We start from the raw sequence: 72089 nt of genomic DNA, 5'->3' as shown, positions 1-72089 counted from the left end.
ACTGGGGTCATGAGTTTCATTCCCGACATGTTTCACCTTTGGCCTGTCTTAATTCTGGACGGTGTAAAAAACAGAAGCTAATATCAGTATATAGCAAGGGCAGGCTGGGCTTAGAGGCAGGGGGGCATCTGCCTCCTGGGCTACCTTGGGCGGCACATGGGCAGCACGGTGGCTCAGTGGTTAGCACTTCTGCCTCACAGCACTGGGGTCATGAGTTCAATTCCCGACCATGGCCTTATCTGTTTCTATGTTCTCCCCGTGTTTGCGTGGGTTTCCTCCGGGCACTCTGGTTTCCTCCCAAAACATACTGGTAGGTTAATTGGCTGCTAACAAATCGTGTGTTAGGGAATTTAGACTGTAAGCTTCAATGGGGCATGGACTGATGTGAGTGAGTTCTCTCTACAGCGCTGCAGAATTAGTGGCGCTATAATAATAAATGCTCATGATGTCCGATACAGTACGGCACTGACGCACCTTACAAATCAATGATAATAATGTTTTCTGACCAATATATTATTATTCTGTTTACTACTGTATGTGACGTATAGCATGTCTTTATTTTATTTTACATTTGTACATAGTCATCAGTTTCCACTACAATTATTGGAGCCATCACTAATTGTGAGCACATCATTGTCACCACTATATGACCTTCAGTTAATTAAACACTTTTGAAATCAGGCATCTCAAGATAAGGGGGTATATTTACTAAACTGCGGGTTTGAAAACGTGGAGATGTTGCCTATAGCAACCAATCAGAATCTAGTTATCATTTATTTAGCACAATCTGCAAAATCATCATCATCATTTATTTATACAGCGCCACTAATTCTGCAGCGCTGTACAGAGAACTCATTCACATCAATCCCTGCCCCATTTGAGCTTACAGTCTAAATTCTCTAACATAGACACAGAGAGAGAGAGAGAGAGAGAGAGAGAGAGAGAGAGACTAGGGTCAATTCGATAACAGCCAATTAACCTACCAGTATGTTTTTTTGGGAGTGTGGGAGGAAACCGGAGCACCCGGAGGAAACCCACGCAAACACGGGGAGAACCTACAAACTCCACACAGATAAGGCCATGGTCGGGAATTGAACTCATGACCCCAGTGCTGTGAGGCAGAAATGCTAACCACTAGGCCACTGTGCTGGCCAAAATAGGCAACATCTCCAATTTTTCAAACCTGCAGTTTTGTGTATATACCCCAAAGTTTCTTTCTGAATGTTTCAATAATGCTACATCGGTATATTTTGATGATGACTCTTGATAGGATGCTTGCAACGCACCTATCTAGTTAAATGAGGGTAATACTGAAGCAAAAAACCCTGGACAGCTCCAAAAGTCTACTGCGCTTGCTTTATCCTTCACCAATATCTTCTCCTTAGAACACTTTATATAACCTACAACAATCCTGATTGGAAAACAGTGAGATGTTGGACCATGTCTAATCCACTCAAGCCACCCACCTATTTGCAAATGCCAAGTCAAAGATAGACCAAGCTACTATTACTCTTATGACTGGTTCTCCAAAATTTTAACTTTTAGGAGTTTTAAGAGAACCTATCTTTTCCTATCAATTGCCTGCAAAGTAAAACTGAATCCAGTGCTCGGTAAATGACCCTGAATGTATTGTGGGCAAACTGTAAGTAAACTTCAATAACACAATGACAGAAAATCTGTGAAACCCATTAAAGGTTGAATTACAGATTGCTGTAGAAAAATTTTAGATTGCAGACTCTAGAGACTTGATCTCATCTATATAAAACATAGTAAAGTAATATATTGCACTGTTATCTTCAATAAAACATATCTCAGAGCTCTGGCACTAACCTAAGACAACCATTTGCCATATGTCTAATACAAATGAAATTAATTTACCATAAAACATGCTCCATGCTATTTCTTAGAATTATCAGCAGCAATGACATTGAGAGAAGTTAAGAAATATTATTTTGGCAACTCCCTTGGCGACACTCACGCGGTTTGTTATTATGTGTTTGTCCAATACTTCTGCTTTCCAGCTGTAGCTATCAAAACCTGTGTGGTGTGTAAGTGTCTCACTGCACATGACTGGGACAGTTACTGACATATATTCTCCCAATTCCAAATATCTTTTATATCATTCCATCAAAAAACTAAATTCAATTAAGTTTGTTTAACATTCCTAAAAATGATCTAACAGAAAGCTATAGTTTCAGACAGAATAATACAATGTGATACAGTGGTTTGACTTTATACTGCACGCTTTGCTTATCCAGATAAGCATAAGATCTTACCTAAGGTTAAGCATTAGAAATAATTAAATTTGCTGTATTGTTTTATATATACAACGATCAGCCACAATATTAAAACCACTTGCAAGTGAAGTGAATAACATTGATTATCTTGGTAGAATGGCACCTTCAAGGGATGGGATATATTAGGCAGCAAGTGAACAGTCAGTTCTTGAAGTAGATGTGTTGGAAGCAGGAAAAATGGGCAAGAGTAAGGATCTGAGCGACTTTGATAAGGGTCAAATTTTGATGGCTAGACGACTGGGTCAGAGCATCTCCATAACGGAAGGTTTTGTTGGGTGTGCTCGGTATGCAGTGGTTAGTGCCTGCCAAAGTGGTCCAAGGAAGGACAACTGATGAACCGGTCAGGGTCATGGGTGCCCGGGGAGTGTACACTAGCCCATTTGGTCCAGTTCCACAGAACAGCTACTCTAGCACAAATTGCTGAAAAAGTTAATGCTGACTAATATAGAAAGGTGTCTGAACACATATCACATTGCAGCTTGCTGCTTATGGGGCTAGATAGCAGCAGACTGATCAGAGTGCCCATGCTGATCCCTGTACAGTGCCAAAATCGCCTACAATGAGCATGGAGCACGGTAGCGTCTGAACTGAACCATGGAGCAATGGAAGGTGGCTGGTCAGATTAATCATGTTTTCTTTACATCATGTGGATGGTGTTATGAATCATCCTACGGGTTAAGTTATCAGTACTTGATGTTGAGAGCTTCATCTTTATCATCCCCTTTTCCCATGCAACCAGATATTGTCTCCAGTACTTGGTTGTCCCCAGGACTTAATCTCAAGTGGTGATAATTCAGGTAGGTGGGCACCACAAAGGACTTGACAGTGGGATGATGAGCAGAGATATTGTATCTATTGAAAGAAGGATACAGGATGCACCTGGACCAGAATATACTGAATTGCAATATGAAGTAGTACCAACTCCATCAGTTAAACAGTTTGGCAGTGTAGAGAATGGAGCTGGGGAGCAACACAGTGCAAGGGAAGGTACCGGAGCAAGACCGAGCTGTCAATCTGGATGGTGAAACACTGCTGACACAAGTGAGTCTGATGAAGTGGATAACGGGCACCACGATCCTGTGGCTGGGAGATGGTCCCACTGATGAAAGGCAAAGTCAAACAACAGGCAAAGCATTTGTCCAGGCACTTATCAGGGCTAATCGGGTCACAGGCAGAGGTTAAAACAGAGTATCAGAAATGATCAGAATACATACAGGAACAGGAGCACAGAGAAGCAAGCGTGTGAACGCTATAATCGGCAAAGGGTCAGTGAAACTGACAGGTATTGAAAGCAGTAGTAGCCAATCAGAGCAGGTGTCAAATTGAGCTGTAGGTGAGTGGAGTTCATGTGATCACACCCAGGTTAACAACAACACTGGGCAGCCAAAATGAAAACAGCAGTTAACTGATGTTCCTAACAGACGGCTGGGTGCGTGTGCGTCGTTTACCTGGGGGAAGAGATGGCACCAGGATTCACTATGGGAAGATGGCATGTCGGTGGAGGCAGTGTGATGCCCTGGGCAATGTTCTGCTGGGAAACCTTGGGTCCTGGCATTCTTGTGGCTGTTACTTTGACATGTACCATCTACCTAAAACATTGTTGCAGACCAAAGAGACCCCTTCATTGCAATGGTATTCCCTGATGTGGCCTCTTACAGCAGGATAATGCGCCCTTCCACACTGCAAGCATTGTGCAGGATTGGTTTGAGGAACATGACAAAGAGTCAAGGTGTTGACTTGGCCTCCAAATTTCCCAGATGTAAAACCTCTGGAGAATGTTTGGGATGTACTAGAAAAAGAAGTTAGAGCCATGGAAGCTTTACTTATAAATACAATGGTCCAAGTGGGCTGATATATGGTGGTATGAAATATTACCACTTCTCCTCCTTCTTTGATTTTAAAACTATCAAATTGAATTTACTTACATTACCATTACATTAGTCATACCGCCACACATAAATTTCCCTATCCCTTTGACCACTGCATATATATTGTGACTGGAGTAGAGGAATAGGTGTCATCTCCTGGGGTAGATGGTAGTGTGTAGCAGCCAGGAGATCACACAAGTCCAAGGTTTCGGGTACAACTGGCCTCAGTCAGTTTTATTAAGCAAGTAAGTAAAAAATAAAAGAAACTTCAAAATAAACACCTTGTCAGTCCGGCACTAACTAAATACATGTCACTCCTACCAAATACACTAATACAAAACATAAGTTCCAGCTAAGTGTTCTCACAGCAAAGACCAGGCTTCCTTTCACAGAGTCTTTGCAGTCCCCTTCCTCAGGTCAATCCCCTGCTAAGCCTATCCATTTATCAGCTTTTCCCTAATGCTTTCTGGGAAGCATTTCCCAAATTGAAAAACACTATACCTGGAGTTTTAAAACATGTAGGTCAGAAACCTTATGGCTCAAGGGTGACATACCTATAATAGGTACAGGGCCACTGAATGGTTTAACCGCCTCTGAAGAAAACGTCGGAATCTTTCTTGCCTTTAAAATCCAGGTGTTTGACTGTGAAAGCAATTGTGTGAGGGGAAGTATTACTGATACCCGTGTTAGTAAATTTTTATAAACCAATTTTATAAATTTTCACTGATAATGACAGTGTCTGGAAAATGGCAAGTCAGCAGACCCACCTTCCCCTATTTCATTGAGCGTTCATCTATTGTGGTGTCAGCTACAAGTAGCTCCAACCTTAAGCATATTTACTACTCTTGTCAATCACAGATCAGTCTACAGATCAGGAGCATCCCAGCATAAGTGCTGGCAGTAGTAAAACTTTTTCAACCTCTTCTAGTAAAAAAGGTCATGTGGGAAGAAAGCATAAGAAAATGTGCAAAAAATTCAAAATACTGTCTATCTCAAAGTAAACATCAGCTCTTGAGATAGGGGTTAAGGTTATTTGTCTAAAAAAAAAAAATCGCTAGCATTCCATACACCATTTGCAGCGGCAAGAAAAGGATCAGACCATGCCCACTTTTGCTAGTAGTGGTACTGCTACAGCTCTTACACCTAATAGAATGCTTATTGCAAAAGTTAGTGCCCAACATGGTCTTGCATGTACTGTATCTTCCCATGTACCAACTTCTTACTCTGAGTGTAGGTCTGTCACTTCCAAAACAGCCACATCAGTGTATGAAAAGAACACTGAGGATGAAGTTGGGTGTTCACAGAATCCTGAGTCTAGTCTAATGGTATCCATGAGTGCTTAATGTGAGCCTGATGTTTCAGATTCTGACATTCATAGTCATAGAGCAGCCTCCTTTCAAAATGTATCAACCATTTGGAAATGTGAGGATAAGCAGTAATGATAATGATAGACATAGAAGTTGAGGATGCTATTATAGAAGTTGCTAACGTGCAACAGGATGGGAGTGGAGATTGTGGATCTGAGAATGATCAACGTGTTGGACTAAAACAAGATAATGAGGATGATGGTGATTGTGTCATGATAAGCGGATTGTCATTCCTAGGCAAAAGATAAAAAAATCCAACACTTGCCTGGGGAAATATTTTTATCCCAACCCGGCCAATATTTTCCAATGCATCTTTAGCTTTTGGGACGCCATAGTAAATAGAGATAGGTATGTTGACCATCTTGGCACTTCCTCCCTGTTACATTATTTACTGTGAGTTCATTCACGTAGTCTATCAAAAGCAGGAACATCATGTATAGTAACAAGCACTACAACATTAGCTAGCAGCAGAATGAAATCTTCACTATCAACACCTTCAACTGTAACCTCCTCATTATTAGTGTGAAGTTCAGCATCAAATTTGCAAATGCAAACTGACTCCCCTAATGCAATCCATGATTTCCAAGAAGAATCCTTAGGTGCTAGGGCTGCTGCTGCTGGGGGTGAAACTTCTACACAGAAGGGGACAAGGAGACAAAGTTTTAAGCAACAATTATCTGTAAAACAATGACAGCCAACATCCTGTTGCACAGCAGATCACTAAAGCAATGACTGCTATGTTAGCATTGGATGTGTGCCCAATTTCTGCCATCAATGCAATAGGTTTTAACAGATTACTTGAAGTCATGACAAATTCTGTCTCAATTCCAGTGTTCCTGAACAGCAATTCCTCAACTGTTCCAGGAGATTAAACAAAAGTCATTCAGTTCATAGAAAATGCCTTTGTAGCAACTATCCACTTACCTACAGAAATGCGCATAAGCATCACTGGTCAAGCAAAAGACTAAATAACCATAAAAGCCTTCAGCAGCATTAATGGCTGTAACATCATCATCAGACTCCTCAGTGCTAAGATTCTCATCAGGGTCCCAGTGAGGATGAACTAATATTAGGTGATAATGATATTGACATCAGTGATGAGGTTGATGACATGATCAACATTGAGGAAGATGACCACTGTTAGACTAAAGTCCATTGGTAAATTGATAAATCCCTATCTATTCTACAGTTTAGCAATCCAATTACGTCAGCCCCGATAGTGTTATTCTCTCTTGCTGAAGTGCTTGGTTTATTAAGCTATGTATGTCCTTTTAAATACACAACTTTGCCCACCTTGGACTATCTTCTTGTCTAAAATGTCTATTGATGCTGCTCTCTATGATATGTCACACATACTGTATAACAATGAGAATAGCAAAAAAGTTTATGGTCTTTCTCCCACCTTTTCATTCTGGGTGCAGCCCACCTCGGTCTATGTACTTGTCTAAAATGTCTATTGATGCTGTTATCCATCTAATAAGCTTTTGTTACTGCTGTTGCTCTCCCTGTCTACAATGTGTCACACATGCTATCTAACATTCTGAGTATCAAATAAGTTATAGGCTTTCTTTGCTGATGCTTTAAATTGGAATCTAAGGCTAAAAAAAGTAAGGTATAAAAATACAACGAGAAAGAAAGCAAACAAGACAATAAAAAGTAAAAATATAAGTTTAAAAAGAAGGCTGAAAAATGCAAAGTAAAATCAGAACTCATTGTCCGGTTTATTGAAGACTTATGTACATAATGCAAATACAAAGTATTAAATTTCATACTCCAGTGTGCTTACATAACTAACAATATATTTTTTTCTTGATTGTTTTTATGTTGAAAAGGTCACCTAGGCAGGAACTTCACAATTTCTCCTGCTCAGTTATTGGAAAAAATTCTTCCAAGGCATCTGTTTTATATTTACAATTTTGACCCCTTGATACGAAAAAGAATTGCTTTAAAATCTACATAAAGTATGTTAAATTAAATTAGCTTCACTGATCTCCCTGCGGATTTAGAGAACAGCTTATTGTGATATATTTGGTTCATCTAGCTGTTTTATTTGATTTGCAGAATCTGCCGTCTCTTCTTATTTTCAGCGCAGTCTGTTTGAAAGTACATGCCAAGTCAAGAGTGATTGCGGCCCTGTGCTGCAGCAAAAAAAATGCTTCTCTCAGAGACATGTTTGTAAAAATGCCTTAAGGATCTAATATTAATTCTTGCTGTCTTATGGAGTGAATGTTGAGCTAAATTTCTTTTGTTACAAGATAAATGTATATGTAGGGTACAACACCAAAATGTATGGCCCCATCTTACTGGTTCTCTGCTGTAAAAATGGGTACACATCCCAAAATTAAGCACAGGATACATCATTTAAGATATATTATGGGAGGCATTTGATAATATGCAATATACAGTATTCAATATTCTACAAATGGATCGATAAGGGTTATTTTCTAACAGTACATTTAGGTCTGTAGTAGGATCAGTGCTCAACTTTCCAGTGTCCCCCCTTGCCCTGAGTTTGCTCATGCGCCGATCCCCCAAAGTCTTGCACTTGTTCCAATATTCGCTCTATTTGCTGACTATATTGTGATTGTGTTCATCAATTGTCAACAACTGCACAATCTGTGTTAACTGTGACTCTGACTGTTACATAGGTTTAGGAGCCGACACGAGCCCCAGTTGCCAGATTCCCAATGGGGGCCTGATTATACTTCATTGCACAATACATGTTTCACCTTTGTCCTGTCTTAATCCTGAACTGTCTAAAAAACAGAAGCTAATATCAGCAAAGAGCAGGGGCAGGCTGGACTGGGGGGCAGGGGGGCATCTGCCTCCTGGGCCGGTTCCACAGTGGGCTACCTTGGGCGGCACATGGGCAGCACGGTGGCTCAGTGGTTAGCACTTCTGCCTTACAGCACTGGGGTCATGAGTTCCATTCCCAACCTTATATGTGTGGAGTTTGTATGTTCTCCCCGTGTTTGCGTGGGTTTCCTCCGGGTGCTCCGGTTTCCTCCCACACTCCAAAAACATACTGGTAGGTTAATTGGCTGCTAACAAATTGAACCTAGTCTGTCTGTGTGTGTGTTAGGGAATTTAGACTGTAAGTCCCAATGGGGCAGGGACTGATGCTAGTGAGTTCTATGTACAGCGCTGAGAAATTAGTGGTGCTATATAAATAAATGGTAATAATAATAATAATACCTTGGGCTGGGTCCCTGGACCCCCTACATTTTTTTTCACTTTAAAATGTTTCTCGTAGGCTGATGAGTCGAGTCTTGCTCCCGGGGCTAAAATTTGCCAGCCCTGCCCTGGAGAAGAGGGATGTCACGTCTTCACTTCAGCAGGCATCACTGTATGATACAGTTAGGTCGTTGCTAGAAGAGATTATATATAATCTCATATATTTTTTCAATTGGCTGCACAGAAATCCTAGAAATGAGTCAGGCTACATATTATACTAATGTATTCTCTCCCAGCTGCCCCTTTATGTTTTACCCACTTCTTGAGCTGTAAGGACAGCTAGTGTCAGAGATATTTAATTTCCTATTTTTCTTACATGCATGCTGATGCTATCACACACTGAGCACAAGATAAAATAAGTTTTTTAACCCATTCAAACATGGCTTTGTTCTGGGTCCTACGGGACACTCCCTAAATCTCTAGAACCAATAGTAAAGTACAAAGAGGTTTTCATGTGTGGCAAGCCACTTTTTCTGTAAAGTGCAATATACTTACAGGCAATCAGATGCCCCCAGGACTTAAGCTCAGGGTAATAGGGACTTTTCTTGAGTGCCAGCTAGTAAAGGTTATGAAGACTTCAGAATATACAGATGGATTGTGGAAAAGGACTGGCCAGTTATCAGGGCAGGATGAGAGCAAGGGGATCCAATAAGACAAGCCAAAGGTCTGAACGGACAGCAAGCAAGAACATGTAGTAAGACAAGTTAAAGGTCAGGGCAGGCAGCAGGCAAGGAGGTTCGACAGCATGCCAAGGGTCAAGACGGGCAGCATACAGGGAATTTCAGAACTAGGCAAAATGTCAGGCAACAGGAGGACAATAGGAAGTGAAAGCAGGATCATCAGGCTTCATAGAAATGCACACGGCAAGAATGCTATGCTATCACTCACTGGCTGGGATGCTCTACACTGCCATTTAAACTACTGGTATCCAATCAGGGCATTCCATTAGGAGCGAGCCCCTTGCAACTTATTGTTGCAATAGTGTTGATGTGACCAACGACAAAACAGGAAGAAGCATCATAGCTGTCTAGCAACCTGCTGCAGCTGGGAAAAGTGTGAGTCGCTGAGAGCAGCACATCAGCTCACAACACGCTGTAGAGGTCCAGATAGCCCAGGAACTATGTTGGTGTCATTGAGGCTTGGAGGGGACATCCATAGAAGTATAAATTAGGCATGTGGGTAGATATAAGGGATGCTCTCTAAAAAGGTAAAAACATAACTTTAAAAAATGATCAGGTACCTTATCCCCCTTTCAGCCCCCTCACAGCATATTAGATTCAGTTTCAGCCTAAATGGTCCTAGAAGCAGGTGGAGAAAAATAAAACAGTGACTACAATATTGGGTTATATGCCAGCAATTTACAGATCTAATCCTATAATGAAAAGAACTGAAACAGTTAATGAGGCAAGATTTGTGGAGCTGCAATATGTAGGGAATACTTTATAGAAATATGAAGAGCACCATTTTTTCTTTCTCGCTATAAATAATTATTCATCTGAAATCATAAACTAAAAGCAGATGTTTTATCTCAAACCCAGTAGAAGCAGTCTGCTTCTTATTACTATATATCCATCTCTTTGTCCCACTTATTATACAGAAGCAACCTCCAAGGAAAAAAGTACAACTCTCCAAGTGCTTAATTTGTAATATTAAAATTTTTGTTATTAATTGAAACTACAAAATATATATAAAAAAAAACATGCTTTCCATACTTTTGGCTTGAAAAGGATGTGTGTCTTTTGTTGTTATACAGGTCTACTAAGGCTAACAAAACTGTAATGAATCAGTGTTCCAAGGTGAGCCATCTCAAATGAAGGTCTTAAGATACAAGTCTAATGCATTGGTAGGCAACCTATGGTTCGCCAACTTTCCTAATTACCACCTAAATGAGATTCTTTTCAATTGCTATTTTTTTGGCAATGTTTAAAGGTCTATATTATATTTCTAAGAATAGAATTTTGAATCAATCAATCAAACTTCTCCCGTGCTGCTCCCTACATATGGAATTCCCTACCACAATCAATCAGACTTTCCCACAGCCTTTAAATCTTTAGACAATCTTTTTTAGAGGTGAACTTATCCCTGATAACACTATTCTCACTAATGCACCCCCACAACTGTCTCCCCTCTGAGCCACACTCGCTCCTCTTGTTTCAACTGTGCCCTCTTCCATATAGAATGTAAACTCTTTAATGAGCGGGTCCTTCATACCCTTTGTTTTCATGTCTACTTTTATTTTGTTTACCTTGTATGTCCCTGTTTTATGTATGTTCTGTTTTCCCTACTGTACAGTGATGTAGAGCACTGTGGTGTCTTACAGATCTACGATAATAACTGCCACAGTCTTACTAAAGCTCTTAAACATGATTATGGTTACTTTGATCCAAATTAGCTTCTCTCCTACACAAATCATTAGTTTTAGGACTGTATTTCCATCACAGGCTGTTTATGTAGCACATCACATATGGAGTATAATTCACTATCATACACTGATGAGCTTGTTGCAATTGAGCTTCCGTCCTTATCAGGATGGTTGAAGACCAGTGGCAGGCTGGGCCGGGGATCAGGGGGGCATCGGTACCTTGGGCCGCTCCGTCTGACCCCTGTTCGGGCCCCCATGAATGCACGTTTTCTTTAATACTTACCTGCGGCTGCTTCACAAAACAAGCAATGCGGCCACGACAGCGCACAGGCGGCCGCATCCCATGACAGGCGATGCGGCTGCATCATCAATGACGCGGCCGCATCGCCTGTCATGTGATGCGGCTGCCTGTGCGCCCCCCGGGCTGACATTCGCCAGCCAGCGCCTGTTGAAGACTTCAGAAGATTCTCCTTTGCAGGCAAGCAATTGCGGAGGAAATCTTTCAGCAAGCTTAGGAGGAAAAGCCAGCGTAGCTATGTGCAGCATAAACAAAATCTGTGTAGCTCCATCCAACTATAAGTGATTGTGCACCTTTAAAGGAAGAAAAATGCCTTCACTTCAGAGACAAGAAGACTCCAGGTAGGATGGGTCTTCTCCAGCATCTACTGTCAGGAAGACAGAGGGGAAAAGGGCAAAGCATTCAAGGAACCTTGTCCAACTGCATATCCAACTCTCCCACGTCTACTGACCAACAAGTAAAAGCCCCCCTGATGGCTGCCCAGAAACACACAAAGGAAACCGCACCTCTGGAACCCTGGGTGAGGCAGACAGTGGTCCTGAAGCTCAAGGAGGTGAACAGAAGCTTACCTGCTACAATGGAGGAAACTTGGAAAGAAGATGGTACTGAATCAGGTACTTACAAAGCCAGAGTTGAGAACTAACTGACGGAAATCTTCCACTGTATGTGAACTCCACATTTATTGAAATCTGTTAAAATTAGATAGTTCAATCTGCAAGATCCAAATCCCTTTACTGTGCAGGCAACTATCCTATTTACAAGGATGAAATGCATGTAATGGTTTAGATACAAACCACCTATACTCCTGGCACCTTTTCTTAAGATGCGTCTCTACAGTGGTGATGGACATTTGCAGGTCCTACGCATAAACACTTTCTGGGATGGTATGTGGTGTGTAATTATCAGGTTGTGGAAGGATTGGAACACAGCTTACAGCCACCTACACCTACCACAGAGATTCTCTGTGGGCAGATCAGTAGGAATTCTGCACTAGACCAGCAATCCACGGATTTGCAGGTAATTTGTAGGGCGGACCACATTCTGAAGCACTGCAAGGTGTTTAGTTTGCCATTACTGCTGAGTGGTGGGCCACAAGAGAAATTATTGCCCAAAAGAGATGACCTGCAATCTCTGTGAATTAGTATATCACTTCTACAGATAATGTTCAGCACTACAGCAGACTGCCGGAAGGTGGACCATCATCATCATCATCAACCTTTATTTATATAGCGCCAGCAAATTCTGTAGCGCTTTACAATTGGGAACAAATATTAATACTGGGTAATACATACAGACAGAGAGGTAAGAGGACCCTGCTCGCAAGCTTACAATCTATGGGACAATGGGAGTATGAAACACAAGGGTAAGTGCTACATCATATTGCACACTGGACCAGATAGAATGCAAAGTTAAAAAAGTATTGAGTGGGCTGTGTGATCAGTCACACAGCAATGTTGGTCAGAGGGATGTTGTCTTGTGTTAGCTGTGTAGAGGTTGGTAATAGGGTAACCTAGGGAGATAAAGATGCTGGTTGAGGAATATTATAAGCTTGTCTGAAGAGGTGGGTTTTCAGAGAACGCTTGAAGGTTTGAAGACTAGAGGAAAGTCTTACTGTGCAAGGGAGGAAATTCCACAAAGTGGGTGCAGCCCGAAACAAGTTCTGTAACTGGGAATGGAAGGATGTGATGAGAGTGGAAGAGAGACGCAGATCTTGTGCAGAGCGCAGGTGCCTAGTTGGGAGATGTTTTGAAACAAGTGAGGAGATCTATGTCGGTGCAATTTTGTTGACGGCCATGTATGTTAGTAGAGGAATGTTATATTGGATTTGTTGAAAAACAGGCAACCAATGTAGAGACTGACAGAGTGTCTCAGCAGAGGAAAAACGGTTTGGAAGGAAAATCAATCTAGCCACTGCGTGCAAAATAGATTGTAGGGGTTCAAATCTGATTTTCGAAAGACCAGTTTTGTGGCAAGCGGTGACCCACAGTACAGGTGAAAGTCAAGAAGGTTTAGGAAATCTTCTACTCCTTCCATTGTTTATGTTGCAAAATGAGAAATGCTTTTCGACTGTAACTGTGACAGGTAGGAGTATGTTATGGTCAAGTTTCAAGGTAGCTTCTTTCAGACAAAAGTTAGCCCCAAAACCTACTATGTGAATGGAATTTTGCTGAAGTCTGTTATCTGCATATGTAATGACCATGTTTGACCTGAAGTGATTGCTTCAAACATTCCCTAATTTTTTTCCTTATTCTAATGAAGCTGCTGCTACAGTACATCCCATTCTAAGCGGTAATCTTGATCCTACACTGATGAGACCTAAAGGAAGCTAAACAGTGTATGTAGGTGTGGCCTTGTTTCAGCACTGGCCTATGCTATGCTCTGAATGCAAACTGTCCAAAGTGTTGTCTGAAAAACTCGTCATATAAATCGGATTCCCCAGATTTTTGTATATCAGAAGCTGAGTGATTTATTGGGAAATGTATGCAAAAATAAGTATTAACACTGACATACAATTTGCTTTAAAGGTTTATTTTTTAATACATGTGTTGCCTTATCATAATTATTAAACAATTCTCCTTATCACACCAGTTTATATTTCCACCCTAATTTTTCAATACAGATCCTTTATTCAATTTTCTTACGTGGGCCATTTTTTTAAATTAAACTTGCTTACTTCTGCCTTAAATGTATTACTAAATGCGTTTTCATTTTCACTTTAACTGGGAAATTATTGTTGAATTCGGCATGCTAATTGTTAGCTTCAAGAAATCTAAATAACATTTTCATTAAAATAACAAATATTTCTAGACCTTATTAAAAATGAGATGCAAATTAAAGGCAGCATTTTATTAATAAGAACATTTTTAATGCAATGTAAAAAAAACACAGGAAAAAGGCCAGCAATGTAAATAACACAGGTTGCTATAAGGTATGTACAAACTTAAAATATATTCACCTGAAAGTATATATCCCTTTTAGGGTAGTATGCATGGCTGATTGCATATTAACTAAATACATGCAGAAAATATGCGTTTTTTACAGCCAATTAAGTTTCTGAACTGATGTCACAAAGCACTTTCAAGTGCTGATTTTTGTTATCACCTGATTACAACAATTGCCAGGAAAAGGTATGGGCAATTACATTTGTTTGGCCTTCAAAACAGGCCCTTCAATACTAAACTTTATCCAATTCTACTGCCCTAATTCTTTCCTCCAAATCGGTTTTCTTTGTCTCAGATATAATGTCAGCATCTCCCATTATTATATTCTCTATTTGCACAGATTAGAAGCAAAGTTGATTTCCTTTTGATTATTAAGGAGAAAACTGTACTGTTGACACTTAACAAAGAACTCTGCCCAAAACATAACATTTCATTCCGAGTGAAGAGCAATAGTCTATGGTAGACTACACAGTCCTATTTATCTAGTTTCCCCCATGAACCTCTTTCCCTCTCCCCTAATCCAGGAGATATTACAAATGATGTCTAGCTCCAGAGATGAAGTCCTTTTTGTTCTCCTTCTTCTTCTGCTTAGCTGTTGGTTTCAGACAAGCATGTGTTGTAGCTGTCTCTCTTCCACGAACTGCCGATGCTCCAAGGAAATGTTAGTAAATATAGAAATCAGGAACTCTATTGCGGTTAATTTACAAATTGTGTACTTTTCTTAAGCTCTAAACTGAAGCTTTTAGTTTGATGTAAACCAGAATGAACAAACTTAGTGGAGTCGTTTCAGGCCTTAAAATACAGTAAAAGATGTACGGAAGGATAAAGCACAAACACAAAAGGTAGGATATGGAGCTTATATTATTCATACAAACTAATTGAGAAAGAAATTGTGATTCTTGCCCCCCCCGCCCTCATTGTCTACCACCTTTATTCCCCCCCACAGACCTCTATTTTCCATATTATGCACACAGCTTTCAGCATAAATACCTTGTGCACTAACTACAGGACCAGGAACCAATTGGTAGATTCTGGTCCTAACAGTGAACTTTCAGTCCAGCGACAGTGGAACCTCCTGTGTTCTACACGGCTACAGTATTCTTTACCGGGATAGTTACATCACTGGTATCGATTTAATTTACGATAACTTTCCACAGTATAACAACTGAATCCTAGGTGGAGACTTCATTGTTAAGCCAACAGGGATCCGAGAGTCTGCATTGTATAATGGTTTACAGAACAAGGTTTTATTGTATAATGCTTACTAGTCTAGCTCCCTGTTTTCATGGTGGGTGGCTTAGTGGTTAGCAGCTCTGCCTCACAGTGCTGGGGTCATGAGTTCGATTCCCAACCATGGCGCTTGTGTGTTCTCCCCGTGTATGTTCTCCATGTGTGGCCTTTGTATGTTCTCTCCGTCTTTGCGTGATTTTCCTCCCACACTACAAAAACATACAGGAAGGTTAATTGTCTGCTAACAAAATTAATGTGTGTATTACTAATCATCATCATCATCATCATTTATTTATATAGCGCCACTAATTCTGCAGCGCTGTACAGAGAACTCATTCACATCAGTCCCTGCCCTATTGGGGCTTACAGTCTAAATTCCCTAATATAGACACACACTCACACACAAACACAGACAGACAGACAGAGACTAGGGTCAATTTTGATACCAGCCAATTAACCTACCAGTATGTTTTTGGAGTGTGGGAGGAAACGGAGCACCCGGAGGAAACCCACGCAAACACAGGGAGAACATACAAACTCCACACAGATAAGGCCATGGTCGGGAATCAAACTCATGACCCCAGTACTGTGAGGCAGAAGTGCTAACCACTAGGCCACTATGCTGTCCATAGTGTACTAATGTAATAATGTATTACTAGGCGAACATATCCTGCCTTCTCTTTCCATCTCATGAAATCTCCTATTAATTAGACCATCTACTTGTTTGTGACATTTCTAAGAGGGACTTCCTGGTGGCTCAGTGGTTAGCACTTCTGCCTCACAGCACTGGGGTCATGAGTTAAATTTTCAACTATGGCCTCATCTGTGTGGAGTTTGTATGTTCTCCCCGTGTTTGCGTAGGTTTCCTCCGGGTGCTCCGGTTTCCTCCCACACTCCAAAAACATACTAGTAGCTTAATTGGCTGCTATCAAATTGACCCTAGTCTGTTTTAGGGAATTTAGACTTTAAGCTCCAATGGGGCAGGTACTGATATGAATGACAAATATTCTCTGAACAGCAGGCGGGACAGGTGCAACTATATAAATAAATGATGATGTTTGTAAATCTGCAAACAGGTTCGCCTGTGCATGTAGATTTGATAGCAATGAAATTTTAGTGTGGTGCAGCCAGGATAGGGTGCATCTCATGCCTTAGGAGCTGGCTCTGTTTCAGGGGGTCATGCTTGGTTCACCGGGAAGCCACTACACTAGCATGCAATGTGTTTTTTGATCAGTAGAATTCTGTATATCTGTCATTAGAATGCTGTCACTAGAATGATGTCAGTAGAATGCTGTCACTATAATGCTGCCATTAGAATGCTGTCACTAGAATGCTGTCACTAGAATGCTGTCATTAGAATGCCGTCACTAGAATAGGCTCTGCATTGAATACTGGTCAGATGCAACTTTGTTGCTTCTGATGAAAGATATTTGAACACAAATTCCCATATACACTATATGGACAAAAGTATTTGGCCACATCTGTAAATTATTGAATTGAGGTATCTTTAATCAGACCCATTGCCAGAGGTGTATAAAATCAAGCACCTAGCCATGCAGCCTCCATTTGCAAACATTTGTGACACAAAACGGGTCATTCTGAAAAGCTCAGTTGCTTCAAGCATGGTACTGTTATAGGATGCCACCTCTGCAATAAGACGGATCGTGAATTTTCTGCTGGGTATTCCACGGTTAGCTGTAAGTGATATTATTAGAAAGTGGAAGCGTTTAGGAACCACAGTAACTTGCATAGCCACGAAGCAGAAGACGAGAGAAACAGAGCGGGATCAACAACTGCTAAGGCACATGGTGCATAAAAGTCGCCAACGCTCTGCTGATTCCATAGCTGAAGAGTTCTGCACTTCCACTGGCATTAATGTAAGTACAAAACCTGTGTGGCGAGAGCTTAAAAAAATAGGTTTCCATGGCCGAGCAGCTGCATGCAAGCCTCACATCACCAAGACCAATGCCAAGTGTCGGATGGAGTGGTGTATAGCACACCGACACTGTACTGTGGAGCAGGAGAAACGTGTTCTGTGGAGTGACAAATCACGCTTCTCTGTTTGGCAGTCAGATGGGTGCAAGTCTGGGTTGGCGGATGCCGGGAGAACATTTAGTGGAGGAGGAATAATGGTATTGGGCTGTTTTTCAGGGTTTGGGCTAGGCCCCTTATCTCCAGTGAAGAGCAATCTTAATACTTCATCATACCAAGTAATTTTGGACAATGCTATGCTTCCAACTTTGTGGCAACAGTTTGGGGAAGGCCATTTTCTATTTCAACATGACTGTGCCCCAGTGCAAAAACAAGAACTTCAAAGACAGTGTTTGATGAGTTTGGTGTGGAAGAACTTGACTGGCCCGCACAGAGCCCTGACCTCAACCAAATCCAACACCTTAGGGCTGAAATGGAACGGAGATTGTGAGCCAGACCTTCTCGTGTTACATCAGTGTCTGACCTCATAAATGCTCTACAGAATGAATGGGCACAAATTCCCACAGAAACTCTCCAACATCTTGTGGAAAGCCTTCCAAGAAGAATGGACGTTGTTATCCTTGCAAAAAGGGGACCAACTCCATATTAAAGTATATGTAGTTGAATAAAATGTCATTACAGTCCCTGTTGGTCAAGCGTCCAAATACTTCTGTCCATATAGTGTATTTAACTGGCTGTCTAGAACCATGCCCAAATTAGACAAACAGAACAAGACAGGGGTTAGGCAACATCTATCTTTCCATTGATAGAAGAACCCGGTACAGTAACTTGAGCCCCCCCCCCCCCCAAATCCAAGTCTGTCTTCTCCCTTTGTTGAGTACTGTATTGAACTTTCCCCGTATATATTGGAGTTTTTTTTAGAAATAGCTAGTAAATATCACATTTCTATTCTTTGCTTGCTAAGAGTGAGTAAAACAATTCTAGCTAATAAACATTGATAAGTGATTTGTTGTAAGTTGACAAAATTCCAAATGTACTATTATGTATTACAAATTAACGACATGTTTTGAAACAGAATTGGCCTGATTCCAGCAGATACATTCTCCTGTGGACGTGCTCTTGCGATAATGTAATTCTTCTTTGAAATGTATGTCAAATAATGAATCATCTATCAAATATAATCAAAGTCAAAAGTCATCCAGATTGCCACGGAGGAAAGTATACAGTTATCAAAACATATAAATCATGATTCACAGGGATTAGATTTATAAAAGATTTACACTTGCAGTAGTCCAAATGAAAATGACAAATAAGAAATCAGAAAAGGTGGCCACAACCAGGTATAGTCACAATGTTAATGAATGAAGTATTACCCAGCTTCAGGACAGGACATAGGATTTCTACAGTGGGGTTTCCAGATGTTTGATTTTGGACCACAGCAATAACAAAACTAAAACAAACTTGCTGCAAAAGAAGAACACAATGGGCCTGATTCATTAAGGATCTTAACTTAAGAAACTTCTTATTTAGCAGCCTCCTGGACAAAACCATGTTACAATGCAAGGGGTGCCAATTAATATTCTGTTTTGAACATAAGTTAAATACTGGCTGTTTTTTCATTTAGCACACAAATATCAACTTGAAATTTCAGTGTACAAATAAGCTATCAAGTATTTGTGTGCTACATCAAAAAACAGCCAGTATTTAACTTATGTGCAAAATAGAATACTAATTTGCACCCCTTGCATTGTAACATGGTTTTGTCCAGGAGACTGAAATAAGAAGTTTCTTAAGTTAAGATCCTTAATGAATCAGGCCCAAGATTCTTTTTTGTAGTGAAATTGTTTGACTGTAAATAATAAGGTTGGTTAAGTTACAGAGTATAAAACGTAATCTAATAACAACTGGTGCAAAAGCAGCTACTGAGAGGCGTTTCCTCCACTGTTTCCACTTGCTGGTTTTATTCACAGTTTTACTTAAATTTGACCCTGATCAGGAAATTTTCGTGAAACCCCGGTAATTCTAACTTATATTAATATTTTAAGTTTAACTTTCATGTTTTGCGAAAAAACTTTTGGTGGTATATGGGAAGGGGAGTTTTTCCCAAATGTACAGTATGAGAATGACATATTAAGAAGTGGTACTGTGCAGTGTCTAAATGTACAACATGAAGATGACAAACAGAAGTGGTACTGTGCAGGGTATATATGTATTGCATGAGAGTGACATAAAGAGTAGTGGAACTGTGCAGTACACATTCAGCACAGCAAAACAATTCAGGATTACATACAAACCAAACATTAGGCAGCAGCGCTGTATTCAGATATGAAGCTAGAATTAGAACAGCAAAATTGACATAAATGTAATACAATGTTACATAGAAAAAGAATAAGGCATAAAGTAAGCTGTTAATGTGAACGCTGCTTTAAATTAACAACGAACCAAATTAATATTACTTTACAAAACTAATATTAATTTCCACTCACACCCAGTTAAAATAAAAACTATTAAACTTAGTGTTATAGTTACTTACCCAGTGCTGCACATAAGGCTGCAGATGATAATAGACCATTGACTTTCTGTATTTTCTATGTCAGACAAACACTAGAGCACTACATACAAAACTATAAAAATAATACACTAGAGACAAAAGTGAAGGTGGCCATTTTGTTGAGGCCAATGGTCAAAAAAACAAATGCATCTGCTCCTGAAACTGTTTCCTAAGCTGCAGACAATGTTTTATAGACTAATTAATAAAGCTACTCACTGGGAGGTTGCAGGATTGGAGAAAGGGGGGTATCTGTTTAACTGGAAACGCCCCCTTGATTGCACCTGTCATGAACGCCCAGGGTGTCCCAGATAGAGCAATCTGAACAGCTGGCCGTAAATGGTGTTACCTTAGTTAATTAACAGTGAATACACCTTTTCTACCACCACAAAGGATTTATTATGGTGTCCTTACGTTCACCAGAACCACTTATTAATGTTTCACACTTAAATCACATACATATGTAGCATGATCCTTCCTGGACTTCGTCAGTTCACAAAGAATCCCGGAGACACACGCTAGATTAAATATGTTTAATCTGAAAAATATTTCCAGGGCTTATTAACAAAAAGATAATAAACAAACATACGATAGGTTGCATATAAGTTTCAGAAAATAAAATAGGAAATAAAATCAGAGTACTAATAGGTAGTCTTGCTGTGTGTGAGGGAACACGAAGAAAAGGATGGGACATTTCAGTCTTGATAGACCCCTCATAAAATAGATACAATTATTGTCTAAGGCAGCAGATTTTAAACCCTTCTTACAGGCTCTTCACCCCCACCTTAGAAATTTAAATTTTCACCTAAGTTTGATAGATGCCCAAAAGGACACAGGGCTTCGAAGTAAATCATGGATGTCCTGAGACCTAGTATTTTCACAGGACCTTGAATTCTCACCTCTGCTCTTCTGCTTAATTAGTTTACAACTTTGGGCTTCAAACTTCCCCAAGATTCTATTTCCCCCTGGTCTGGTTATTTTCACAAGACCATTGACACTTGGAAAGGTTACATAAAATATTCAGAGTGTTATACATAAATTCAACAGAAAATACAATCAGTCATTAGATATACTGCATTTCGTCACACGCCCTTGAGCTTGAGGGGTCAAAATACAAACAGCCTATTAGAAGCTACTAGATGTTGCTGCTGGTGTCATTGTCATTAGCATACGTTTTTACTCCAGGGGGGTAAATGTATCAAACTGAGAGTTTTCCGGCGTGTTTGGACAACCAATCAGATTCTAGCTAGCATTTATTTAGTACATTCTACAAAATGATAGCTAGAATCTGATTGGATTGCTATAGGCAACATCTACACTTTTCAAACCCGCTGGAAATCTCCCAGCTTGATACATTTAACCCCAGGTCTCAAGTAGCTGGAAAATATACACCTCCTAAGAAGTAAATATGAGAATGTGTCCAAGGGCTAGAATTACTAAACTGCGGGTTTGGAAAAGTGGAGATGTTGCCTATAGCAACAAATCAGATTCTAGTTTTCATTTATTTAGTGCATTCTGCAAAATGACAGCTAGAATCTTATTGGTTGCTATAGGCAACATCTCCACTTTTTCAAACCCGCAGTTTAGTAAATATACCCCCAAGTCTCATTAGGTCGCATCTCCATGGGGGTGTTATACACTTTTGTTTATTTACGCATCTTTTTCTTTCTCGCATTGGATTAGCAGCTGATTAGGCTTTTATGGGGTTTTTCTCTCACATAGGATTACAAAACCTTATATTTACACCACAAAAATTGAAGTGTGTTCAACTTAAAGGAAAATATTAGTGCTGGAATTATTCAAAGTATGCTGAGTAATTAAAATAAAGAAAAACCAACAAAAAAATCACATAGTAACACAGTATATTGTAGATAGAAGATACAGAGGCTTTGTTTGAGTTGTCGCTAACAATTTACTATGCGGTACGTAAGGCCAATCTTGCACTGATGAAACTTAATGAGGTTGAAATTCTGTTTATCATTTGTAACAACTCTGTACTTACACCTTGTTTTTATTTAGTGTTTATATAATCTGCACGAAATACAAAAGGCAGGAGGGAAATCATGTTAATCTACATGTCCTTATCCGCCATTCTTAGATAAATTGCTTTTGCTTCCTACATGTTGAAATAGCTTTTGTTTCTTTGGGGTGTTTTTTGTTTGCTTTTTATTTTAGCTTCCAATGAATCTTTTTTTTTTTGTAAAGAAAATTGTTTTACATTCTGGAAGCAAAGCTTTTTGATTTACACTGAAAATTGTCTCAAAAGCGTTGGCTAGATCTGAATTTATTTATCACCTTCCATTTCATTTTAGATTTGCTCGGAACGTCAAAGCATTATAACTTACAGATCAGACTATTGATCATTTGTTAATGTGCACAACTGATGTTCTTTTGTCCCCTGGGAGTGAATATTGTGAAGACTCCCTATTGAGTGTAAGTTTAGCCCCTTTGTCTGTTTTATAATATCGAAGCCGCGTTCACTTTCATCCCGCCATTGGCATACAGTAATAACGCGCGGCAAGCTGAGCAGAAAAATAAACCTCACAGTTAGTGAATGCATCCGACACAATCTCATACATTATTCATTATATCTAACGTGCAGCTGATTTTTTTTAAAAGTGTTTTGTATTATGCAATGTTGACTATAGTCTAATAAAACCGACAAACCGCTGAAACATGTCCCCATACGAAATAATTGGGCTGCCGTCCAAAAATACCCAGCAAAGAAAATTTGTTTGAATATGAACCTTACTAATACAGCTGTGCTAATAACTAATCGTAAACTACAAACACTTTGATGATATTGACAAACACTAAATGATAATGTTTGTGTCAGGAACCCCTCCAGCCAGTACAACAACACCCAGAGTCTGCTCTGATAGTCTGGTGTTCACTGGAGCCCCTAGTGGTGGGGACAGACTTGGCCGCAGACTACAGAGGGTCGTGTGATGTGTACCAGCTGTGGAGAACCCAGGAGCAGAGGGTTAATGGCAGACAGCGTATCCAAAGAACAGGCCGAGGTCAGAGGTCACTTGCTAGATAGAATCATCAGAAAACACGCCAGGGGTTGGGGTCACGAGCAAATCAGCAGTATCAGAGGTTCAAGCCAGAAGGTCAAGGGCACAGGCAAAAAGACAAATCCAAGGTACAGGCAGGGGTCATACACGGCAAACAGAGGTCCAAAGGTTAAACACCAACAGCACAGCAGCAGGAAGCAACACAGAAGTCTGGAAACTATAACCGGCAGGGAGGCTAAGCCATCCCTGCCTAAAATACTACAAGCAGCCAATCACAGCCCCCTGCATATGTTTAGATTATATTCATTAATTAGCCCGCAGGCTAGTGGAGCAGATTTGCGCACGCGCCCGACTTTCTTTCATTGCCGGGACGCAGCGCTGAGGAGGAAGCGTCCGACCGTTGCCTCGTCAAGGTGGCGCCCGGCACGCCGGGGAGTCCAGGACTCCAGAAGTGCTCAAACAATTTTCAGGCTCTAGGTCTGTGCTGAGCAGGCTAGTGCTAGTTCCCACTATAATAGGAAGACCACTCACTGCAGGATTCCCTGTTATACAGTAACCACCCCAGATTGTTTGGTCCTGTTCATAGATTTGGGGTGGTGGATTGTTTTTTTTTCTATTATTTGTTTACCAGAAGAGCTTCTCCAATTCATTTCCAAATCTAATTCATTTCAAAGGGGTTACTACATGCAAGCTGTAATCTTTATGGAAGTGAATTGGCCATTGAAAAGAAAGTGAAAAACCCCTTGCAGAATGTACCTAGCACATATCATCTGTAAACAGGCCGCATGTGAAATGCATATGGAACAAATTATATGCTTTTCACATGTGATTTGCACTTGTGTTTCTTTGGCACAATCATAATGCCACTGTGTAACTAAACAAAGCTGCAGTGAAAGCAATTTATTTAATCAATCAATATTTAACTCCAGCAGAGATAACAGCGATGGGTGTTTGTAGGAAACATAAGATTTGGAAAAAAAATAATTGATTTTATTTTTTGAGGTGAACATAAAATATATATTTTCATGGACTACAGAGAGATTCAAGCACATCTGCTAAAAAATATTATTTATCAGGATACCTGGGTGTTAGGATAGGAGCCGGCTTAGGTAACCCTGGTAGCTAGGGGTTCTAGATCACACAGGCAAAGAGAGAGATGATACAATAGTATCTTTAGTACAGTAGACAAACACACTGAAACCAATAGCAAAAGAATAAATATTTAAACAAAAACAACACCCAGAATTTCAAATTTTAATAACGACTCCACACAATTCCCAAATCAGATTTAAGGCAACAGTATAGTTTTAAATGGGAATAAGGGTTCTGGACAGGCCAAATTGTATAGCATAGCTCTCAGGCCAAGTTGTAGTGTTCAAGGGGTCCTGAGGCAAATACCGTGACAACAGAGCACTCTGACCCATTTGATCTTTTCCAAGTTTCAGTCTCTCCAGACAGCTTTTTGATCCCATACACTCCAATGTATATCTAATTGAATCTCACTCCAATTCCTGCCAAATTGGTGTTTCTGGCCGTTTGGCCAAAGCTCCCTACTGAGATGGTAGGGATCTGCACCCCTAGTCACCCAACTCCAGTAAGCACACCAAGTGGACAGACCCACGTGCAGCACCCGATGGAGCAGAGTTTCTTCCAGGTATCAGATTTGAGATCTGGTAACCTATAAGATCTGGTCAGAGACAGGACTCCATACCCAGATAAAAAACAAAACAAAAACACCAACAACTCCTGGGTCAACTTGCTGAGCCTTATTAAATAGTCCATCTTTCCCATGGTTAAAATTTCACCAAACAAGGTTAGGTTCATACAAGATGTTATTGGCTCATACATCCTTAGTGGTTGGAGATATGAGTGGAAAGATGTAATCTCACGTTTGTTCCCTTCATGCTGATATGGTGCCTAGGAGTCTGACACCATTCCAGGGAGAACAATAGCTGTTCAAAGCAGCTGCTGATTGACTTAATCCTGGTTAAGTAAGAGAGCCTCCCAGATTCAACCCCTTCCATGTGTTTGTGACGTGGAAGGGGATTCTGATGAACCTGTTTATAAGAGGGAAGTGGTGCCTTGGTCAGGAAACAATACATCCACCATATTGTAATCCAATATGATGTTCAGATGAACACATGTAACCCACCTGGCTTTATTTAAGAATAAGGTGGTTACATTTAAGTCCATCCTGGTAATAATTTTATCGACAGTCAAAGGTTCAATGATTGCCTTATAAAGTTTAAATAAAGTGCTATTCAGCTACACAGGTCACACAAGCATCATGCATTTTAAATGTTCAAATTGACAGATGGGGAAGATGGTGCCTTTCAGACCCGTCTTCTCACATTGTGAAAATAGATAACTATATAGGACTTTTTCATGGTTGCTCTATATTTTTGAAGCAAAACAACATAGGTGCAAAAAAAAATTTTTGTAGTCACAAAGCATTATCAAGTGTGAAAATGGGGGAAAAAACTGGTCTCCAGAATGTACCAGTTTGATTCAAAAATGTAACACTGAACTCTGCAAATGTATATTTAGACAGAATGAGTATTTAGCTATACATATTTTAGTTTAAGTTACAAGGTTCGAGTTGTGTAATTGGGAAAAGGAAAGATGTCAGGGGAGGGTGAAACACAGGCCCAAAGCATTTTGAAGACAGACACATAAAGGCAGAAGGAGATGTGGATTAAAGCTCTTTTTTCTTAGAATTGTCTATAATGGAACTGTCCTTTAGCAGCTATGAGTCAGCCTTTGACAGTCCAGAACCTTAATAACAAGGAATTAGCTGACAAGCCATAAAGTTTCCTTACAACATTGTATAAGGCCATCTGGATAACCCAATATGTATCAATCACTAGGCACAAAGTCTCTGAGTTTATGTTCCAGAGCTTCCAACAGGACCTGTACAAAGGAACTCCACTCCCAAAAGAGGTGCAAAGATGTTTTGTCACTGATGAGGCACCATGGATAATGTATGTATCTGTACAAAGCACTTTGAGAGGTAGATATAGTCATTCACATCATGTCTTTATGCTTATTTGAAAGCCTCCTCGAGGTCATGTTTTTCAAACTGTTCTTATTGTGATAACAAGGAGCCCTGGATGTAGATTCAATTGTGTCCTTGGCTCTCATGAGCTTGTGTAAAGTTTTCTGCTTCCACAAGTTGGGTGTTACTACTTTCAGCTGGTGTTCGCTTACATATTTGAAAACAGGGAGTGTCCAAGAGAAAGAGCTGTCCTACTTGTTCCAGTTCAGTCTCCAGAGGGACTTAAGGAAGAAGTAAGGTATGTTGCTGCCTACAGAGCCACTGATGCCTTTATTCAGAGCCTGTGGATATAGTTGCACATAAAGAAGGCAGCACATTTGAGAGACACTTTAGTCTGTCTATTTTGGAGCCCCAAATGAAATGAAACTATCCCTGTGATGGCTCTGCAGACAAGGGACAGGGGAGTCCAAACCTGAACCATGTACTGCAGAATAGGAATAGTCTATGGAAATCTATGATGGTAAATTCCTTGAGGCTCAACAGGTTAATCTGTGTGACCTTAAATAGTCTTTCATCCCAGAAATTCTTGGCCACGTTTTGTCTTTCAAATCAAACCTCTATGATCATGATGAAGTCTGGACTAATGGTAAAGGGGAAGAGTGTAGTGCATTGCAGATATCACTGCCCAAAGAGCATCACCTCTGACTTACCACAGTTGATCTTTGCCCCTGTATAGGTCTGGATATGTAATATGTGGTGGTCCCTCTGCCTGAGGCACACAGCAAAACCTCTAAACAACAAAGAAAAAGAAAAAGGGAAAGAGGGCAACCTTGAGTGACCCTAGAAAGATCTGAGAAGGAGTCAGTCTTCCAGCATTTCACCAGGAGTATGCTGTAATATCATGGAACATTAGGTCAACATATGAACAGAATAATTGCCTTCGCTAAAACCTTTGAGGAAACCTGTCCAAAAACTCATGTGAGACCTGATCAAAGGCCTTGCATGCATATGAACCACATCCCCAATTAATGAAAGGCTCTCTGTGCCTTAGTATTATCTTTACAATGACAGCCTTTAACTGTTGGTTAGTTCCTTCATGAGGATTCACAGCACACATTCACGATAGGGATGAGATGCCAATATTTAAGATTTCATTTCTCCCCCTTTGACTTACACCAGATGTGATCACCCCTGATATTCTGCCTTCTATTGCAATATTCTCATACAACTCCAACAAAGCCAAGTAGGTCTCACAGTGTTATCCAGTGTTCTACTCGGAGACCATCACTGATTAAGGTCCTGCCATGCCTAAGGGATTTAGTGATATAGAAGCAGAGTAAATTTCCTCCAATACATAGGAGTTTTCATGACTAATTTACCTATGGGATTAACAGTGTTAGTGATACCTTTTAGGAACCATCTTTGTCAGTCATCTTTGGTGAATAACGGTTGCTATAGCAGTTTCTATGGAATCCCATCACATCCTGCTTTAGTGTTCTAATGGTGCCAGTCTAGGGTCACCATTCAGACAGGGGAATATGGTCAGAGTGGAGTTTGCTAAAAATAAAGATTTATATTTCTTACCCTTCTCTAGATTCCCCACTGCAGAAAGGAAGGTGCACTTGATTTCTCCTCAAAGTGTTTTATATACACTATTTTGTCTCCTCCAGCTCATCTTTCACATTGTAGCCAAATAGCTTTCTTAATATCTTTGATGCCTCACACACCTGTTGAATACCTTTTGCATAGAAGAGACTGCAAAATTTGACCTTGACATTTTCTCGCCATTCCCGAATGCAGTCAGAATATTAATTTATCTTGTTTTCATGTGAAATAAATATTATTTATCTTCGCCAACATGTCCTCACTTTCCAAGAGATCAGAGTTTAACTTTCTGGAGCCCAGGGAGGAAAACTGTGGACAGGATCATCCATAAAGTCAATGACCAAGAAGAAGCAGGGCACCATGGAATGTCTGTTCTTCTTTACTGCCTGGGAAGTGTGGAAAGGGTTAGGGAAAGGAGAGATCAGTAAGAGATGTCTTACCCTCATTGGCTTTCAACTGTCCTTGGGTCACCTTTGGCCACACATCTGGTGTAGGTCCATCTTCTGGTAGTCCCTGTGTCACTGTCCCTGCAGCTTTTACACATTGTGGATGTCGTTTGTCAATCCGCGGTAGTTGCAAGTAATCTTTGTTGAATTCATTTTCAAAATAAATGTACATTGTCCATTCCAACTGGTAGATGTTGTAGCAGAAAAAGAAGTTTACCGTCTATAATTTCAGTTACAGCAAATAGAACAGTGCACAGCACGGGTAGGGTACGATAAAACTATGCTGATAATTCCCATACCAGTCATGTCTCCAGAAAAAAAAAACGTAAGAATAGAAAATCGACTTGCACATAATTAGACGTACCTTGAAGACTACGCTAGAGATCCCCGAAGAGAGCAGCATAATTACAGGAAGGCTTTCCGATTGGAGAACTGACCGTCTCTGCTGGCCGACGTGATCGCGACGTGTGTCAAGCAAAATTTAAAGCGGTAGAATTTATTATATGTTTAAACGTTGATATATTTTTAAGCATGCATTAATATATTGATTATTCTCTTTAATATTAACAAATCATAGATTTATATATTTTTATAGTATTGCTCCATTGTCTATATTTAAAGCAATTTGTGGTAATAGATTGATGAACTCTAGCACCGTAATTGCAGTATGGTATGTATTCCTCCGTATTCCCCTTTATTTTTTATTGTAAATCAGCAAATTATCCCCTTCTATGACAGCAGCTGTGCTTGCACCTGGTTGCTGTAGCGCCAGTTAAAGGTTTATCTTATTTCTGTCCAATTTATTTTGCAATATCCCGTATTGTGGTAATAATTTATATATATATAAACTTAAAGGCCATTTATTTCTGCCTTAAAATTTCGTTCTTTCCTAGAGGCCTAATGTAACCAGGTTACTTCAAAGAACAATTTATTCACTTTGCGGCATTTGAGTTCCGAAATCATAATAAATGTCAATACCCAGATAAAGGTTGACTGCTGAATTTTATTATCAGTTAATATCTGCTAGAATACTGGAAACAATGAGATGTAGATGGACAGCAATTTCTGTATACATTTCTCCAGTCCTTAAGCTTTTTTTTTTTTTTCGTTTTTTTTTTAAGTCTAACGTAGCTTCAGGGTGACAGAAAATAGCAAAGGAACTTAGCCTGCGATATGTGCAGGTTTGTATTCTGAAAGACAGTCAAGGATTTTCATGATTTAAGAGCTGAAAGATAAGTAGATTTTTTTTTTTATTTCAGAATAGAGCACTGGCATATAAGCGTGTATTATCCAGGACCTTATTGCTATTTTTGTCAGATACGTGCCACACAAAATCCATGCTAGGCTGCAGTTTTGCAGCCGTACTTTTACGTGTACGATTGTGCCACAAGATTACCATTTTTAGAGCCTGGTGCTGATTTGGCCAAAAATCAGCACCAGCAAATTGACCATTGTTTGCTCTAAAAAGAAGTCACATGTAAAAAGTAGTGTATGTGCCAAGTTTGCACTAGGGGTACATACACCCTCTTACGCATACACACAACCAGGTTGTAAGGTCAAAAAAGTTTGCCAACACGTCGTCATCATCATCAACATTTATTTATATAGCGGCGAGAAATTCCGTAGTGTTTTACATTTGGGAACAAACATAGTAAAACAATACTGTGCAATGGAGACAGACAGAGAGGTAAGAGGGCCCTGCTCATAAGCTTGCAATCTATTAGTTTTTATAGTGAAAAGCACATTCACTACAGGCTTTTTATATTACAGAAGATATAATATTCCTACTTGCGTACATATGAAAGTAACAATTTTGCAAAAACAATCGGTCTACAAAATCTTCTAATATGCGCTCTAGCAGGTGCAAAAAATGTGGTTCCTAATGGGCATATATGTGTCTGCATGAATGAACACACCCTTAGTGTAGTCGGCTTACTTTAGACACCCCCTTCAGTGGCGCACGCAGGGGGGGTTTCTGAGTCTCTAGAAACCCCCTCTGCGCTAACTAAGTGGCCACTGTCCTATACAGCAGCCGCGGTGGTGCTGTATTGTATTGTATACAGCACCGCCGCAGATGCTTCTTAGACAGCGCCGCGGCTGCTGTATAGGACAGCGCTGGCAAAACGGGTTCTCTCTCGGGTTTTTTTTTTTTTTTGGGTCGGCGGGGGGAAACATTCCCCCCCCCCCGACAATCCTCCGTGCACCGCTGCCCTTCCCTCCCCCATACCGCCTTTGCAGTCGTAAGGGCTCACAAGTGTCAGATGTGCGCAAAGTTGCATGTGTAGATATGTAAGCAATCTATTTGTGGGCATGTGCAGTGCAAATTTGCAGAATCTACGCAGGGGTAAACGTAGGATTTAAAAAAAATAGAGAGAGAGCTGCTGCGCATGAGTGGCCGCATGCGCAGCATCTCCATTTCGGTGATACTGACCTGTACAGCAGCAGCGGCGCTGCCGTGGCTGCTGTACAATACAGTGCTGCTGTGTAGGGGCAATGTTTATCGCCTGTTCGTTCACGGAGTGGAGGGGCTTCTGGAGAACCAGAAACCCCCCTGCGTGCGCCCCTGCTACGCTACACAAATGGACGCAAGTTCAACTCTGCCTCAGGTTACTGTAGTGGGTCTAGTCATGTTTTAATTCAGCACCACCTGTTCACAGAGATGACAAGATGCTCTGCTCACACATTACATCTACAATAAATCCAAGGAAGTCCCCTACCAAATACCACCAGGCTTTTTCCTTCCTAAGCTTCCTATACATGACTATCAGGCTTAGGATGGAGAGAGCATTCTGGGGATTGGCGGAGGGATGCCTTGTGATGTAACAGCAGTTGGAGACTGTGTGACTAGAGCATTACTAATAGGTCTGACATGACCCTGTCTTCATAGATGGTCCTTGAAATGTCAGAATGCAGATACAGGCAGGGCATGGAGAAAGAAAAAAGTACCTATTCGTGAAAATAGGAGGAGAACACAGTAAATAATATACCTATTTGTACAAAAGGTTCCATGGTGTTTGTAGGGCACATTCAAATCAATCAGCTGATGATATATTCAAGTCCAGTGACTTCACAAGTCTTCTCCTTTTTCCAATTGTCGGAAAAATTTCAGCGGTGCTCAAGGAGATTATTTGAGGCTATCAATAGATATAAAAATGCTAAAATTAAAGTCTCATTGAATACATGGTGTTAAATCTAAAATTCTGACCCAAGTCAGCCTGTGGTGTCAAGTATATCTGGAAGCGCTTCAATCAGCTGGAGAGAATTGACACAGACCAAGTTCTGTATGCAAGGAATATTCTCTAGTTTATTGATACAAAGATACAGGTTTTTATAGGCTACTGAATAAATGAATCCTACGTCATATGCATACAATAGTTTATACCACTAGTTTATGAGAAGCGCTACTGATTAACTTTCTCACGTATTCTTGAGGTGTTTACTTTTCTCCCCCTTCTAAGGACAGATGAGCCTATTATTTCTTATCTCAAGGGGAGTTGGAGATATGCTATGTGCAACACCATGGATACAGCTCCCATACTACCAGCTGGATATGAAGCTCATTATTGTTTTCATAACTGGTTACATTCTTCAGGTGTTCTCTATTAGTTCAACTTCAAGGCCATAGGCTCACATATTGCAAAACTGCAAGTTAACAGAAAAATGAATAATCTCTTCTAGCAAATAATATTTCTATACAAGTTACAATAAAATGGCTGAACAAAGGCCTTATGAGGCCTTAACAAAAAATCATATTTAACAATGGTCACATGGTCCGACAGATGGGGCCTGATTCATGTTCGGATGTAGTCCATTTGCATGCAGTAACTTGCGTGAAATTGCTCTGCGCTGGCTTACTCCAATGAATGCATCTGCATGCAATTCATGTTCAAATGCAAATGATACTTATGGCTGCCTACGACTTAAAAGATGGAACAGGGGTAGGAATGAATGTAGAAAATGTACAGTAAGGGCGGGCCTCCCAATCCTCCCATTCTCGGTTACGGGACTTATTTTGGGCTGCACCCACTTTGTGGAATTCTCTCCCTCGCACAATAAAACTTTCCTCTGATATTCAAACTTCAAGCATTCTCTGAAACCCACCTCTTCAGACAAGCTTATAATATTCCTCTACCACCCTCTTAATCTCCCTAGGTTACCCTATCACCATCCTTTACACAGCTAACACAAGATAACAACTCTCCGACCAACATAGTTGTGTGACTGATCACACAGCCCACTAAATACTTTGTAACCTTTGCATTCTAGCTGGACAAATATTCAATATGATGTAGCACTTACCCCTGTGTATCAAACCATTGTCCCATAGAGTTTAAGCTTGCGAGCAGGGCCCTCTTACCTCTCGGTCTGTATGTATTGCCCAGTATTGTTTTATTAATGATTGTTCCCAATTGTACAGCGCTAAGGAATCTGCTGCCACTATATAAATAAATGATGATGATGATGATGCCGAGGGTGTTTCAGTGCAGATGTGGCTGATTCAAGTCCTGGGTTTCTCGTATGTATGCTTGTTCCAGCTGTATCATTTGTACCAGATACAGGTCAGGTGTAAGTGCTGAGTGATAGTAATGAATTACATGGCATCGTCTTGTATTAAAAACTACATGTGTGTATGCCACTAGATAGCAAAGAACAGGTGTATTCAAACAAGAGAGAAACTATGAAAATGCATTGTATGTACAGTACGCATTAAGGACATATTGGTTTATGTATCTAATGTAAAAAAAATAAATGAATAAAAGCTAAAACATTTTTAAAAATGATTATAGTGTTATGGGTGGTGTATTTATTTTATAATATATATATATATTTATATTGAATGCATTGGGATGTGAACTTATGTTTTACATATGCATATGTGTATCCTGTTCTGTAGCTAACATACACCAAGTAATGTTTAGGCAGAGCGTACTTACATCCAGATTCAAATGCATCTGGAAATCTGCTCGGATTGGTACAACTGTTTAATCATCATCATCATCATTTATTTATATAGCGCCACTAATTCCACAGCGCTGTACAGAGAACTCATTCACATCAATCCCTGCCCCATTGGAGCTTGCAATCTAAATCCCCTAACTTACAGTCACATGTACCGAGAGAGACTATGGGCAATTTAATAGCAGCCAATTAAGCTACCAATTAATCTATGTTTTTGGAGTGAGGGAGGAAACCGGAGCACCTGGAGAAAACCCACGCAAACACGGGGAGAACATACAAACTGCACACAGATAAGGCCATGGTCGGAAATAGAACTCATGACCCAGTGCTGTGAGACAGAAGTGCTAACCACTAGGCCACCGTGTTGCCCACAAGTTCCGTACCTTTTTTTCACCTGCAAGTTCCGTGTGAGTAGTGATTTGAATCAGGCCTTAGTGTTCAAGTGGAGAAAACTGATCACCATTTTTATTCTCTGGAGAGAAGATCGTAACAAGAATATCATCCCAAAAACCCTACAGTAATAGCTAAGACTTCTCCTGCAAGTGTTCATCAAGAGTCTGCAACAAAAGCCAATCTGAGAGGAGAGTTAACCATCCTAAACCCTTATGGTGCCTTTAATGTGGTCTGCATAATTAAGTCAGCAAATCATTTTTAATGATGCGGAAGTGTTGCCCAAACATTAATACTATTGTTGTCTATTAAGCATGCAATCATATTGATATATTATTGAATGCTCATGTGTCCATCTTCCAATTCTTCTCTGGTGTAAAATATTTGTGTGATGTCAAAGGAACGCTATCATCCTTTTATCTTTCTGTTCTGTCACATTTCGTCGACAGGGATCAATTTTAAAGGAGTATTAACCATAACAATCTGTAACAGTTGTTATTTATTCCAAAGTATTTGTCAATAGCCCTCATCTCCTTTATAAAGAGAAAGGTGTTACCATTCCCTAGTAGAAATGTTTCAAACCTTTCACACTCAAAGGGTTAAAAATGGGTAACATGATGAAAGCCTAGGGCTCTGTGTTCTCTCAAATCATCATTACTTTATATAGCGCCACTATTTCTGCAGCACTGTACAGAGAACTCATTCACATCAGTCCCTGTCCCATTGGAGCTTACAGTCTAAATTTCCCAACACATACACTCAGACAGAGAGAGAGAGACTAGGGTCAATTTGATAGCAGCCAATTAACCTACTAGTATGTTTTTGGAGTGTGGGAGGAAACCGGAGGAAACCCACGCAAACATGGTGAGAACATACAAACTCCACACAGATAAGGCCATGGTCGGGAATTGAACTCAGTGCTGTGAGGCAGAGGTGCTAACCACTAAACCCCTGGGAAGTCCCTCTTAGAAATTTCACGAACAAGTAGATGGTCTAAATCAGTGGTTCCAAAAGTGTGCGCCGCGGCTCCAAAGGGTGCCATGGCGCTGTTACAGGGGTGCCGTGGCCAGGAAGAAAAGAAAAAATAAAACTTACAAATCTGAAGGCACCAGGGACCCAGCGTTCTCCTCCCTCCTCGCTTCTCACTGAATGTCGGGCGTGACGTCATCACGTTCAACATATTCCGTGAAAAGCGGCGGGAGAGAGGCGGATGCTGAGTCCCGGGCGCCGTCGGATTGGTAAGAAGACAGAAGAGAAGAAAGAAGAAATAGAAGAAAAAAGGCCAAGTATGGTAAGTAAAGAAAGAGGAGGGGAAATTGTGATAGGAAACAGCAATGGAGGGGCAAAAGAATGAAGGAGGGGGCAGAGTGAGGATGAAGAGGGTCAGAGTGAGGATGAATAGGGCCAGAGTGTGGATGATGAGGGCACAGAGTGTGTGGATGAAGGAGGGCACAGAGTGTGTCGCTGAAGGGGGTACAGAGTGTGTGGATGAAGGAGAGCTCAGAGTATGTGGATGAAGGGGGTACAGAGTGTATGGATGAAGGGGGCACAGAGCGTATGGATGAAGGGGGAACAGTGTGTGGATGAAGGGGGCACAGAGTGTGTGGATGAAGGAGAGCACAGAGTGTGTGGATTAAGGAGGGCACAGAGTGTGGGGATGAATGAGGGCAAAGAGTGTGTGGATGAAGGGGGCACAGAGTGTGTGGATGAAGGAGGGCACAGAGTGTGGGGATGAAGGAAGGCACAGAGTGTGTGGATGAATGAGGGCACAGAATCTGTAGTTGAAGGGGGCACAGAGTGTGTGGATGAAGGAGTGCAAAGAGTGTGGGGATGAAGGGGGCACAGAGTTTGTGGATGAAGGAGAGCACAGAGTGTGTGGATGAAGGAGAGCATAGAGTGTGTGGATGAAGGAGAGCATAGAGTGTGTGGATGAAGGAGAGCATAGAGTGTGTGGATGAAGGAGAGCATAGAGTGTGTGGATGAAGGAGAGCACAGAGTGTGTGGATGAAGGAGAGCAAAGAGTGTGTGGATGAAGGGGGCACAAAGTTTGTGGATGAAGGAGAGCATAGAGTGTGTGGATGAAGGAGAGCATAGAGTGTGTGGATGAAGGAGGGTACAGAGTGTGTGGATGAAGGAGGGCATAGAGTGTGTGGATGAAGGAGAGCACAGAGTGTGTGGATGAAGGAGAGCATAGAGTGTGTGGATGAAGGAGAGCACAGAGTGTGTGGATGAAGGAGAGCATAGAGTGTGTGGATGAAGGAGAGCACAGAGTGTGTGGATGAAGGAGAGCATAGAGTGTGTGGATGAAGGAGAGCATAGAGTGTGTGGATGAAGGAGGGCATAGAGTGTGTGGATGAAGGAGAGCATAGAGTGTGTGGATGAAGGAGGGCATAGAGTGTGTGGATGAAGGAGAGCACAGAGTGTGTGGATGAAGGAGAGCATAGAGTGTGTGGATGAAGGAGAGCATAGAGTGTGTGGATGAAGGAGGGCATAGAGTGTGTGGATGAAGGAGGGCATAGAGTGTGTGGATGAAGGAGGGCATAGAGTGTGTGGATGAAGGAGAGCATAGAGTGTGTGGATGAAGGAGAGCACAGAGTGTGTGGATGAAGGAGAGCATAGAGTGTGTGGATGAAGGAGAGCATAGAGTGTGTGGATGAAGGAGGGCATAGAGTGTGTGGATGAAGGAGGGCATAGAGTGTGTGGATGAAGGAGAGCATAGAGTGTGTGGATGAAGGAGAGCACAGAGTGTGTGGATGAAGGAGAGCATAGAGTGTGTGGATGAAGGAGAGCACAGAGTGTGTGGATGAAGGAGAGCACAGAGTGTGTGGATGAAGGAGAGCACAGAGTGTGTGGATGAAGGAGAGCATAGAGTGTGTGGATGAAGGAGGGCATAGAGTGTGTGGATGAAGGAGAGCACAGAGTGTGTGGATGAAGGAGAGCATAGAGTGTGTGGATGAAGGAGAGCACAGAGTGTGTGGATGAAGGAGAGCATAGAGTGTGTGGATGAAGGAGAGCACAGAGTGTGTGGATGAAGGAGAGCAAAGAGTGTGTGGATGAAGGGGGCACAAAGTTTGTGGATGAAGGAGAGCAGAGAGTGTGTGGATGAAGGAGAGCATAGAGTGTGTGGATGAAGGAGAGCACAGAGTGTGTGAATGAAGGGGGCACAGTGTGATCGTGATGGGGCACAGTGTGATGATTTTTGTACATGCTGTTTTATTTTGTTTGATCTTATTCCTCTTAGTATTAGCTGTAAATTATTCTTTGACAGAAATATAATTGAAAAAAATATATAAAAATATTCTTTTCCCTTGGATTTATGTGTATTATTTTTGCAAACAACTTACTAAGTATTTCTGTCCTGACCTATTTACTTATTATGTTATTTTGACCCAACTACTTATAAAACGGGACTGCTCGGTAACTATTTTGGAGGGGTGCCTTGAAAAAATTATGGAGACTCTAAGGGTGCCGCGAACTGAAAAAGTTTGGGAACCACTGTTCTAAATAATAGGAGATGTCATGAGATGGAAAGAGATGGTAAGATATGTTCGCCAAGTAATACATTATTTCTTAGAACCCTTCACTGCTTTTATATTTCAGAAAACTTTCAACCACAAGTTCAAATGAATTTGAATGAAGAGCATCTGGCTTGAAAAGCATTGCTTTAAGGATATTATTATTTTCTCTCTGCTACGACGTATAATCCATGTAATCCATAGCAAAGATTGAGATGGCTTAAATTTTCACATTATTGCTTGTCATAGTAAAGGCAGGAGTCAGAATATTTTTAATTATATCAGCTGCATTCAAATGAAAGAATTAGAATAAATCTATTAAAACGATTTCTGTCTAGATCACTTTTGTTACCCAGGTTATTAGGAAGCTTGGAAATGGCATTATAAAAATTTTATAATAAAAAAAAATCCACACAATCCTGACAATGATTTACTATTTTCATCACATTGCCAGCATTATAATGTATATTAATACATACAAGAGTGCACCCGCTGTGAAGCCTTGACGTCTCTAGAAATATAGTGACCACACATTGAAAACAAATAAACAAAAATGTCAAAAAGAAATATCAATAATCACTGTGAAAAACCAACATATAAAATGGAAAGAAAAATAAAAGTTTCTAAAACTAAAAAAAAAACTTTGTTACATTAATAAACATCTTAGTTATAGTTTTGCAGTGGTATCTGTGAAAGCTTCCGTTTTCTTTCAACTCGATAAAAATGTTCTCTCATGGAGGAGAAATATATAATGTAGTACAGTTTATAGAAAGGACACAACAACAACAAAAATATATACTTACAAAAGTAAGAAGAGAAAAGCATATAAAAAGTAGCCACAAACAGCTGAAAGAATTCTTGTGACCTAAGTTGCTTCATCCGGCAACGTCTACCCAGTCTTCATGGACCAATAAAAATAGAAAGAAAAATCCTCTCATATACTCACTTTAAACCAAAGTGAAGTTTTGTCCAAAGGTTTTAATTTCTCTATCAACAGTAAACCGACAGGCATGGTGATCGATCTATAGAAGTATATTCATAAGTTGACATTAAAAAATACTTTTTAGCTCAAAAAATTATTTAGATTATAATGGGATGAAGAGAATGTTAGATTAGAACAGGGGTCAGGGAACTTTTTTTTACCTTTTAACCCCAAAATATATTTAGATACGCCGACGTTACCCCCTTGATTTGAATGGAAGGAACTCATATGTTATTAATTATTGCAATTCAAAATTTTATTGAATCTATTCCAAAAAAATTTGAGAGCTTCAACTTCAAAACTTCGGGTTTTGTAGAAATGATGTTGCTTCATTTTTTATACGAGAGCATCAATATTGGGGCATTTTGATGTCAGAGCAATTTGGATACAGTCTTCAGCGTCCAATCGATTTCTCTGCTTTGTTTTTATGTTCGATAGCGTGGAAAATCCTTGTTTGCAAAGGTAGGTTATTGCAAAAGGCAGCAACTTTCTGGTTGCCTCCTCATGTGCAATTTTGAATGCAGCTGTTGACATCCACAAATATGACAGATCTGCTTTGTTTTCAATTGCTATACGTGCTTCATTATTGCATCAACGCTCAAGAAGTGCCTCTGCCAACCCTTGAGGCTCTTCTGGTACAACACCAATTTCACATTTAAAGGGGTCTACAATTCAACTGACAGCATGTGAATCGCATAAAGCTAAGCACCTACTATAGAAACTTAACACACTACACACAACACACACCTATTCCTATACCATAATACACCCTCAACTGCAAGATAAGAGCTTAACGTTTTGAACTATAAACAACTAGCCACAGAGCACAAGCAGCAAAAACTGCGAGCTATAAACACTGAGCTATAAACAGGGCAAACTAACCCCCCTTCCCGTTCTAATCCCCAGTGCTATATACCTATAGCAGAATCGCCACCACCCCAGTATACACTGCACTAGAGCAAAAGAGAGCAAAAAAAAAACAGAGCAAAAGAGCTATAGACCAAAACTGCAAAATAAGCTATAATCATTTCCCACATCAGCAACATCAAACAGATCGGCTGTACCGTGTATACTGTCTCGTTACTTTTCCCCCCGCATCCCCCCCTTTTTATTTTCATCCCAGGTTGCGCCATGGCAGAAACAAAGAAACAACCAACAAGCACGGGAACTGGAACACCCGGACCACCCGTTACGGCGGCAACAACCCTCAAAATACATAAACCAAGCGCAGACGTCCAAGGTAAGCCCCCTCAAAAAAGGGTTCCTGCCACCTATTTCAAAATCACTAAATTGATCTGACTGATTAACATAACATGTTGTTTGGTGGATGGTTCTATTAAGACTGTTCTAAAACCTAAATTTATCTTTTGCCCCCACTTTTCTAAAGGGGAACAAAAGTGTAATTTATCATAGGCTAAGTGAAATCATACATTATATAACAAGCCAGATGCCAGTGCAAGCTGAGATTTTTTCAGCGCGTCATAGATATCATGGCAATGGTAAAGTGTGTATTATTGAGTCATCAAGGTCACTGGTGAATGAAGCTTGCAGAGTATGGTCTGATCCAGCACATGGAAACGCTACATAGTCTCCTTTGGGACAAACACAAAAAACCTGACAAATTCGCGGCAGTTCTGATTTTCCATCTAACATTCTTGTCCTTTCTGATGGTGATGAGGGTGATGATGATGTACATGTTGATCATTTTGGGACTGAAGATTTACCTAATAACAAATCCACACTTATCACAGTCACATAACAGGCAAAGTTTGACTGGTTTGTATCAAAACATACACTTAAATGTGTGCTGCAAAAATGTTGCACCTATCTTAAGATATTTGCTATTCAGCATAGTATATTCAATATGAAGATTTAAAGGGCATGAAGATATGCTTTAAGCTTGATGCACCTGTGTACTAGAGATGCCAGCGATCATCACTAACTTTTAATGTACAATTTAAACTTAATATAAACATGATAAAGCTACGTACACCCCAAACAATCAAAGTGCTCAGAACATAGTCTGGAAACTGCTAATGAGGGGTGGGGCAAACATCGATAACTAGTCAGGCTATGAGCCTATGAGAGCAAGAGCTTAGTTAATTTTTTTGGAGGGAGAGGCAAGCATTTCTTAAAAAAACATATATATTTTTTTCATTGTAAAGGTCTGTGCTAATGATCACCATAAGCAGCATGAATCTTTGCTCTAAGGTTCGAGCAGCTGCAAGAGGTATAACTCCTGACAGTCACAAGTGCGGATGAGTCCACTTTTAATTGTGATGCAATTATGTGAACATAATTGGTCACATAACTGAGGTCAGAGTAATCTTGCCCACCCCTTCCCTCCTTCGTTACGCCTCTCTAAGCACAAGAAGTCATAAGTGAACGATGTTGCAGAAACCGCCTACAGACGTATGCACACTCATCTTTGGTATTTTACACAAGTCCTTCGATCCATCTCTACGTGAACTCCAATGTTTCTAATAATTCCACAGAAAAATTTAAGCCCAGCCGCAGGTCTCAACCTTAGGGGCACATTTATCATTCATCGGCAGAAATGAGAAATAGTTATCAATCCTTATCGCATGGATAAGGATTGATTTATTTCTCAAATTTATTAAAAATGGAACACAGAAACAGCAGTTCCGAAAAACTGCTGTTTCTGTGATAAAAAAAATCATACTTACCCTCCTCTTAGGGACGCGCTGTCTCTAGGATCTCCTTCACGTCATCTTCGTTCCTCTTCTTCTTTCCATTGCGCATGTGCAGTTACACAATTCTGCGAGCGGTGAGTGACAGGGAGGGATCATGTGATCCCTCCACACATGCACTGTCCAGCTCTGCTCTTCGGAGCAGAGCTGACAGCATTAGGTTTTTTCATTTCTGATAATGTACGCCAGCTTCAGCTGGCGTACATTATCAAGACAAGTTTCCGAAAAAAATGTTTTTTCGGAACTTGTTAGATTGCAGCTGGGAGCAGTCACCATACTGTTGAATGGTGACTGCTCCCAAAAACGAAGAGGAATGCAAAGCAGCAGATATCCATGATATCTGCTGCGATGCACCCTTAATAAATTTGCGGAGGACACGGAGGCACCTTAATTACTCGGTAAAAGCACTATCGTGCTTTCTTAAATATGCCCCTTAATCATTATTGCATGCAGTATTAATAGAGAGAGGGGGGAAAGGTACAGCCCGATCGTGCCCCCTAACTGTGCGCTTAGAAAAAAGGATAGCTTTAGAAATTATGATTTTTTTAGTTTGTTGCATCTGTATCATTTTGTAAATTGGCCACTTTCGCAGACTGAGATGTCAAGGAACTATTCACAATTATGTTTCAAATATAGCGGTACACGCTGTGTATGCTGACACTAATTAACCTCCACACCCACGGCCGATGGAATGCGGAAATCCCGGTAAGAGTGCATTGAATGAGGCAACACAGTACGTGAGCCGACCCAGCAGGGAGGCATAAGAGAACCCAGCAACGTCCCAGCCCACAGCTGTCATTTCCTGTGCGGTTCTACCTACTGCTTCCACAGAGATTGCATATGGCTGATAGGAATCAGGCAGGAAAATTGGAACTGGGATCTTGACAAAAGGAATCCTGTTCTACAAGCAGAATAAGACGGAATTGTACTTTAGAAAAAGATTTTATCTCGCAAGCTACAACTACGCAAGATAATTTTCGTGAAAGAGGTTATCCCGATCATTTATTAGAAGAAGCTAGGCATTTGGCAATGAAACAAGAGAGGAGCAATATGTTAGTCCCTAAGAAGAGAAACAAGGAAACTATCTAAATTTAATAATGAATCCCATACTATTAAGAAAATTGTTATGAATAATTACAGAGTTCTTCCGTGAGATCCTATATTGAGCGACATTTTGGATACAAAACAAAAAGTAGTTTATACAAAAAATAACAACATAAAAAATCTACTTGCACCCAGTGTGTTAAGAACGAAGAATGGTTTGAATAAAAATGTTTCCTGGTTACCATCTAAGGCACTGGGGTGTTACAGATGCAATAGAAATGTGTGTCTGACATGTAAATTTATCGCAAATGGGGTTCGTACAGTGAAATCTAAAATAAATGGGACAGAGTATCAATAGCTCTGTTTATTAATTGTGAGAGCACAAATTTAATCTATGTACTGGAGTGTCTCTGTGGACTCCGTGGGCAGAACTACCCATGCCCTTAAAATACAATTTAGGGAGCACAGGTTAAACATTGAAAACCCACAGTGTATCCAGACACTTTTCTGAGAAGCACAATTGTAACCCCCAGGGTTTGATCATAAAAGGTATTTAAAGTTTTGGGTCAACTAGTAGAGATGGGGAGGGGGGTAGGTATGAGAAACTGTGTAGAGGAGAAGTTTACTGGATGATTAAACTTCAAACACTGCATCCAGAGGGCCTCCAGAGGGCATCCAAATACCAATCTTTATGGAATTTAAAGATTGGTATTTTTGAGGTATCTGTTTACTATGTGTCTCTCCAGGAGGGAGTCTATTTTTGCTTAAAAAGGTCATCATGCATGTACTTTACAAGAAAGTATCTGTATTTTTTTCTACAGATATGTGTACTTACAGTGTTGTATATATGTATATATGTATTTAGATTATAATTGAGACATCTATCTTCTGAGGTGGTCATTACATTAATCATCAAAAATGTTTGAATATAAGTAGTAGCTCAATGAGACTGATTATGCTATAAGTAAATTGGTACTATTGATGGGATTTGGGGCAATGTGCTGTTTCCTTAGCAACCACAAAAGAGACATTTGTGATCTCTCTCTATATATTAATATTATTGAGATCAAAGTTCATTATATTGTATTTTGAAATCCAATGGTTTGTGTAGATACATGAATATGACTAATTTTGTCTTGATGAAGGGTTAATATGACTAGTTTAGTTTGTTTTATTTATTTTCATACTCATGGAATCAAACATTTTATTATTTTATTTTACTTTTAAATTCAAGGAATTATGTAATTTTCTCAGTAAGATGTAAACTGTATTATATGTTATGAGCTGAAATCGCTATGAATTGTAGTTCTTTTAAGGATTGGAACACTTGCGTCTAATTTTTAAAGGAGGATTCTTCCTCTATTTATGTAAGAAGAACCAGCTCATCTATTACATGGCTTGAGAAAGGCTGCATGGTGTAGGCGAAACGCGTTGCGTGCCAATACTTATGTTGAACCTAACCACATATTTGGAGGCTCAGAGTACTACTATTGTGGCGATCACTATCCCCAGGTAGTGTGTGATACAATATCCTCTGTAATCAGTGAAGGAGCAAAAATTTGGCTTCCTTAGTTCTGTCCGGACAGTCTCACCCGGTTCACACCTACAGGATACACTAAACAGGAACAGCCAGGCCCGGTGCTAGGATCCCCGGCGCCCTAGGCGCAATTTTGAAATCCGCCCCCCCCCAAATAAATCCGCCACCCACCCCCAAAATATCCGCCCCTCCCAAAAATAAATCCACCACTTTCCTTACCTTAAACTCCATAACGCTGCTCCTCTCTGCAGGGTCCCGTCCCTCACTGACTGACACTGTCGGGCCCTGATGATGTCACGCCCAACAGGCAGTGATGGGAGGGGGAGTGAGGGGGAGTGAAGGAGACGGAGGTGCGCCCGCCCCATCAGCTGTTGGAGGGGGCCGTTGCGGCGATGGTGATCCATAGCTGTGCGGCGGCCGTGGAAGGTATGCCCGCGGTCGCCGCACAGTTTTACAATATAAAGTATATCTGCTTTATTAATCCTGTGGCGCCCTTCAGAGCCCGGCGCCCTAGGCAACTGCCTAACATTGCCTAATGGGAGCGCCGGGCCTGGGAACAGCTGATGACAGAAGTCCGTGAAGAAGGATGTTTTTTTATCTCCAGCTCTTCTCTTCTAGATCGAGTGAGTGACTCTGTTGTAGAGACAATCTTTAAGGACGTAAACCTCAAGTGGCTTTGACTTAGAGAGTGTGTTGATGTACCCACATATCAAGCTGTGATTACACTGTTGTAAGCTCTGTGGGCAGCACAGTGGCTCAGTGGTTAGCACTTCTGCCTCACAGCAGGTCATGAGTTTGAATCCCGACCATGGCCTTATCTGTGTGAAGTTTGTATGTTCTCCCATGTGTTTGCGTAGGTTTCCTCCGGGTGCTCCGGTTTCCTCCCACACTCCAAATATATACTGGTAGGTTAATTGGCTGCTATCAAATTGACCCTAGTCTCTCTCTGTGTGTATGTTAGGGGATTTAGATTGTAAGCTCCAATGGGGCAGGGACTGATGTGACTGAGTTCTCTGTACAGCGCTGCGGAATTAGTGGTGCTATATAAATAAATAGATGATGATGATGATGAAGTTGGAAATACACCAGCTACTATTTGAACTAATACATTATACCATCTGGAATTATTGATGTGTACTATAAGTAGCATTTAACGAATATACAGAGGATAATTTAATCACAAGAAACTTTCACTGGAAAAATTATTAATTTTTAAAAAAAATTCCAATATATGCTGCTGGACATTTAACAAGATATATTTTTGATACACTTGTTTTGTCTGAGCTTTGCCAAAGTGGTCCGTGGTTCACTATCTATTTTTTTATTACATTGATATATTAATGTTTTTGTTTTTATATATTCATTAGATCTTATTATATGTTATTGATTCCTTGTGTATGTATAGTATTTTATTTATGCTTTGACAGATCATATGGTCTATTGATTTTTGTATGCACCTTGAAAGGTGATTTTGAGTAGTCAGTTCCTAAAGGTGGATTAGATCCCATCTGCACAGCTCAATGCTTTTTCTTGTAGAATAAGAAACCCCACATTTTCTAAATTGCAATATGGCTAAATCACGGCAAACTGATAGTCTGGGCTTCATACATCCTATTTTGATAGTTTTCTTGATTTTTCTTCCTATTGCTTTAGTGACCCGGTCAATTAGTCTACACTATTGTTCTCTAGACTTCAGCCAGGTGAGGGATTTGCAGAATAAGTGCACTGCAGACTGCTTTTATGGAAGTACTCGCGGCCTTTTAATACATTTTTTAATACCTCTCCCTAACATAATCCTTTTATTTCCCTGCACTGTGCCTGAACTCCCTCTTTGGTACATTATGCATGGCTCAACCTCAATATATCTGCTACACCATGTACATGGAAATATATATTTTAAAAAAAACATATGATAGTTGCAGTTTTTTTTCAGTTAGCCTAAATATATAGTCAATCAACAATTAGGAGTTCTATGATGTTTGAGGAGGTAGAAAGTGGAGGTACACTGCTCCTGAAATGGAGGTAAATAAACTCAAATTAATAATAATAATAATAATAATAATAATAATAATAATAACAACATTAATGTAGAACTGCTTTTAATTATAGTTTACCACTTTTGTTTCTTTGTGTTCTTTACATAGGGTGTGAAGGGACCATTGAAGAATTTTCCAATAGATGTTGTTGTGGCTCATAATTCAATTCATTTGAAAACACATGGGACTATTGCTTTATCATCATCATCACCATTTATTTATATATAGCGCCACTGATTCCGCAGCACTGTACAGAGAACTCATTCACATCAGTCCCTGCCTCATTGGAGCTTAAAGCCTAAATTCTCTAACACACACACACACACACACAGACAGAAACACAGACTAGGGTCAATTTGATAGCAGCCAATTAACCAACTAGTATGTTTTTAGATTGTGGGAGGAAACCGGAGCACCCGGAGGAAACCACGCAAACACGGGGAGAACATACAAACTCCACACAGATAAGGCCATGGTCGGGAATTGAACTCATGACCCCACCGCTGTGAGGCAGAAGTGCTAACCACTAAGTCACCATGTTGCTTCTAAGTTTCACATGCTTGGCTCACACCTAATTCTAAAATGCCCGGTTTAGGAAATATCGCTATTGGGCTAGGCTGTCGATGCACCAGGAAAAGTGCAGTACTAACATAAATATAATTTATCCATTCACAGCCATGGAGCACTATGAGTGGTTCCCTAATGTCCTGTGGATAGATATCTGGGGTGGCGTTGTACTAGAGATCTGCAGTGTTGTTGATGGTGACGGGCTAGTGGAACTATAGTATTCATTTCTAGAAGGTAGCGGAAATAGAGTGAGTAATGGAAGGCAAAATGTGAGTAGTTGTTCACAGCTTGTGCAATTAGGGTGAACATGAGACGGCAAAGAGACATAGTAGTAGATAAGGGGGAAACAAACGGGTCACATTAGTAAAAGTTTCTAATAATTCTATTATCCAGAGAGAATGGAGAATGAGAAATGAACAGTCTGGTAAAGTAGCTATAAGATGAAAGATCAAACTTTTGTAAAATTACTTTGGGTTAAACCCAAATTAAATGGAATCTCCGCAGTTATATATTGGTGCTGATGAGGGGTTAATTCTTTATATGAAAGATTCTGGGTCACTTCTTAAATTATAAACTTTAAGCCCTGACTTTGAATGACTTTTGGGGGATTTTAATGAGGTTGTGTATGACCCCGTGAAACCAGAACAGATCTGCAATTGATATGTACTTGTATTATTATTATTAAAGCATAAAAAGACTGGGCCATCACTTAATAATGACCTCTAAGTTAAAAAAATATATCTAATACCTAGTACAGTTCCTACAAAGCTGTTCTGTACTCAAGGGGGTAAATGTATCAAGCTGAGAGTTTCTGGCGGGTTTGAAAAGTGGAGATGTTGCCCATAGCAACCAATCAGATTGTAGCTATCATTTTGTAGAATAAACTAAATAGAATCTGATTGGTTGCTATAGGCAACAACTACACTTTTCAAACCCGCCGGAAACTCCCAACTTGATACATCTACCCCAAGATATCCGTGTTTCATGTTTAAGAGAACTTGCTATGGTTAGAGAGTAGGATGAGCAAAAAACATCACAGGTTTGAGTGTGATTGTTATTATACATACCTGTTCAAATACTGATATTCTTTTATTCCTTTTGACTATGGAGAGATTTTAGTCATAAGCTATTCTCTACCTCTTCATGGATAACAATAGTAATAGTAGCACCTGGAAGCAATATTACTGCAATACTCAACATTCTAAAATATGATAACCATATATAAATCATGCATAATATATAAACATAATAAAAAATAGTTATTATAACATGTATACTTTATTTTAGCTCGTCTTTAAGCAAAGATTTTTCATCCTGACTTACAATAAAAATTAAAATATGTTGCAATTTTCAATCCAATCCACATCCTGATGCTGATTACGTTACATGTGTGTGTGATTCTGAGAAAACCTCCAGAACTAAACAACACCTTACACTGCTCTTTATTATATATTATATACAATGGTGGTTTCCAAGTATGAGCCGTGGATGCAATGATGGTTGACAGTACATTTGGATTACCGAACACACCACGGTTTTTTTTGCCTGCGGATTGACATAAAAAAAAAAAAAGGTACTGGTGGCAGAAGCTCTTTGGTTTTTCGTTATTTATGGGGCACTCCAAACAACAGAATGGTAAAATGAATATGGTATAGTAACATTTCTGACACTAATAATGTAATTAAGTGGTGGCTTCACTGGACGCTATAAAGAATTGGTGCCCTCGCCACATTTGCAAAAATCAGAATGTTCTGTGTCAGGTTTTATTGATTAATTATTGTAAAGAAATAAACAGCAACATTTATATTATATATTTACATTTTATGGTAGTTTGTTGATTAATTTTGATAAAATATCATAATATAAGTCCAATACACAAATAACTAGGCATAGATTTTTAAAGGCAACTGAAGAAGTTTCTTGTAGAGTCCTTCTACCCTACTGTAAGTCTGTTTCCTGCAGTTATGATAAATATATATTGTTCATCAAATCAAATAATTTTAATAATGGCCTTCCTCTAGCAATTAATTGTGTTTCATTTGATGGGTGAATTAATTAAATACAGGACAACACTCTAAAATTGTGAGACGGGTGAACTGTCACCAGGCTCAGTTAAGAGTGAATTTAATGAGGTGGAACAGCTTAAGCAGATGGAGTAGTCTTTAGTTTACATTCTGCTCTACATTATAGTGCATTTGCCAATCCATTGCCATACCTACAGCTCATTATCTTAAATAGAAAATATGTTTATGGTATCTCATTAGTGTTAATTGGTTGTGTAACCTTCTAGAGTGGATTTGTTGACAATGCTTCATATTGGCGCAGGGTACAGGGAATTTTCTTTGTTAGTTGAATGTGATCATTTTTAAATGCCATTTAATATATTTTATACTACTCCAAATAAGAGAAAACCCCTTGTTATGCTCCCCTTATCCATTTGCGTGGAATGATATAATTTAACAGACAGTTCAAGACCTTCTTTAATCAATCTACTTCACCTTTACTAATGTTAGATTAGTGTCGGGTACAATATAAAAGAACAATTTATAAACACAAACACTGTATACAAATTGCCTCTAGTAATATACTTTGAGGGCCCATAGCAAGTATTTGATGGTGTCTCCAAGGTTTCTAGGGACTGTCCTAACTCCCTCCTCTCACTTACCTTAACAAGTGGCTGGCAGCTTTCTCTTCCTCTGCCACAGAACCCACTCTGCACTTTCACTTTCTGCTCTCGTTGGACAAAGTAAAGGGAGCAGGGTCTGGAATAACCTGATAACAGCTATACTCCGATCCCCTCCCATATGAGATACCTCCGATCCCCTCCCATATGAGATACCTCTGATCCCCTCCCATATGATACAGCTAATCTCCGATCCCCTCCCATATGATACAGCTACCCTCTGATCCCCTCCCATGTGAGATACCTCTGATCCCCTCCCATATGATACAGCTAACCTCCGATCCCCTCCCATATGATACAGCTACCCTCTGATCCCCTCCCATATGAGATACCTCTGATCCCCTCCCATATGATACAGCTAACCTCCGATCCCCTCCCATATGAGATACCTCCGATCTCTTCCCATATGATACAGCTACCCTCAGATCCCGTCCTATATGAGATAACTTCGATCTCCTCCCATATGATACAGCCACCCTCCGATCTCCTCCCATATGATACAGCAATCCTCTGATCCCCTCCCATATGATACAGCTACCCTCCGATCCCCTCCTATATGATACAGCTACCCTCTGATCCCCTCCTATATGAGAAGAGTATGACAGGTTCAATGCTCATATACACTATATGGACAAAAGTATTCAGACGCTTGAATGTTACCCCAACAGGGACTGTAATGATATTGTATTCAAATACATATACTTGAATACAATATCATTACAGTCCCTTTTGCAGCGATAACAGCTTCCACTCTTCTTGGAAAGCTTTCCACAAGATGTTGGAGTGTTTCTGTGGGAATTTGTGCCCATTTATTCTGTAGAGCATTTATGAGGTGAGGCACTGGTGTCGGACAAGAAGGCCTGGCTCGCAGTCTCCGTTCCAGTTCATCCCAAAGTTGTTCGATGGGGTTGAAGTCAGGGATCTGCGGGACAGTCAAGTTCTTCCCCACCGAATACATCAAACCATGTCTTCATAGTCTTTGCTTTGTGCACTGAGTCACAGTCCTGTTGGAATAGGAATAGTAAATGACCTTCCCCAAACTGTTGTCACAAAGTTGGAAGCATAGCATTGTCCGAAATGACTTTGAATGCTGAAGTATTAAGATTGCCCTCACTGGAGATAAGGGGCCTATCCCAAACCCTGAAATACAGCCCCATACCATTATCCCTGCTCCACCAAACTTGTTTGTATTTTGGAAGACAGCGATCCCACCACTCTGATCCACAGCCAAACTATCTACATGTAACAATGCATCCCGGTTGGCTAGTTAGAGAGAATTGTATTTATATATCTATGTTAAGTACCAAGTGTTCCCTACGCCTCTTAGATTGCAAGCTCATTTGGGCACTACGATCTTTACCTTCTGTTTCACGTCATTTGTTTGTGTATTGTCTACTTAACATGTCAGCGCTTTATAAAATAATAATAATAATAATAATAATAATAATTGTATGCTGGCAATACCAAGGTATTTACATGTAAAACTACCTTTCTCGTGGATCAGCTGGGTGTGTATGTAAAGTGCAATGTGACCTGTGGTGTTTCCTTGACTTTTATTCTCAGTTAGCGCAGTGTCTCCACCTTCGTCTGGAGGCGTGCAGTAGGCTCTTCGTTGGGTAGTGTCCTTAACAAGGAACACCAGAAGGAGACCAAGGAACCATCTGCCCTCTACTAACAAAACCACAGGCACACACAGAAAGAGATAGCAATAGACAAATTGGTCTTTGATGGACACACCGGCACTTTTATTGATTGGGCGCGTGCTCTCAAAGGATTTCCATGTCTAATTAGATTTTATATATACCAAAATAGAATATTTCTTATATAAACTGTATTTTAAAAGTATCCCTTTAAAACAGATGAAATATAGTGAATGTACAAGAATAAAATGCAATAATTTAACCTTTCTTACCCCAGCCAATAGGTACCTCTACCTTAAATGCTTACTTGCAATTATTCTCCAAATGTAATAATGACTAGCACTAGTATATTCTAAAATCAACACATATCCACTAACTTAACATGCTATACATCAACATATGCATATTTAGCAATAAAATCCATTTAAGTGGTCTTATGGGGAAATTAATGGCAAGCAAATATTTCTCCACTTTTCTATCCCAGAAACAGCAGACTATGGTAGAAAATGCTTCAGAATAAAGTCGCTGGTGTGAGTTTTCCTTAAATTTGTCAGGCATAAATCTCTTTTAATGGTGACACTCTTTGGTATCCCTCACTTTTGTAATAAGCACAAACTCTAGTCTGTCTTTATCCCGGGAGAATATGACTTGAAGAAGTTAGGCTTGTACACACTTTCCTACTCGTCTCACCCTATTACATAGGCCCAGTCCTGCAGTGAGCTATCTCTCCTATGTACTTCATTGTAATGAATGTCATTGTTGTTTAGTGCAGATTTTCACAAGCTATCTTAGTCTCTCATCCCTGTCTTTCCCTATCACTACCCCTGATAGTTTATCACAGTCCTGCAAAAGGGGTGTACAAATTGTCTTCAGGCCTTCCCACCAAGTCCCTATCTACCTAATAACAAGATTCACAATACACAGTCACATCAAATAATAAATAAACAGGGGTTACTTATCCATTTAGATTTGGTTTTATCCTCAGACCTCTCACAGAAAATTTCAGCTGTTTCTCTCACAGGACAGCCTTTAAAAATAATAAATTACACTCTTTTGGTGGTAATAAGGGAAATTTTAATAAACAGACTCCCTAGTGAGAACTTAATCATGAAGACATACACTCAGAACCTGCTGTTCAGTGCAATTAATTTTTCCTTAAGTTTTAACACTATTATTTCAAGAGTGTGAAGCTCAAGATAAACAGTGACCCTGTTGAAAAACCTTATTACAATCAAGGTTCTTTAGGGAGAGGAATGGATATCCAGAAAAGTATGACTGCATCCAAAGAGGAAAGTATACATACTGCACCTTAATAGATAACTAAAAAAAAAATATTGTAAGCTTCAGGGTTCAGTTATAATGTCATCAGGTAAATCCTACACATTGTTCTGAAATTATCTGGTGGGTTTAACTTCAGACATTACAATAACCTGGAACTTGTTAGTGTGGAGAGTAGTGTGGGCTGATCAGATAGAGCTTGTGCTCTTGGTGCCAGATACCCCGATGAACACACTACCGACACCAATCAATTTCCTGCTTAGCTGGAAGTCTGACTCACGGAAAGTAAATTATGAATGGGGTGATGAAGGGAGATAAGGAACGGCAGTAATGAATAACAATAATAGAGGTGGGCCGCACGGTGGCTTAGTGGTTAGCACTTCTGCCTCACAGCACTGGGGTCATGAGTTCAATTCCCGACCATGGCCTTATCTGTGTGGAGTTTGTATGTTCTCCTTGTGTTTGCGTGGGTTTCCTCCAGGTGCTTTGGTTTCCTCTCACACTCCAAAAACATACTGGTAGGTTAATTGGCTGCTATCAACATTGACCCTAATCTCTGTCTGTGTATGTGTGTGTGTGTGTGTGTGTGTGTGTTTGTGTGTTAGGGAATTTAGACTGTAAGCTTCAATGGGGCAGGGACAGATGTGACTGAGTTCTCTGTACAGCGCTGCAGAATCAGTGGCGCTATATAAATAAATAGTGATTATGATATTATTTCATTTAGGCTTAAACAAAAAAGAAAACAACATCTAGACCCCTGCACACACACACACACACACACACACACACACACCACACACAAAAAACACTCACACACACACAAACACTCACACACACACACACACACACACACACACACACGTCTCACTTCCTGCATTGGGTAATTATACAAAAAATATGTGAAAATCTAAAACATTTATTATATATTCCTGATTCAGAATTCACTAGTAAGAGGGAATTACAGGAGCAGGGAAAGGTATAGAGAGAGGGGAGGAGGGGTAAGAGACGTAGTGAGAGTAGCAGGGTATAAGTAACGGGGTGAGAGGCGCAGGGCATGAGGCACAGGTGATGTGAGAGAGAGGGGGTTACCTTGGATGACGATAGGGGTACAGGGCAGAGTGGACATATAGCAGATAAAGGAAAGTCGAAGGGTCACAAGGAAGAGTTGAAGAAACACAGGACTGGTGGGGGATACATGGAGGGTCGCCTTGTATTATTTCATATGTTTTACATTATACTATATACTGTAAAAATGCATTTCAAATTAATTTCATACTAAAATCCCCAAAAAGCTTCTGGCCGTTCATTTAAAATTTTTATATCAGCTCTTCTGATCTCCCACTTCTACCACTGGTAAAATCCATAAACACTGTTTGTGAAACAATTGAAACAGAGACCTTGGATACAAGTCTACAAGTATCACTCTGCAGTGTCCATCGTGTCACTATCAGTCACGTACGGAGGCAGTGAAACGTTCCATTGATTTCAGTAACTTAGTTTCGTTAGACACACATGTCATAAGTCATTTGATGTTAAATGTGAGGCATTTAATCTATTACATTACAAGCTGACCTTTTCAGTCACTCCAGAACATTAATCCAGTGGCTGTGAAATGTCTGAATATTGTTTTAGGAGAACTTAAAAATATCAATGGTGTTAGTTCCGATACATTAAATTTCACAGGATTGTAAGAGTTTTCTAAGTATATGAAGGTGCCGCAATACAACACTGAATCAAATTTATTGATGTCAGATTGTACTATATATACTCATAGGTACATTTTTTAGGATTTTTTTTTCCCTAAACAATTTAGTTTGGTGAAAAGTGTTGTGATATTTTCCGACAAGTGTGATTGTGAATACCCAGACTTAGGGGCAGATTAAATTTTTCACAAAGTTACGCAATGTGTCTTCAGATCAGTCTGCAGAGACACATAGCATCATCATCATCATCATTTATTTATATAGCGCCACTGATTCTGCAGCGCTGTACAGAAAACTCACACACATCAGTCCCTGCCCCATTGGAGCTTACAGTCTAAATTTCCTAACATACACACACACAGACAGACACACAGACTAGGGTCAATTTTGATAGCAGCCAATTAACCTATCAGTATGTTTTTGGAGTGTGGGAGGAAACGGGAGCGCCTGGAGGAAACCCACGCAAACATGGGGAGAACATACAAACTCCACATAGATAAGGCCATGTTTGGGAATCAAACTCATGACCCCAGTGCTGTGAGGCAGGAGTGCTAACCACTAAGCCACCGTGATAGCATCAGCGTTTTTACAGAAAGTTCTTACCTCAATAGCCAGCAATATGTGCATCTGAACATAGATTTGATGTACAGTGGCACCTAGCGCTGAATGAAATCTGCCCCTTAGTTTTCGGAGCAGTTAGGCAACTTAAAATAAATCTATAGCATTCTCATTTAATAAATAGGCCTATATTAACGAGCCAGCTCTGAAATCAAACAAATACCATTCACATCCAATGGGACAGGGACTGATGTGAATGAATTCTCTGTACAGCGCTGCAGAATTAGTGGCGCTATATAAATAAATAGATGATGATGATGATGACAACCAACCCCAGCATCATATTATCATCTTGCACATTTAACCCAGAAGACTTTGCATTAGTAGCCATTAAAATATATCCATAACTACCTCTAGCCCAACATTACATTAATAACCCCCCACATACCATTAACTTCCCACACATCAGTCCCCATGGAGGAAACTGGGAGGAAACTGGAGTACCTGGAGGAAATCCTTCCAAACAATGGGTAGCAAATAAACCCCAAACATATAGGTCATAGTTGGAATTGAACCCATGACCCCAGTGCTGTGAGACAGCAATGCTAACCATTGTGCCTCCATGTTGCCCACAAAACATTGAACTCCCCACCAGTCCCAACATGATTATATTAGGAAATCACCTTTCCCCCAACACACTTAACACCTGTGTAAAAAGCTGTGGAAGACCTCGGGAAGTGATGTAGCAGTGAGGTCTCAAATGATGTTGGAGAATAGAGAGTAAGCCCACATGGAGGGAGGGAGAAGAATGGATCAGGGTGGCTTGTCCTAGGGTAGGGGCAACCCAGCACAGAACCCTTGCCAAGAATATGCCATCCTGCCATCTGACCAAGCCAGTGCTTACTGTCAAATGGCGCATCTCTGGAATTGCTTCCTCCTCCAAAACCAATGTTGTTTTATGTCTCTATATATATGCAGACTTTCCTGGGTCTGTCAGCTGCCCATCCTGCACTTATCTCCCTCATCATCGCAGCTTGCAAGTTTCAAATAAATCATCTGAATTACATAGAATCCCTATTCTTTCTCCATGTCCTTGATAGTATCTAATGTTAGATGTGGCTTAGTTCTAACTAAGGATCACTTTTTGTCTTCACACTGCAAATTTTATTAGCAGCAAATCGCTGATATTCTGTGGCTATATATGTGTAATACCCTGTAGATCACAGGTATATTACTGCATGCACTTATTCAGAAAGCTACAGTTCCCCGGAGTGCGAAGTTTAATGCAAATTGTGTCGTCCATTTTGGGGTGGACAAACTGCAAACTACAGCCCCAGGCTGCTCTCTAGAGCGCCTGACTGCACTAGAAGCATGCAGAGACAGTTAGACACTGTAACAGGTTGCAAAAAGCCCACAAATAAATGGCATTTTGGCACCAGAATGAACAAGAAGGCTCCAGGAGATTCTTGGGGAAAAGAGGATAAGCCAAAAATAGACGGATGGAAGCTAGTGGTTATTTTGCGGCTGGCTGTGTGTTGTGTTGTGTGACTGCTGCTTGGGATAAAAGAGCCACTGACTGCCTGTGCTCAGCTGCTGCCCTATGGAATTTTTGCAGTTAAAGTTCTAGACTTAAAAGCCAGCCCATAAGAATGCATCTTTGGAGAAACAGGACAAAGACCCAGCTTGCCATTGCCTATCAGATGTCTTGCTATGTTCAAGTCAAACAAATGAGACCGTGTTATTGAAACCTATAACTGGGAATGTAATATTGCTATTGAGAGATATTGTAGTGCTGTCTAAAGGAAGAGTTTATTCTAGTGAAATCTGCTATATTTAAAGTTTATATGCAAGCTGATGCAGTGTGCAAGTGACATAGAGAGAAATCATTTGTCAAAGAGTCTGTCTATATTGTATCAGAGGTTTGATTCTAATGTGAAATTGCCTAAAATGGTTGCTGATGAGAGAATTGAAAGTTATTTAACCCTACAGTTGCTGAGAGACAGAGATCTGCTTATTTCATTAGATGGAGATTGAGTCCTTTACACAAGAAATCATTTATTGTGCAGATTTACTGTTGTTTAGACTGAGCTCATGAGTCACGCATGCATTAAGTCGATTACTGACTTCACCTTTGTGACAGGCCAAGCAAAATGGCCGGTGAACTCCATTTTATTGTTCTTGTACATTTATTTTGTGTATCATGTTATGCTATAGAAACCAAGGCAAAGCCGGGACATATCTATACATATATCAGCTAAGCGCTGTCCCAGTGCTAACTGCGCGTGTACTGGAAAGTCCCTTGTAACTTCACTTGCATAGAATAAGTGAGACTGTTTAATACTCATAACTCAACCAATAAGATGTTCTTAATCATGTTTATACCTTATATGTTAGTGATATCCGGCACCCTTAGATTCCCCTCTATAAAAGCTGGTTTTGCTGCAACTCAAGTTGCCTCATCCTGGACCGTGGGTAATAGTACCAGTCATTTGTCTATCCAGCTAGAGAGAGAGAGAGAGCTGGGTACTGGAAAATTGCTGATTAAACATATTTCTAAGAGAACTATCAAAGCTAAAAATATTATTATTATATTTTTACTTGTTTGCAAAAAAGATTGATATTTGAACTTTGTGGTCACGACTCTTTAACTTCTTGCAACCTGAAAGAACCTGAAAGTGTTTCACCGGAAACAACTTTGTAAAGTAAATAAGCTTCATGTGTCAGATAGAAACTTTCCTTAATCCTGTTGATTACAATTTACCCCCTTGGGCTCTGTCTATTGTAAATTGACTGTAGTCTACAATCATTTTTTCTAAAGCATCTAACCTGAACAAGCTGGATGTTGTACTGCTGCTGATTTTTGTGTGATAAGTATAATCGGTATAATTGCACTAAAAGTATTGTTACTGATTTGTTTAGATACACTGCTGCAGCAGCATTTCATTTAGTGTAATCATCTAATTAACCTGTAAGCAACCAATTGTATCACTAAGTATTTATCCAGTGAACCCCATTTCACTGAAGTAGTTGTCTCTCAAAGTATTTATCCAGTGAAACCCATTTCAATGATACACAGTGCCTAACTTTGAAATTAGATATATTTATTCAGGACCTATGTGTTGTAGTGATTTATGTTTGCCTATTGCTGATATTGTTGAACCAAAATTCCTAAATTGTTATTTATTTTGTGACATGTTGAATACCATTGCATATTGAGGAAGGGGCAGCACTGTGGCAGCATGGTGGCTTAGCAGTTGGCAACTCTGCCTCACAGCACTGGGGTCGTGAATTTGATTCCCAACCATGGCCTTATCTGTGTGGAGTTTGTATGTTCTCCCCGTGTTTGCGTGGATTTAATCCGGATACACCAGTTTCCTCCCACACTCCAAAAACATACTGGTAGGTTTATTGACTGTTATTGACCCTAGTCTCTCTCTGTCTGTATATGTATCTGTGTGTATGTTAGGAAATTTAGACTGTAAGCACCAATGGGGCAGGGACTGATGTGAGTGTGTTCTCTGTACAGCGCTGCGGAATTAAAGTTGCTATATAAATAATTAAATAATGATGATATTAAAGGTCTCATGATATTGCTTCCCTACACTATTGCTACTAGTTGCTGCGTGGTAAACCTTAAACCGCAAGTAAAAAGAATAAACCCACGAGTTTATGCAGATTGAGCCCTGTGTCCCTTGTTTTATTCAAACACTACTGGGAGGACCTTTGCCTCTCTAACATACCATCGGGCTTGTAAAATCCTAGCTTACACTACTTCTGGGGCACAAACCAAACCATGCGCCCATTACATATGCAAAACAACTACATCAAGTGAACATCTTTCTGTCTGTTTTATTTATGTATTGCGCTATCTACAGTCATGGCCAAAAGTTTTGAGAATGACTGTAGTTGTGTGTAGACCCAGCGCACAGAGCAGGATGAATTGATTGTGTTTAATTCTAAATCTGGCTCTGGAAACATCAGCCATTCACACACATTTTCTCAAACTCATGTGCACAGTATTTAAATAATTGGTTTAAAGGCAAATTGACTGAATTATGAGGGCCCCATCCAAGTGGCCCACTCCTCTGCCTACTTGGGGCCCCAGACTCATGCTTATATCAGGCCCCAAAATGCCCATTTGCAAGTAGTCCACAATTCCAGACCCCTGAATCCTGCCTTAATTATCATGCTCCTTTCGGTGGCTGACATCCAAGGACACATCGCTAATAGCTAAGTGGAGCAATGACAAGAGCTGGTCACAAGGCCAACATAGGGCTAAGCTTTACCAGTTTAACCAAATTATAAATTTTACCCTCTGTTTTATTCATTCTCATTATACATCCCTGACAGTAGATCTCTGATTTTGTGCTATGTCCCAGAGTTTCTGAAACGACATAAAACCGTCCGTCAGCACTGATAATATTATAGCATGAAAGGTTTTTTCTTGTGGAGAATGATCAAACCTCTGACTGATCAGAAACCATATTCCCAAAAGAATGTAGTGTGACGTTAACTCTTTCATATCTTTGCAATTCAAATCTCTTCAATGGAGATCAGCGTACTTTAGGAGCTGATGCAGAGACTGAGAGAACAGAATCTAAATTGAATTATATACATGGAATTCTACCCGTGAGGATTCATGTTCAATCTGGGCAGGTGTCAGCAGAAAATGCTGAGATTAGTCAGCTCCATTCTTGCAAATACACAAATCCACATCAGCTAACACAACTGTTGTTTCCTCCTGGGACGTTGGAAAGGCAATATAAACTATATATTCAAATTCAAAAACCCATAGCTAAATGCTAAGCTCACTATGGATTTTTTCTGATGCTTAGTAAAGGATCTGTTTGCAAATATTTTATATATATAGGCCACCATTTGTAACAGAACACACTAGCACACTTAGGGGCATAATCAATTGACAGCGGGATCGCCGAAAATCTCTTGCTCAAAAAATATTACCGTTATTACGATAATCATGCGCGGGAAAACCGTTAATACAGTAATTTACTCGCTGAAATCCGCAGAGATATTACCGTGTTAACGGTAATATTTTTGGAGCGCGGGATTTTCGGCGAATCTGCCGTCAATTGAATATGCCCATTAGAATTCACTGTAAGTAACTACACTATGTGGGTTTTTTTTGCAGATGAAAGTACACAAAATCTAGTTTTAAAAGGTGTGAAATAAACTTAGTATGTGATCATATAATTGTGTGGTACTTTATAAAACAATGAGATAAGACAGTCTGCATACAGGTCAAGCAAAATCTTAGCACTGGCTGAAAGCAGTACATGTTCTAACAATTAAAAAAGATTCATTTCGAAGTAGAATTATAGTTGTAAAAACTTGACGGTTAAAGGACAACTTTGTGTACAAAGAATGGCTTATCAATATTACTCTTCTGCATTGCAACCAATCAAATTCTAGCTATCGTTTCGTAGAATGTGCTAGATAAATGATAGCTAGAATTTGATTGAACCCCCTTCCATTTATTTACCTTAAGTAATTAATGTAACACTCCTTTAGGAGAGGTGATCAAGTAGGATATGTCTATTACGGGATTAGGAGTGTAATTGCTTCAAGGAGTGGGGTGAGTGAGTAAGAACAAGAGAAAAGGTCTGTGAGTGAACATTAAGGAACAAGGGCAGAGTTGAGTGACGGAGGTTTGGTGAGGTTGAGCTGAGTGATTGAGTTGAGGATAAGGGAAGGATAGAGAGTTGAGTTACTCCTATGAGCTAAGAAAGAGATCCCAGTAATCACTTGAAGGTCTGCAGGTGATTGCTTAATTTCTGAATCTGGTATGACACCACTGAGAGTGGGAGAAAAATAGTCTGCGTTCAAGTCAAGTTCAAGCTATGGGATATTTGTGACCTTGTCGGATAGCTGATGATACGAGTACAGCCACTAAACCAGTGTTGGCTAACCTGTGACACTCCAGGTGTTGTGAAACTACAAGTCCCAGCATTCCCTTCTTCCCTTCTCCCCCTTCCTCGACTCCGTCTCCGTTTCTCCCGTCTCTCCGTCTCATCCATGTGTCTGTCTGTCTTCCCCTCCCTTTAGATTGTTCGCTCCTTTGAGCAGGGCTCTCCTACCTCCTGTTTCCATCACTTTTAACTGCGCTCTCCAGCTACTCAGCTCACCTCCTCTCGGTCCCTCTGCCCTCTGTCTCCTCTCGCTTCTCTCCGCTCCCCTCAGTGACTCTCAACCTGTCATCTGTGCCCACCCTCTTGGGCCATAGTTACCTGCCTATACTCACTTTTCCCCTCACTCCCTCTCTTTCATGCTGTGCCTGAGCCCCCAGAGTTATAGTGCTTACTGTTACTTGTACTGTGCTGTTTCACCTTGTACTGTGCCATTTTTTGTCCTTGTACGGCGCTACGAATACTTTGTGGCGCCCTATAAATAAAAATTAATAATAATAATAATAATAATAATAATACCCTTCCAGCAATAAGCTGCAATATATTGGCAAAGCATGCTGGGACTTGTAGTTTCACAAACATATTTTGAGTTGCACTAATCTTGAGATACATAAACATAAAAAACAATGTAAATATGCATGATGCTGACAAAGATATGGCAGTTTATGGAGTTGTGCATTTTTGCCTTGTGTCACATCCCATCAATTGCCCATTTTCATGTACTGACAAGTATTTCATAAACAGATTCCACCTCCTCGTTACGTAACACTTATCTGGTCTAGCTGAACACACACCTCACAGACTCACAACATGAAATAATGTAATAATTCTGCTATCTGAGAGCAGGAAATGTTAAGAAGATGTTGGAACACCATGAAAAATCAATTTTTCAGTTTTTAAAAAAAGACTGTTCAAAGATTCCCAACACAGCTTCTCTGTTGATTTTCAGTTTGGTTGCAGATATTATCCTAACATTAATATTTAAAGCTTGTCTTTATCTCCAAGGCAAGCTGATGTATAATAAATGACTAAAACTGTCTAGGGGTGTTGGCAGGAAAAGTTAAAAGGTGTTTAGTTTTAATGTTACAGAGTAATCGATCATTTGGGCTGGAATGGGGTGTCTTATAAATAAGACTTAACTAAAAAAAAGTATCATATACACTTTTATGTTCTAATAATCTTTCTAGAGCTTAAATCAAGTGATGGTTAGTTGTATACAAAGGTTCATTGTTATCTTTTTCGAATGTTTTTCGATGTATCTTTCCTAAGGAAGGTAGCGGCTTTTGTGCTTGCCCAAATCTGTCTACTTAGGGCCACAGGAGTAGTAGTGAAAATATTTCATAATGGAATGCATTGCTGTCACTGAAGGCAAAACACACCTAAATATGGAGATCATAGTATAGATGACTAGGACATCATGTATTCTGCTCAACAGCCACAAGATGGCAGCAGTAATTGATTGTGGCAAATTCCTACTGTACCTCTAGCAGATGGCTAACTATCCTAACATCATGACGCAGTTAATACGGAGCATCCATTTGCATTGGGTCCCCTATGTATTTCCAATCTGCATGACATATCCCTGCCAAGTATTATGTGTATTTGTTACCATTCAACGCTGCCTAGGCCCCTACTTCTGTATTACTGAATTTGAGCTTCCTAACTTGTATCAAACAAGGTCTTGTTTAAATCTTCAAGCAGCCCTAGTCTGAATCAATGTCTGAGTTGCTTTTCCAAGTATATCAAAGTTTCTCCAGGCCCTCCCAAGCTTCTCTCAAACTATACTGCTCTGGTGTATTTAATCCAAAACCCCATTGCTGCAACACTTAATATCATATTCAACCCTTATTTTCCATCCAATAGTCAACTTTGATTATCTGCAGGAGGTTTAAATTGCAAATACGTACCTTAAAATAACATTTTAAATTGGAAAAGCTAAAATATCCTTTTCAGAACAAACAAGCCGATACAAATACACTGCAAACGGCGTTAGCAAGTGAACCACAAAGTGCAGTAGGCACACCAGATCATGTCAAAAGGTCCCTAAACCCCCATTCTACATCATTGGAATGAATTGCGATTTGAACAATGAATGCATCATGATAGTGGCCCTCGATTCCACCGATTGTTTCGGTGGCATGTGATTAATTTGCATCCAGATTTGCATGCTGTGCTGCATGTACATCACTAGGTAACATTTGCATTAATACAGCAGGAAATAGTGAACATTTGAAATTCTAGGCAAAAATACAAGAAAGCACCGGGACTAATTCCAAACTGTATTCAGAGAAATGTTGAGGCAAATATATAGTAAATTCATTTACATAAAAGGTACAAACACATTTGTCACAATGATGCAATATAATTCACATGGAACATTTCATTTGTGTCTCATCCATTTTCGCTGGCACATATTTAAGGAGCCTGTCATTCCTAATCTTAAAATGTGCTAAGGATCCAGATTTATCTGCACACTTTTCATTCATTTAATTACATTTCCAAAGTATAATAAATGTCATATCTACAGTCACTGGATATTTCGGATGCTCGGCATAAGGACTAACTTTAGAATTATGAGTGAGTCCAGCTAGAAGGTGCAATTTTGCCATTGCTATCCACCAGAGTACTGGGAGTTCTTTATTGGGTATGATGGCTTCTTATCACATTTTTTCTTAATATCTAGTGAACTGAGACACAGTGCTGGACCACAGGGTGGGTAAGTAATCTACTGGGGTCTGCATTTTGTAAGTTCAAGATATTATGGGGGAAGTCTGCATTGTAAAGATACCAGGGGATAAATGTATGAACATGCGGGTTCTTCAACACCCGCGTGTTCAGCGTGTTCGGCGATTAAATTTCAAGCGGCGCTGCATTGTAAAGGGAAGCTTCCCTTTACAATGCAGCGCCGCTTGAAATATAATCGCCGAACACGCTGAACAAGCGGGTGTTGAAGAACCCGCATGTTCATACATTTACCCCCAGAAGTGTGGTGCCATGCTAGAAGAATCTAGGTCACTTTGACATCCAAGCCAAAATGTTGCAGCTTTCCCTGCTTAGGTCACCCAGAGTGCCACCTGTAGATGGAGGCAACATTTTATTTGCAGCTTCTACCATCCTTTAACCCGCAAAAAAAATGCACAAAATACATATGACAGTATATTCTCTTTATGCTGCTTATACAGTTTCAGAGAATAAGAGACGTGGAATGTGGGAGGTAAGGGGCAAGACTTGCATAGCCCGAGGACAGTTCACGCTACCCTTTGCTCCCCACGCACATCAATGAGCCTTGGGCACCTATGACTCTGTCGCCAGTTCACCTGTTGTCCTTCCTTGGAGCACTTTTGGTTGATACTAACCACTGCACACCGGGAACATCCCACAAGACCTGTCATATAGGAGATGCTCTAACCCAGTCGACTAGACATCACAAATAGACAAACCCTTGTCAATGATAGGTCTTATTCTGAATTTGGCCTGCATTACCTCGGTGCTACCAGAGTTGCTGATGTTATACCTGGACAGTTTCTCCTTGCTTACAAGGGGTTAAGCCCTTATCATCTGATCTGGATCACAAACACCTGTGTTTGGTCTTTTTAAAACTGACTTTTTCAACAGACTGGTGCCAGTTCTTTGTTGCTGCTGGTCTCTCTGTAAAACTTCTGTTTGGATCCTGACTTCTCCCTAGCATTTGACTCCTGCTTTGTTCCTATGTTTTGCACCTCCTCTTGTGACACAGACCCAGGCTTTGTTTGAACTTGCACCTGGTATATTGTGGATCTCCCGGCTTCAGACCCCTGCCTTGCCTGACCTTCCTTTTGCCTGATACTCCCATCGATCAGTTAATGCCTCGTGCCTGGCTAACCTGGTTATCCAGGCTCCTTATGCCTTCACTTCATCTGTCATACCTGAACACCAGTATTTCCTGCTCCTGTGGCTAAACCTGATAATCCTGCTGTCTTGTACCTGCTGTTTGTATTGACTATGCTTACTGCTAGCGATTGACTGCATCTATTTATTATGTGTGACCCGTGTTCAATAATAAAAACATTCTGTTTTCTCCACCACAATTTTCAGTAGTATTCATACTGGGAATCCCTAACAGTCAAAGTCGCTCAGAACCTTACGCTTGCCCATTTTCCCTGCTTCCCACACATCAACTACAAGACCTGACTGTCCACTTGCTGCCTAATAAATCCAATGCCTTGACTGGTGCCAATGTAACAAAATAATCAATGTTATTCATTTCACTTGTCAATGGTTTTAATGTTGTGACTGATCGGTGATCGGCCAATCCCTGAGCCAGTGGATCCCAAACTTTCTCAGTTCAAGGCACCCTTAGGGTCTCCATAATTTTTTCAAGGCACCCCCAAGTCAAAACAATTACCAAGTTGCCCCCACCTTGCTTACCACCGGCCCTAGCCGCAGCACTCCAGTGAGACAGCCACGGCACCCCAGGGAGCCTTCGGCACCCAGTTTGGGAACCACTGGTCCACTGCACTGGGCACTATAAATCGTTGGGCATTCTGTCTCTGTAGTACTACAAGTGCCAGAAGACCCCTGGCTGTCAGGGCATGCAGGTAGTTGAAGAACCCCAAGTGCCAAAATGCCCTGGCATTCAGGGACTGCTGGGACCAGTAGTGCAGCACACACACTGTATATAATAAAACCTTTTTCCTAAATAAAGTCTTCCCAACATTTCATTCATTATCCCTTTCATTTCCTCTCCTAAATACTGGCATGAAGGCTGGCACTTCAGTCATCTGCTGCTGGTGATCCAATTCTTGCCAAAGAAAACAAACCCTCATGTAACAATGCTGAACTTGCTCACATGGCAGCTCTGATTAAGCTATTAGAGGCCGTGCTAGAATATTTATCACCAGGGAGTTTCCCATATCCATCCATAGCTCCACAATAAAAAGCTAAACAGGACTTAGACTGTATAGCTCCAATTGTTTTTAGTGAACAACCCCTTTGCCATTTACCTGTTTGGAGATGCCTGTTCACTCTGTTCCTGAATTCTTCCCACACAAATCTCGCTACCTTGTCTACAAAAACTCTGTTGGACCAATTGGTATGCATTGCCCCAACTTGGTCTCATGCCTTGCAAATAGTGTTCCTATAAAGCTCTGTTGATTGGTACACTGGGACCCAGAATAATGACTGGGGGAAGTGGTCTGAAGATCCATGGAAGTACAGGTTTACAGATATATTCAAGAATACCTACTGTGCCACAGTCACCCCTTATCTCTCCTTTACTTAATGTCCAAACGCCAAATACAGCATGGGCAGATTAAGGTGTGAGAAAGTTCATCTTTATTTCATAATACACAAAATAAAAATGTTATAACTGATTTTGCCCAACAGCTCTACAGAAAGAGAGAGAGAGAGAGAGAGAGAGAGACAGAGAGAGAGAGAGAGAGAAAGAAAGAGGAGACCCCCAAAAGGGACAAACACTGTTCTGATGAGAGTTGAACAGTATACATGAGACAAACATTGTATTCTTTGGTGCAATGCTGACTTTTGTGTATCATCTAACCATAAACCACAGGCATGAGGCACCACCTACTATTTTAAGTTTCATTCAATGTATAATCTGCTTTCACCTCATTGCCTTAATAAGTGATCTCAGAACTATCTAGTTCCTATCTAGCTAATGCAGAGTAAGTCACGGTAAGTGCTTCAATTGTCTACAAAGAGCAGACTCCTCATCCCAAGATTTCATCCTTTCGGATTGTGAGGCTCACAGCTTGAATCTAAATGACTTTGTGCACAGGGTGGCCCATAAGTGTGGAAACACAGTTTTAAAACTGAAATGAGTAAGGAAATTTTAATCCACAAACGGTCTGGGTGTGGTTGACAACTATTGTAGGGTCTGTGGCCAGTATGGCGGCCATCGTGAAGTCAGCCCCACTTCTGGACCACCCTGTATAATAAAAGGTGCAGAGGTAATCTGGGATTGAGAGTGAGTTAAACATCTGAAGAGTTACTACAAAATCTAGACGGCGCCTAGAAGTTGTGGATAACATATCCTAATTGGGATTACCAGTTTATAAGATGAACATAAACAAGTATGGTAGAAACCAAAACCCAATAGTAAAACAGTTCTCATAATACACCTGAAGACATTTATTAAAACACAAATAAAATTTCCACACCGATATACATCACATTGAGCATAAAAAATATATATTAATTTCAGTCTCTGCAAAGCAGGATTAGCATAAGTCACATACCATGGCTAAACAAGGTTTATACAATCTTAAGCACAAAAGCTCTTTAAAAAATGTTGTAATATTCCTTAGATTCTTAGCACTGTAGCAGAATGGAAATTACAATATAGCCTCATGTGTTTCAAAAATGAAGCATTGGTGGTTAGTATTCAACTGCAATAAGTATATCTGTACCAGTCCAATAACAGATTCTACTCAAAACTGAGAGAGATAATGTCCACACTATGGTGTTAAGCATATAGCATTAGCAGGACACAATAGTATAATATTCTCAGTAAATCGAACTGATAATGGGAACAATGGGCCAGCTCACCTTACCCTCTCCTGTTCTGTCTATCCTGGACTCCAAATTCAGCAGCGGGGTTGCTAGAAGTTAAATTCTTAGGAACGCCTCGTCCACTTCATGTGATAATTGCTCACGCTGCTTAGTCCTTCTTATATTATTCAAATATACTCCAATATCGGCTACCAACCTACAGAACTGTAAGAGCTGGAAAGCTGTATGCAGACATGTTAGTCCCTTTGTGTGCTATATCTTGTGTGAAATTGATCTGCGCTAGGAACAAAATTGCATGCAATTCAGGGCAATCACAAATGACAGCCTACGACTTTAGGTGCGTAACGGTGATGGAAAGGGACAAATGCACATAGGCAATGTACAGTAAGTGCGCACCGAGGGCGTGCTAATGCAGATTCAAGTTTAGGATCCTTCTTTAGTATGTGGTTTTAGCCGTATCATTTGCACCAGCTACAGGTACTGTGTCCTGTGTCAGAGTGTAGTTATACCAAGATTCACATGGAAACGTTTCTTGAGATCCGCTTGGACCTTCATGTTGCACTCAAAGATGAATCAGGCCTGAACTGTGTAATATGATTTTTTTTTTTACACAAAGTTTTATATATATATATCTATAGTATAAATGTCTAGTGGCGTGTGTTAGTCTGTCTGTGTGTGGAAAAAATAAAACCAAGCTGCAGCGCCACCTGCTGGGCAGAGTTATACACTGACCTACTAAATTCTTAGTGTGTGTGGAAAAAAAAATTCAGAAAGGGCTGAAATTTGGTATACTAAGATGTTTTTAATTTGTTAATTTAATTTGTTAATTGTTAAAAGTGTTTATAAAGATTAAAAAAATATATATATATATTTCTTGAAGGAGAAGTGACAGTTGGGAGTGGTTGGTGGTTGCCGGGGGTGACAGTGGGGAGTGGTTGGTGGTTGAGGCCTGGGCTATGGCCCAAATACATGACAAGAACCTTTTTAACACCTTAAGTAGCTTGATTTGACTAGAATGCATGAGTATCATGCACGGGTTAACTTGTATGTATATATATATATATATATATATATATATATATATATATTGCAACAGAAAAACAAGCAGGGCGCCTCTCAGTGATATATCAAATATACAACGTGGAATAGAGCAATAAGATGCGTTTAATTAGGCTTCATTTTGGGGAAGGCAGCAGGTCTGAGTACTAATCGTAGCAGTCATTGGTGTTGCACATGTTTTAATATTCTCCAGAAGTGGGATACTCCATGACATCTGGTACGCAGATTTAGATATTTTTTGCTGCACTTATATGGGTGTCATCTAACTGATAATCTTGGGATACCAATCCCACACACCCCATAGGATTTTGGGGATATTGCCCTCACTATAATAATACAGAATTATACTATGGTTGCTTTTTCTACATTTTGGTACTGATCGGTGGAGACCAGGAGGACTACAAGTACAGCAAAGACCACTCCACTATCTCTTAAAAGACCCATCATTGTTTACCTCACGGTACGCATGTTATTGCTCTATTCCACGTTGTATATTTGATATATCACTGAGAGGCGTCCTGCTTGTTTTTCTGTTGCAGTAATCCATTCCGTCCGGACTAACCATCTGGCGTCAGGCTATCGAGGCTGCCACTCTTACAAGAGTCAAGTGATTTTTTATGTAATGTGGATACGGGACTCAAGTGTTATATATTGTATATTCATACATTTTCCATCTTACTATTTTGAAGTAGTTACGCTGTGGTGATCAGCGCCAGATATATCTTTTATTTGTTTTTATATATATATATATATATATATATATATATATATATATATATAAAATTTTATAAATAGATTAGAGATGTTCACTGACTGGTTTTGGTTTTGACTTTGGATCCCATTTTTTTTTCTAAAATCCCTATGCCCTTTCCAGAATTTGGCACTGGCAAAGAATACATGTATAGATGGAGATATGATGGCTGACGATTTATGCTATGTGATGGTGAGAACTGGTTAGTTATTTTTGTAATTGAACATGAGAAAGCAAATGCAACAACGGCAAAATTACAAAATTCTTCATTAAGACAGCTCACTGCAGACTTTGGCCAAAATTTGGACAGTTGTGAAATTAATATTAGAAAATAGACTGGAATTGAATAATAATGTTATAAATGGAAATATAGGTTCAAAAACAGCTCAAAATCATCATCATTAGCTATTTTTATAGCGCCACTAATTCTGCAGCGCTGTACAGAGAACTCACTCACAACAGTCCTTGCCCCACTGGAGCTTACAGTCTAAATTCCCTAATATACACACACACAGACACAAACACACACACACACACTGAGAGACTAGGGTCAATTGAATAGCAGCCAATTACCTACCGATATGTTTTTAGAGTATGGGAGGAAACCCCACGCAAACACAGAGAGAACATACAGACTCCACACAGTTAAGGTCGTGGCAGACATCATATCCATATATATATATATATTTCTATTGATGGATAGATAGATATTGCAAACATTGACAAAGGGATTAAATTTGTTTTTGTTTCTTGTCTTATTGTTTTAAAACCCTTTTGTTAACGATTGTTTGCAATTGATATTCCAGCGACAAAATTGCTGTTTGCTCGTGATAAAATTTACGCTGATCTAGATACTAACTTAAAAAGTAGAATTCAAATATATAATTTACCCAGATAAATTATAAAGCAAGTTAATTAAAAGTTGGGACTGATTTAGAGTTGCACTTAAGTGCATTTGCGCGGCGCTCCACATAAAAGTAGTTACATGACACATGCAAACAACGCTTATAAGTACGTTAAATTGTATCTGTCAGACACTTGTGACCCTTTGCAGTTGGACAAGTGGAACAGGGGCGATCCTTTGCAGGTGCAGTGTAGTAGGGGCAAGTTAAGCATGCCCCTTTGAGATGCATGCGCCTTGTTGTGGCTTATATTTGAAGATTATTCCTTACCAAGCATAAACTCTGCATCAGGTTAATTTTTCTAGTTGATGATTATGATTGCAGTGTATTTGTCTCTACTCTTCTGACCGTCTCCATTTCTGAAGTCGCACGGGGGTGGCAGAGTGCAAGTGCCACCGTGGGCTGCCAAAGAGGTGAGAATATCCCTGCTAACGACCCTAAACCTTCCCCACCCTCCTTGTTCAAATCTACAGTAAATAATTATATATTTGCATTTTCCATGTGTTAAGCAGGAATTCATTGATTCCGTTCAATGAATGGAGTCAAACTTAACGCATCAAAAATGAATGATAAACACATTGCACTCATGAAGAACTTTCATCTATGTTACAGCACTTATGGTGTGGCTTGGGGGTACTTTGATCTCTCCCAGTATATTATGAAGGTTGTGGCGCAGTTAAATGGCCGGAGTGGGCTACGTTTTTATATAATGATTAGCGTGATGGAAGCAGAGAGCAAATTAATAGCTCTCCGTTTTGCACTGACATCAAAACCATAAATACATCACTTTAATGTAAATATAATGTATTTGCTGGATTTTCTTGACGAATGTTGATTAACTAGACATTTGTAATTTTCCATATAAACGCCCCATGCCAGGAAGTTAAATAAAATGGTCGATACATTAGAACAGTCACTTCAAAGACAACATACATCAAAGAAACATTTCAAACAGAATGTAAGAATCACAATTTTCTGCTTTAAGCTATAGAAAGCCCAAATTGACCACCTTAAGTCTGAAGATGAGCAAAAGAATTCAGCAAATTTTGAATTTCCAGGAATTTCAGTGTCTCAACACCAGCGGGTCAGTTTGCAAAAAAACAAGCTGAAAAATGGTACAATGCAGAACAAAATGATCTATTACAGTGTTGTTTTTCAATAATAAAAATCTATCACAAATGTCAATAATTACATTATATTAATTTACATTGTAAGGCTTTAAGACTTTAAAACATCTTTTTAAATTGCAAAAATAGAACTTTTGTCCCAATATTGTGAAATGTGCCTCTGCAAACCACCAGGACAGGACACTAGATTACTGTAACTAACCATATGTAAGAAAGGTTGAATGCTAACTCTCAATAAATAAAGCACGATATTCTAAAACTATCTTACAACAATATGTTCTATTATTTCTTCTATTGATAGTTGAAGGACAGACTGTGACAAACATTGCTGGTGTATATATATATATGTTTATATGAAGAATGCAACAACAAGGCTGAACTTTGTTCCTATTGACAGAGATACACAATGGTCTTCATACATTCTCTGTGTATGACTCTTTGGCTTAGATATGGATCTTTCAGACCTGATGACAGTACATACCTGCATCATTTAAACTGACAAAGTACAGAGTCAAAGAATATGACTATAAAATATTTATACTTCATTCTGAGTTGGACGTATGCAGAGGTCAAAGTGGGACAGTACATGGAGGTAATCTGTACCGACACTTCTTTAATTGTAAAACTATCAACTTCCCTTTTCCATACAGCCACTTCTAAATTTCCATAACACCACTTCTAAATTTCCATAACACCACTTCTAAATTTCCATAACACCACTTCTAAATTTCCATACCATTATTTCTAAATTTCCTCTTTGACCACTAGACGTGTGCCGGTGTTATGGTGTAATATACACATTTCCATACTGCGCAAGTGCATCATAAATGCGATTTATATTTTTGAACATCATAGACTTGTGCACACTTACACCTGGGGAGGTCGAACAGGGCATATATAAATATATAAAAGAAAAATAAGTAATTATATATATATATATACACAAATCCCCCTTAACTTACCTGTCAATCGCCTTGTTCTCCGAGTCCGATCCCCTTCTCTTCTTCGTCGCTGTCCTGTGCTACTCCGTGCTGTGCTCCTCCGTGCTGTGCTCCCAGTCAATGTCAGGCGTGATGACGTCATCATGCCCAACAATCACTGCGACCGCAGCACGGAATAGGGGACCAGGGATGAAGACAGATTGCTACCTGACCTGAACGGTCAGGTGACCGCAAGAAGTCAGTTTTTTTTATTTTAACAGGAGTCCTTCCTCGGGCCCCCTTGTCCGCTGGGCCCCCAGGAACCTGCCCATCATGCCCAGTCGAAAAGACTACTCTGGAATAGAGGCATGAATGTGGTGTTATGCGTAAGCTGGGCACAGTAAGAGCGATCTAAATAGTCGTGCCCAGGTGCTTTGCTATTTATGAACCTCCACCCAAAAAAAGATGTGACCTGCCCAGAGACCACTATCTTGTCACCAGAGCCGTAAGTTAAAATTTTAGCGCCTTGGGCGAGAAGGAAATCTTCCGCCCCCTTAGCCCTCAATTTTAACCAAATGAACCTAAAATATTCATAAACTGAGTCTCACCCCGCCTTTACCAATGAGCTCTGGGAGGTCGCCCCTCTCGCACGACCCCATACGGCCCTGCTTGTCACGCAGATCCACGCACCTTTTATACAAACAGGTGTATTCGTGTACAATAGATATATGATATCACAAAGGGCCATATACATTCAGTGAGATGAGGGAATCATGTTTGCTTGATCGCAAATGATCTTTTCTGCCTTTCAACCAATTCTGTATTAACAAATATGTAAGATTCTCAATTTGAATTTTAATTAAAAGGTTTTAACAAGTTGCAATCTCTCACATATACTGTATAAAGTCCTTCTGTTTAATTGTCCACAGTGTGCAGATCCCAAAATCTGTATTATTGTAGGGAACAGATACCTATGTATTATCATGCGGTATGGAGACGACATCACTAACTTGATTATTATTTGTATTTTAATGTTAAATGTTTTAAAAATATATATTTATTTTTTTTTAAAAATCCCAGCATGCCTCCTTCTCCCCAATGTCCTACCAGTGCATAGCCTGGACCAGTGTTGGCTCACCTGTGACACTCCAGGTG

Source organism: Mixophyes fleayi, chromosome 1 (genome assembly GCF_038048845.1).
Source record: "Mixophyes fleayi isolate aMixFle1 chromosome 1, aMixFle1.hap1, whole genome shotgun sequence".
Taxonomy (NCBI): Eukaryota; Metazoa; Chordata; class Amphibia; order Anura; family Limnodynastidae; genus Mixophyes; species Mixophyes fleayi.
The sequence above is the reverse complement of the archived record's forward strand: the minus strand, read 5'-3'. Positions refer to the sequence as shown.